Source organism: Hyperolius riggenbachi, chromosome 8 (genome assembly GCF_040937935.1).
Source record: "Hyperolius riggenbachi isolate aHypRig1 chromosome 8, aHypRig1.pri, whole genome shotgun sequence".
Lineage (NCBI taxonomy): Eukaryota > Metazoa > Chordata > Amphibia > Anura > Hyperoliidae > Hyperolius > Hyperolius riggenbachi.
This window is the reverse complement of record NC_090653.1, coordinates 122,369,860-122,441,948: the sequence shown is the minus strand read 5'-3', so window position 1 is coordinate 122,441,948 and position 72,089 is coordinate 122,369,860. Positions and strand designations below refer to the sequence as shown.

The 72,089-nt window shown below is 44.7% G+C and overlaps 2 protein-coding genes and 1 long non-coding RNA gene across 3 annotated transcripts in view; 2 read left to right on the top strand and 1 right to left on the bottom strand.

Moving 5' to 3' along the window:
* Positions 1 to 32,987: 32,987 nt before the first annotated feature.
* Positions 32,988 to 36,851, top strand: LOC137528308 (protein EOLA1-like). The gene is made up of 2 exons (XM_068249588.1): positions 32,988 to 33,411; positions 36,123 to 36,851. Exons 1-2 carry the CDS (start codon positions 33,159 to 33,161, stop codon positions 36,332 to 36,334), a joined length of 465 nt encoding a protein of 154 aa, XP_068105689.1. The 5' UTR covers positions 32,988 to 33,158; the 3' UTR covers positions 36,335 to 36,851.
* A 64-nt stretch (positions 36,852 to 36,915) lies between these two features.
* LOC137528307 (uncharacterized) lies at positions 36,916 to 39,439 on the top strand. The gene is made up of 2 exons (XR_011023357.1): positions 36,916 to 38,147; positions 38,782 to 39,439. It is a non-coding gene; the product is annotated as an uncharacterized lncRNA (long non-coding RNA).
* An 18,954-nt stretch (positions 39,440 to 58,393) lies between these two features.
* Positions 58,394 to 72,089, bottom strand: part of TMEM185A (transmembrane protein 185A) — a 22,169-nt gene continuing 8,473 nt past the window's right edge. The window contains exons 3-7 of the mRNA XM_068251018.1: positions 71,705 to 71,915; positions 67,699 to 67,782; positions 67,390 to 67,566; positions 65,666 to 65,789; positions 58,394 to 62,408 (exon numbers count right to left, since the gene is read on the bottom strand). Coding sequence (XP_068107119.1) covers positions 62,164 to 62,408; positions 65,666 to 65,789; positions 67,390 to 67,566; positions 67,699 to 67,782; positions 71,705 to 71,915 — 841 coding nt within the window. The 3' untranslated portion in view covers positions 58,394 to 62,163. The remainder of the gene's footprint in view (positions 62,409 to 65,665; positions 65,790 to 67,389; positions 67,567 to 67,698; positions 67,783 to 71,704; positions 71,916 to 72,089) is intronic.

Sequence of the window (72,089 nt, the reverse complement as noted above, 5' to 3'; positions counted from 1 at the left end):
AAAGTACATGAGTATATAGACAGTTAATAGTTTGTGTTCCACTGCAGGTTACCATTCATTAAGGATTGAGTTGGTCATTCCCTACTGTGGATACCCTTGGTATATAGGGTACTGGTGTGGGAGGGGTCTAAAACAAACATATTAAGGGGTTACTGCTCAGACACTATGAATTATATATGTAACACAGCATGCATATATCAGGCACCAAATATATACACAAGCCAATAGACATATATAGATTAAAAAACTATAGAGTAGCAGATACATTTGGGACCTATGCTACTGATTGTTCAGAGTTACACTTTAATTTTGATTCCCTTGTGTTTCAATCTCGCTGAGTGAAAATATTGCCAACAATAAGCACAACACAAGAATGTATGGATGTAAAATCACTAAAAAGCTTTCATACAGCCCAACAACATATGTATATTGTAAAAGGTACTTTTCCCAAGTGCACTCACAGTATTTACATATTTAGGTGACAGCTTGGATATTCAGCTCTTCATAATGAAATATTTATCCTGAAAGTTCCTGGAAAAAAAGAACAATTGCTCCATCTTGTGCCACACAAGAGAAAATGCAATGCAAGCACAGAAAGGCATCAGCAATATATGAACGAGCAAACAGTTCATCAGTTTCATCAAACCACATTTCAGAGGTCTCCTAAGCATGCACAGCCTCCTGCTTAACAAAAACCACAACCTAGCTGTGCATGAGGTGAGTACTGAGCTATACTCCTGCACACCTGAAAAAAACCAGTGGATATGCTTGACCTGGTTATTGAAGTATTGTAAGCCTATATGGCAGGGCCCTCTTCCGTGTGTGCTCTTCTCTGCCGCCATATGGACTCAGTGATTAGTCTTCTATATTTATCCTTACCTTATATACCATTGTTTCACTATCTTGTGTACCATTGTTTAAATGACCACTATCACAAAAATTTAAAAAATGAAAATACATGTAAACACATACAAAGAAGAAGTACGTTTCTTCCAGAGTAAAATGAGCCATACATTACTTTTCTCCTATGTTTCTGTCACGTTCAGTAGGTAGTAGAAATCTGACAAAACTGACAGGTTTTGGACTAGCCCATCTCCTCATGGGGGATTCTCAGGGTTAGTAAATGGCAGTTGCAGTTAGACACTGCTAAAAAAAAGTGTGCTGTGAGCAGTGAGGCTGGCCAGCATCTTTGTATGAATTCTTTTCAAGGGGTGTCTTTATAAAAAATAAAGGTCATGCTGAGAATCCCCTTGAAGAGATGGACTAGACCAAAACCTGTCTGTTCTGTAAGATTTCTACTATCTACTGTAAGTGACAGCAAGATGGGAAAAAAGTAATTTATAGCTCATTTTACTCTGGAAGAAACGTACTTCTTCTTTGTATGTGTTTACATGTATTTTAAATTTTAAAAAATGTTCATGATTGTGGTCCTTTAACACTGTAATGTCCCCAAGTTATACTGTTTGAAGTTGTATTGTCTCAACCTATCTATTGCACTGTGTAGAATGTAGCACTTTATAAATAAAGTTTAAAAATAGTAAATAATAATAATGCAGGTGTCATTTGTACTAAAATATACCTGTATTCCATAAAGTGGAATAGAACCCAGCATTTCATCTTTGCTCTAAAACATTATTTACATCATATTAAATGCAACCAGGATTTTTTTTTTTTACTAGACCAGCATTCGAAGGGTTACACACAGAGCTTGAGAGTCCAGTGTAGTGAAATGTGGAGGCATCCCGAAGTTGTAGATTACGTTATCTTGTGTTTACTTAAATGTATCAAGTGAGGAATGTGACACATTCTCTGACTGTGAAGAAGCAGCTCGACACAGACAGAGAGTCAAAGCATGTCTGCAAAAAACTGTACTTTGGGGAACCTATAATATCTAAATGAATAATAATACTTATGCACAAATGCAAATATGATAACCATATGGCATTTAAAAAGTAGGAAAACATGTTTTTATTGAATATTATGACAGGGTTTTAAACTGCTTTAAACCTTTAGCTGAAGTATGTTCTCAATATACATCATAACTGCATTCTAGAAATGTATACATTTTTAGTGAAACAATTGTTTCCGAATGTGAATCATGGAAATTTCTATATTTGTGTTTTCAAATAACTTTCATTTCATAAAAATGAATGATGAGACCTGCTTACATGTAATGTGACTATTAACTGTACAACTTGTAATGAACAATCTTATTTTTGATCCAATTATTCAGGTCTTATTGTATAAAAACAGAGAAACTGGTGGGCCCAGTTAATCCTGAATGATCGCATTGTTGATTGTTTCATTAAAAAAACATGATTCATTTTTTCATACATATGATCGCAACTGATTTCAACATCAGGATTAGTTTGGATTCTTTAATGCTGTGGATTAATTAAAGGATACCAGAGCCGAAGACAATAGGAGAAACTGACTCTATGATGCTTGTAAATGCCTTCCAGGACCCTCTTCAAGGTCGCCGAAGCAGGACATCACTGCGCCTGTGCTGGCCCAGCTGCACACATCCTACAGTGCACAACCACAGAGCGTTCTGTGCATGCGCATGACACATCACGATTACATCATGCGCATGTGCAGATCAGTCCCACCCACAGTCCCGCGCTGTAAGACGCTCGTAGCCGGGCCATCGCAGGTGCAATGATGCCAGACTTCGGTGACCCTGAAGAGGGTGCCAGAGGGTATTTGCAAGCATTGGAGGGGCAGAAAGGAGAAGGGGGGGATCGGTGGGCATCAGGACAGCTCCCCATACATGCCTGCTCCCCCCTTTTCTTCTATTGTGCTCAGCTCTGGGCCATTAAAAACATTATTATTATTTTTTTGTTGTTGCAATCTGAACAATCTGATCATATATATCATCTTTTGATAAAAAAAATGCACTGTTAATGGCCACACACAATAAAGTTTTTATATATTTCTTTTCAATTCAAGAAGTAAAATCCATATGTCTGATTGATTGTAACATTTGAAAGATCTGATTAATGTATCACACACCTATATTTAATTTGTTCCCCCAATTATAAATCAAGAAACTGACAATCTATCCTACATCATTCAATCTTCTGAAAACCTGAACAGAAAGTTCTGCCAGTCTCGATCAAGCTTTAAAAACAAAACAAAAAAAAACAGGTCAATCAATCCGATTTCTTGTTCAAATTTAAGAATAAAAGAAAACTTTTTCTGTACAATGAAAATTTTTTATGTAATTGCCAGAAAGTCAGATCTTTTAATTGTATTGTATGTGGCCACCTTAAAGAGGCACTTTAAGCCACGATCGAACTTCATTCCAATCAGTAGCTGATACCCCTTTCCCAGGAGAAATATTTAGCTTTTCTTGACTAGATCATCAGGCATATTGTAACGATTGTGGAATTCTCTCCGTGATCAGCGCACAGGACGTGCGTTGACACTGCGGAAATCCTCCACAAGCGTATAATTTGAGGGAACCCAGCAAAAGGTGCTACGCACCTGTAGAGGGAAATTCCTGTCGCCAGATGGAGCTGTGGAGTGCAGAGGGACAGATCCTCTGCCCTGCCACAGACGCCAGACAGGAATTGTACGAAGGGAAGAAACGCAGGGCAAGATAGCCCTGAAAGAGAGAGATCAAAGCGACAGAGGGTATGTGTGTCCACCAATCTAGTCGCCACCCTGCGACGATGAACACACAACCATGAAGATCAGGTGAGAAGGCAATCGCAAGAGATGGCGATTGCTAACAGCGGCACAAGACTGAATAAGCACAGATGAGGAATGTATGTATGTCCACCAATCTAGCCGCCAACCTGCGACGGTGGACACACAACAGAGGAAACCAAGAGAGACTGCAATCGCAAGAGAAGCGATTGCGAATGAGCACAGGGACAGATTGTATGTGTGTGCACCAATCTAGTCGCCAACCCGCGACGGTGCACACACAACAGCAGATACGAAGTAGGAACGCAATCGCGAGAGAGGCGATTGCCAGAGGTGACACAAAGCTAAAGCAAGACAGGGCACAAGAGTAGCAAAGGCACAGCAAATCATACAATGAGAAGATAAGGAAAATAACAAACGCTAACTAAACGCGAACACCGCACTCATTCGCAACAGCGAACGCGTTTACAGCGCAGTCTCCGCGTTTTAAGCACAACAGAGACAAGCACGCCTAACTAACCACCGACAGACAAACACGAAACAGAGGACGCGAGCGCTTGCTTAACGGTTACCTCACCGAGCCTCCAGCAAGCATTCGTATCAGACAAGACAGATACACTAAAACAGGAATAAGTGAGAGATACGATCCACTGCTCTTTCCGCCAGAGCGAGTGCGATCCAAGTAAGGCAACAGAGCTAGCAAGATCCACTGCTCTTTCCTCCAGAGCAAGTGCGATCCAAGTATAGCAAGAAAGCTTAGCAGGATCCACTGCTCTTTCCGCCAGAGCGAGTGTGATCCAAGTATAGAAACAGAGCGAGCTGGATCCACTGCTCTTTCCGCCAAAGCAAGTGCGATCCAAGTATAGCAAGAAAGCTTAGCAGGATCCACTGCTCTTTCCGCCAGAGCGAGTGTGATCCAAGTATAGAAACAGAGCGAGCTGGATCCACTGCTCTATCCGCCAGAGCAAGTGCGATCCAAGTACAGCAAGAGAAACAGATGAACAGAAGGGCCTACCAGTAACAACCGCTGCTCTGGTTAGTACCCCACAGACAGACAGAACAGGCAATACCAATAATACAATCCTGACTTCTCTAGCAAGGATGCCTAGTGCAGTCCCAAGAATTACTCTAAGCTAATCTTTAAACAATAAGCATGGCTGACACTCCAGGAGTGTTTCACAGGACCTTATGACCTTATGACCAGCGAAGTACTGAGAAATCACATGGTATTTATAGAGCAAGCCTACAAAGGATGTGGCTAGGCAATTTGCATGACAAATGTATGCAAATTCCTCAGCAGCAGCAAGCTGCAAAACTGACAAAAGGTCTCTTTTCCAAAGACCTGACCAGAATGCAGACCTGAACAGTGGTCAAAAAGCTGCCTGCCTGCGCAGGCAGCTGAGCGGATCATTACACATATATTTAGAGCTGACATTGTGGTAAAAACCCTCCCACAGTGTGATGTCATGTACACTGTTACTACAATATATATATATATATATATATATATATATATATATATATATATATATATATATATATATATATATATATATACACATATATATATATACAGGCATGATATAAAAGATAAGAACATAGTGGCAACAATGAATTTTCTGTTCTAGTTAAAATGGTGACTGCCTCCTTGTATATTAGCTTCTTTTGTGTACTGTAACGATCGGTGTCAGCACACAGAGAGAATCTGATTATTGGTGATCTGCAGTATCACCAGGAATACAGATTTATACCTGATTATTAATGATCTGCAGAATCACTAATAATACAAGTATAACTAACCTCTGGACACCTGAAAACGTGTAAGTGTTTGGTGCAACAGTAATGAGTAGAATCACCTGAGGAGCAGATGACTCTAACCAGAAGAGTCAGACTCTACTGCAGTCAAAGGACTCCTAGAGGATGAGTCCCTGACTGGTTTGCAGAGAGGTCCCTCTGAGAGACAGGGGGTCCCTGCAGATGGACTGAACACCCAGGGGGAGGGTGACAGCCAGAAGGGTCGGCCAGATCGGGTCGGCAACACACGAGCAGACAAGGTACAGAGACAAAAGGCTGATTCGGAAACCAGAGACAGGCAAGGTTGGCAACAGGTAATCAGATATGTGTAGGTACCGAATCAGAAAGCAGAAGGAGAGTCAGGAAAGCAATAGGTCATAACAGATATCAAAAAAGGCCTAGTCTTGGGTGTGAGGTCCGTGGTCTCAACACCCTGGAACTAGTCTGAAGTATAACACAATAGTAAGACAGTATCCCTAGTCTTGGGTGTGAAGTCCGTGGTCTCAACACCCTAGAACTAGTCTGAAGTATAACACAATAGTAACACAGTAATCTGGCTAAGTGTGGATTCCCAGGTCCTCCTGGTTCAACCACACTGAAAGATCTGACCAAGGTCTGAGTGCTAACACATAAGCATTCGCAACGCCAGACAACTAGCAAGTGACAGGCAAGTAGTATATATAGCAATGCGCTCCTCAGCGCGCCCAGTTCCCTTCAGCCAATTCCCTGCCACGCCGGGATCAGCTGATCGTCCCGATCAGCTGACCCCTCTCCTATTGGCATAAAGAGCCTGTCTTGCAGCGCACGCGCGCGTAGCTCTCCATCTGTGTGCACTACTAGGTTCAGACAAACCAGACGCATGCTGCTGCGGAGGAACCGCCGATCTGAACACGGAAACAGCCGCCTCACTGTCAAACCGTGCGGCGGTGTCTCCGCAATCCATTACAGTACCCCCCCCAAGGAGTGGACTCCGGACACTTTCCACCAGGCTTCCAAAGATGTAAGTCATGAAACTTTTTCTTTAATTCCTCCGCGTGCATGCGACAATCTGGCACCCAAGATCTCTCCTCTATGCTATATCCCTTCCAGTGGACCAGGTATTGCACAGAATTCTGTACTAGACGAGAATCCAGGATCTTTTCAATCTCATACTCTGGTTGGTCATCCATCAACACGGGGGGGGGGGGGGGGGAGAGGAATCCACGTGTACTGCTGGCTTTAAAAGAGACACATGGAATGATCTCACACCTCTCATAGTGGCTGGGAGATCAATCGCATAAGTGACATTATTGATTTTCTTAGCCACTGGAAAAGGTCCTATAAATCTAGGGCCCAGCTTGGGTGACAGTTGCTTCAGGGCCAAATGACAAGTGGACACCCATACCAAATCTCCTGGAGAGAATTTCCACTCTACAGACCGTCTTTTATCTGCCTGTCTTTTCTGGGTTTGAAAAGCTTTCCCCAGGCTCCTCTTAACCATTCCCCAAATCTCCCTCAGGGCCCTTTGCCAATCCTCCAGAGCCGGAAAGGGTGTAGATGCGACCGGTAAGGGAGCAAACTTGGGTGATCTTCCCGACACCACTTGAAATGGGGAAAACCCAGAAGAGGAGCTTTTTATATTGTTGTGCGCAAATTCCGCAAACGGCAAAAATTTTACCCATTTGGATTGCGCATCTGCAACATAACACCTGAGGAACTGTTCCAGGGATTGGTTAACTCTCTCAGTCTGGCCGTTGGTCTGTGGGTGGTAGCCTGATAAAAATGCGAGATCCATGTCTAATTGATGGCAGAAGACCCTCCAAAACTTTGAAACAAATTGGACTCCCCGATCTGACACTACATTCTCCGGAATGCCATGCAGCCGGAAAATGTGCTGGGTAAGGAGATCAGCCAATTCCTGGGACGAGGGGAGTCCTTTCAGAGGGACAAAATGAGCCATCTTACTAAATCTGTCCACTACCACCCAAATGACTGACTTGCCCTCAGACCGAGGGAGCTCACCCACGAAATCCATGGAGATATGGGTCCATGGTTCACTGGGGACTGGCAAGGACTGTAAAGTGCCAACAGGAGCCTGACGAGAGGGTTTACTCCTTGCACACACGGCACACTCTCTTACAAACTCCTTACAATCTGTTGCCAATGTAGGCCACCAGGCACATCTAGCCAGTAAATCCTGAGTTCTGGTGGCCCCAGGATGACCAGCATTTTTGTGTGAATAAAACAGTTGTAGGAGTTGCAAACGGAAAGGCAGTGGCACAAACATGACCCCATCAGGCTTCCCCTCTGGGATATCTTGTTGGTAAGGACTTAAAGTGACTGTCCAATCCTTCCAGGTCTCAGTGGCTGCCAGAACTACCTTCTGAGGTAGGATGGTCTCAGGGGCTGCAAGCTGCACTGTCTCAGGTTCGAAACACCTGGATAAGGCATCGGCCTTGATGTTCTTACTACCAGGAGTATATGTAATTATAAATCTAAATCTTGCAAAGAACAAGGACCACCGGGCCTGGCGAGGGCTAAGTCTCTTAGCACCCTCTATATACTCCAAATTCTTATGATCTGTATAAACTGTGATAGTGTGTTCTGCACCCTCGAGCCAGTGTCGCCATTCCTCAAAAGCTAACTTAATGGCTAAGAGCTCCCGGTTGCCTATGTCGTAGTTTTTCTCTGCGGGTGAAAATCTACGGGAAAAGTAGGCACATGGATGGAGCTTGCCCTGCAAGCCTGATCTCTGAGACAATACAGCTCCCACCCCCACCTCTGAAGCATCAACTTCTACAATGAAGGGAAAGGTGACGTCAACATGTCTCAGTATAGGTGCGGAACAGAACAGTTTCTTTAGGGTGGAAAAGGCCGCATGAGCCTCTGCTGACCAGTGATGAGTGTCAGCCCCTTTTTTGGTGAGACTGGTGAGGGGAGCGATGATGGTAGAGTACCCTTAATGAACCTTCTGTAATAGTTGGAAAACCCCAGGAATCTCTGGAGTGCTTTCAGTCCAACAGGCTGAGGCCACTCCAGGACAGCAGAAACCTTACCTGGGTCCATTGAAAGACCAGAGGTGGAGATGATGTACCCCAAGAAGGCAACCGAGGTTACTTCGAAGAGGCATTTCTCTAGTTTGGCATAAAGCTGATTCTTTCTTAGCTTTTCTAGCACAAACTTGACATGCCTGCGATGTTCAGTGAGATTGGACGAAAAGATCAGTATATCGTCCAAATAGACCAGGACAAACGTTCCCAACACTTCCCTGAACACCTCGTTAATTAACTCCTGGAAGACAGCCGGAGCATTACACAACCCGAAGGGCATCACCAGGTACTCGTAATGCCCGTCGGGCGTGTTGAAGGCCGTCTTCCATTCGTCACCATCCCTAATACGCACTGGGTTGTATGCACCTCTTAGATCTAGCTTTGAGAAAATCTTGGCGTTGGTCACCTGTGTGAACAAATCGTCAATCAAGGGTGAAGGGTAACGATTTTTCACTGTGATCTTATTTAGGCCTCGATAATCAATGCAAGGACGGAGGCCTCCGTCTTTTTTCTTTACAAAAAAGAAACCTGCCCCTGCTGGTGAACGGGAGGGACGGATGAACCCTTTAGCCAAGTTTTCTCTGATGTATTCCTGCATAGCTAGTTTCTCAGGCCCAGACAGGTTATAGAGGTGACCCCTGGGTGGCATACAACCAGATCTCAAATCGATGGGACAATCGAAGGCACAGTGGGGGGGAAGTTTATCTGCTGACTTGGGACAGAAAACGTCAGAAAATTCTGTGTATTGTCTTGGCACCCCTTCAACCTGAGTGTTGGTATGACCCATGGTTACCTTCGCCAAACAATGATGATAACAATGGGACGACCAGCTCGTTAGCTGACCTGAAACCCAGTCTATCTGAGGGGAGTGGAGTTGTAACCAGGGCATGCCAAGAATGATGGTAGAGGTTGCCATACGCAAGACCAGAAATTGCAGATCTTCGCCATGCAGTACCCCAACACTGAATCTCAAATTTGGAGTACGGGATAAGGGATGTCTACTCTGCAGAGGAAAGTCATCTACAGCAGTGACCAGAATCGGCTGATCCAATTGGAGCATGGGAATTCCCAATCTCTTTGCAAACTCATAATCTATAAAATTAGCCGCTGAACTAGAGTCAATGAAAGCTTCAGTGGCAACAGTCTGACCCTCCCATGTGACAGAACAGGGAAGGAGCAGCAATTGTTATCTAGAGGTAAAGACTGCGCGCCTAGGGTATTACCTCTGACCACACCTAGGCGGCAGCGTTTCCCGACTTCTTGGGGCAATTCTGCACTCTATGGCTCTCCTCTGCATAGTATAAACAGAGCTGTTCTGTTTTACTGCGATTCCTCTCTATCCGCGTCAACTTAGACTGACCAATTTGCATTGGTTCTGGCGGAGGCGAGGCGGGTGGAGGAGAGGCATAAGAGACATATCTGACCATGTTTCTACCACGGGTTTGCTTTTGATACTGCAACCGGCGATCAACCCGTACTGCTAAAGAGTTTGCCTCCTCAATGGTTTTTGGTTCAGGGTGTCCCAACATCAACTCTGAAACTGCGTCTGACAGCCCTGATAAAAAACAATCTAGCAATGCAAAAGCCCCCCACCTAGCTGACACTGACCACTTTCTGAATTCAGCTGCATAGACTTCTACTGGATCCTTGCCTTGACGCAAGGTCTTTAATTTCCGCTCAGCAGTAGAGGCAATGTCCGGATCATCATAAATTATGGCCATGGACTTAAAAAATTCCTCTACTGATGTTAACGCTTCATGCCCTGTCTGCAGGCTATATGCCCAGGTTTGAGCATCTCCTGAGAGTAGGGTCTTAATAAATGTAATCCTCTGTGCCTCTGTTCCTGACAAGTTAGGTCTCAGTTCAAAATATGACATTACACGATTCTTAAAATTCTGAAAGTCAGATCTATGACCAGAAAACCTTTCGGGTACAGACATCCGCAGGTCTGTAACTGGAGGAGATCGCACTGAATTTACAGTAGTCTGAAGGACCTGTAGAGACCCAGATAAAGCAGAGATCTGGGCCTGCTGACCGTCCATCACTCTGATGAGATTTTCCACCGAGGTGGTGAGTGTATCAAGACGACTGTTAAGTGCGTCCATTTTGTTTTGTGGTCTGGCGTTCTGTAATGATCGGTGTCAGCACACAGAGAGAATCTGATTATTGGTGATCTGCAGTATCACCAAGAATACAGATTTATACCTGATTATTCATGATCTGCAGAATCACCAGTAATACAAGTATAACTAACCTCTGGACACCTGAAAACGTGTAAGTGTTTGGTGCAACAGTAATGAGTAGAATCACCTGAGGAGCAGATGACTCTAACCAGAAGAGTCAGACTCTACTGCAGTCAAAGGACTCCTAGAGGATGAGTCCCTAACTGGTTTGCAGAGAGGTCCCTCTGAGAGACAGGGGGTCCCTGCAGATGGACTGAACCCCCAGGGGGGCGGGTGACAGCCAGAAGGGTCGGCCAGATCGGGTCGGCAACACACGAGCAGATAAGGTACAGAGACAGAAGGCTGATTCGGTAACCAGAGACAGGCAAGGTTGGCAACAGGTAATCAGATATGCGTAGGTACCGAATCAGAAAGCAGAAGGAGAGTCAGGAAAGCAATAGGTCATAACAGATATCAAACAAGGCCTAGTCTTGGGTGTGAGGTCCGTGGTCTCAACACCCTGGAACTAGTCTGAAGTATAACACAATAATAACACAGTATCCCTAGTCTTGGGTGTGAGGTCTGTGGTCTCAACACCCTGGAACTAGTCTGAAGTATAACACAATAGTAACACAGTATCCCTAGTCTTGGGTGTGAGGTCCGTGGTCTCGACACCCTGGAACTAGTCTGAAGTATAACACAATAGTAACACAGTAATCTGGCTAAGTGTGGATTCCCAGGTCCTCCTGGTTCAACCACACTGAAAGATCTGACTAAGGTCTGAGTGCTAACACATAAGCATTCGCAACGCCAGACAACTAGCAAGTGACAGGCAAGGAGTATATATAGCAAAGCGCTCCTCAGCGCTGCCCAGTTCCCTTCAGCCAATCCCCTCCCACGCCGGGATCAGCTGATCGTTCCGATCAGCTGACCCCTCTCCTATTGGCATAAAGAGCCTGTCTTGCAGCACGCGCGCGCGTAGCTCTCCATCTGTGTGCACTACTAGGTTCAGACAAACCAGACGCATGCTGCTGCGGAGGAACCGCCGATCTAAACGCGGAAACAGCCGCCTCACTGTCAGACCGCGCGGCGGTGTCTCCGCAATCCATTACATGTACAGTGAGTTATTGGTTCTGGCATCATCTTCCAAGTTACCCAGGTGTGCTTTGAGAATCCACATCATTTATATGCATTTTCACTGTGGGCATTTTAATAGATCTTTTGCATTTTAAAAGGACTGAATTGCAGAGCTTTGCCACAGGTTTGTTTTTCTTAAAAATATCTCATGTTGAAATCGCTTTCATTTCCAAAAAGCTTTATTGCAAAAATGTAAACAGAACTGGTAGCATGACAACATAAAGCGAAGCAAACACAGTAAATAGACTCAATTGTTAACAACATGCATAGTAGAGAAAGCTAGAAGAGCATACATAATAATGGAATTTAAATAATCAAGCATGATAATCCTAGTTCAAACATCAGAAAAACAAAAAAGTCACTTTATATGAGCCAATATACAGAAGAAAAAACAAAAAACCTCAGTATTAGGTTTTCCACTTTGCATATGTTATGGCCAGATTCCGAAGTCTGGCCACTTCGGGTTCTGGCCGGTCAAAACTAGAAGTGGCCATCTCACTGCGGCCAATGCCTGCAATGAATTGATTCCTGGTGGCTCCGTTCCTCTCCTCGGCTCTGGCTCCTCCCCTGCCCCCCTCCTATTGACTTGTGGCAGCCGGGAACACACTCATGTTTCCAGAGTCGTCTGTCGCGTCAGGGAAGCGGAGCGGGAACGCTGCAGACATTACTTCTGCAGGAACAAACGTCACAAATCCCTTCGGACCCATCAGTTGGAGACGGCTAACGGGGGCGCCAGAGGTGAAACCGTAGGAAGAACGGGAAGGCTCCATAGGATTAAGAGCCTTCCCTCTTCTTAAGGGAGTCTCTTTTTTATCATTTTACTTTCAGATTTCCGTTGAACAGTAGATGTCAGATTCATAAATCACATTGGCCTCAATTCACTAAGGGCAGTTTGATAAAATAATTTAGGTCAGTAAAATACCACCTAAAATCTGTATCTTACACTTTTTTATCCAAATTTACTAAGATTTCCTGCATGCGGTACAAGTTCAGTAATTTACCGAAAAAGCATGCTTCAATTCACTTAGCCCCGCTTGGTTAGTCTCACCAGCTGTGGAGCAGGTCAGGCAGGAAGCTGTGAGTCTTCTTCCCACACGTGGTGTGCATGAGTCAGGGTTTTTTCTGTCCAGTGCATCCCAGGGATCCCTATAGATGTGCTGCAGCCACCAGAGGGAGGTCTTCTGTATACCAGTATACAGATATGCACATCTAAAGGGATACAGAAAATCCTTTTACAATGTCTCCTTCTGCTCTGCTGTTCTGAAGTCTCGCCCTCTAGAGTGTAGGACCAAATGGTGAGAAGCAGGGCTGTGTGGCTCTCCCTATTGGCTGCCTGCTACATCTGTGAATTGCAATTTCTTGTGGTATTCCACACAACTCAGTAATTTTAGTTTTCAGTGCGGTAATAGGTTTAGTGAATTGGCATTTGGCAAGGTGATTAGAAAAATCAGCTGTTTTCTGCATTGCCGAATGCAGCAATGCTGTACTTTACTTTGCTTGCAAGTGTCTAGTAATAGGTCTGTTTTGTGATGACTCCTTGTTCGTCTGTTTTATAGTAGGCATTCTTATATTTGCTTTGGAAATGATGTGTGCAGTGTGGGAGGGACTGCAGATAATCTTTATACCTCTTTCTTTCCTGTAAAAATTGTAATGTGTTGATCGCCCACTGCTTGACCAGCCTCAATTAAGGAGAAAAAGCACTGTGATCATCAGACACTCTCCACTGCCACTACAGGAGCTGTGGGAGATAAATGTGCTTTTTTAATGGGAAATCACATGAATCTGACATAAATTAACAGACTGCAGCAATTACAATAATTACTATTTCAGTTCTAATTATATCCCACTTACAGTATGCGCTATTTCCGCCTCTACATGTCCTCTGCAGAACACAGAAAATGGCTGGCCCATCACAGAGGGTTAGGTCATGCCTGGATTTATACCTGAAACACAAAAGGCACCTATATAATGCATTTAAGGAATTAACTATTCTTTCATCAACTTTAATTGGGAACAATAAACCTAACTGACAAATTGCTTTATACAGAGAATATTTAAAATGTCTTTGTTACATTAACACTTGTGCTGGGGGCTGAGTTAACATATGTAGGGTTATGATAATGGATAGTGATATCTAGCACTGCCTGTAGTTTAGTCTCATAATGCTGGGAATAGACGGTGCGTTTCTTCCTTATCAATCGAGCCGCTGATGGCTCGATTGATAATTTCCGATGTGTCTGATCACGCGGGCGGACAATGGAAGAAAACGAACCGCTAATAAGGAAGTGCCCGCTGGGACGAGCAGGAATTGATCCGGGCGGCCGCAGGGACGAGCGGGGACGCGGCGGGAGTAGATCCGGCGGCTAATCGAGCCACCGGGTCGACTCGTGTATTCCCAGCATTAGACAAGTGATAGAATACTAGTAGATATGGTGTCCATACATCAGAAGATGTATGGACAGGTAGACCAAGAGACAGATCTCTGTCTGATTGAATCTGATTGGAGAGAGATATGTTGCCTGCCCATACACTACAGGCTAATTCCTGATTCATTTTAGCAAGAAATCTCTTAGGAATTGGTCTTGTGATGCTGCATCCACTGCGGTGCCACTCCCCGTGCTGTCCCCCCAATGTAAAATGTTCCCCTTCCCCCAACGTGGCTGCCAGTGTATACATGGGCGCATTACACCAGCAACCACGTGGGGCACGTGTATGAAGATGGAGCCAGCAGCAGGCCTGGACAGGGAAATGTTATTGCACGCGGGGACACACACAACATTTTACAGTAGGAGGGACGGCTCCAGGGGTTCTGTCGCTCAGCCTGATACCACACCGTGCACCCCATCAAAAAAGTTGGCCAGATCAATGCAGCCAATTTTGACCCAAAATTGGTCACATCTTCAATCGGGGATGCTCTGGGCTGCATCGATTTTCATCCGATACAATAATAATTATCAAATCGGATGCTCAATCGTCCGGCAAGTCGCCTGATGTATGGCCATCTTTAGAGATAGAACAGGTAAAAGATGAACCAGTCTTTCACCAGTTCTACAGATGGCCATCTATTAGATGAAGGTCACCATCAGACAAAACCCTCTCTGATCGAATCTGATCAGAGAGGAATCTATCACCTGCCCACACACTGCAGACATAATTCCAGTAGATCACATGTTATTTTCCATAATGTAAATTGTTCTAGCACCCCTCCCCCACATATTGTGTTTAATCCCCCCCCCCCCCCCCCCGGACCTGTGGTGAGTCTTGATTCCTCCTACGTCTGGCATAAATGCCATCGTGAGCGCCTGTACCTATTGACATCATTGTATGTAGCGATGTCAGTACAAAAAAAGGGGTCAAGCTGCAAATTTAAAAAAAGAGGCTGGACGCTGGTGGAGGTGAGGATCTGCCCTGGCATGACAAATGAGCCTACAAAACTCGCCCATCCAAAAATCGAATGCAGCTACTGCCATACATCTGATGATCGGTTGGGTATGTGGTGGTAACGGCGAACAATATTGGCACGAGCAGCGAACGCATGAATCCCCTGACGCTGTCCCCCCAATGGTCAATGTGCCCCACCCCGTGACCATTGCACTAAATAATTACCTGTCCGTATCCGCCGCTTATCCTCCACTGGCTCTGGGGGCTGTCCTTTGTCTATACACACACCGCACGTGGTTACTGGAGCAACGAGGAGGCGTGTGTGACTTCACATACCCGCCGTGTTACTCTGGTAACCATGTGAGGTGTGTGTATGGATGAAGGACATCGCCCTGAGGCAGCAGGAGGCAAGCGGCAGCCACAGACAGGTAATGTAAAGTGCACTGGGCACCAGGGAATTACATTGAACATTAGAGGGATAGCGTCGGGCCGGCAAGGCGGTGGATGCGGTGTTACAAGGCCGATTTTAGGTCGATTTCAGCATGAAATTGATCGGGCATCGGTCTGTGGTGTATGGGCAGATCTCTCTCTATAATGGAAGCCTATCAGAGCATTCCTTGCAGTCCTTACCTTTGAACTGGGCAATGTTTAAATGTTATGGTCACTGATCCACACATGGATAGCTAGTTTTCTGCAACTCAAATTGATCTGGCATTTGGCCAGTTAGAAATGTGGCCCTAAAACAGCTCAGTACACAGTGTGTGGTGTGGTGCTGATTATTTGAGGGCATAATACAGCAGAGGCACAGGCTTTTAGTATGACTGTATGCGTGGTGACCACTTTTGTGCAATATCTAGATGTGGTTGCCCCTGATTTTTTTGACTATGTGAAATGAGCGCTCCAGGCCAGTTAGCGCTGTTGATTTTAAATATTTGTATTTTACATTAAAGGTTGAACTATTTAATCCAGTGTTTTTGCCATTAAAGCCTTTTGTATGCACAGATACTCCTACTTAGGTGATTTCTGATTACAATTTTGATAATTAAAATAGGAGGCTCCCCCCATCGGTGAGTGGTGCCTACCTTACCTTCAAAGACTTGGGTGTCCTATAATGTACGTCTTTGCAGATCTCTGTCTCTAATCAGGTTCAATTAGAGAGGGATTTGTCTCTTGGTCGAATCTATACATCATCGCTAGATGTATGGCCACCTTTAGTAACTCATAGGTAAGCAGGTCTTCTTACAGATTACTTTGGGAAAGGGGGAGCAATGTCAGTGATGCATTACAATCACATTAATAATCATGGGGCAATCTGGGGCCTATTTTAGGATTTTGTACTATGTATTTTGTTAGGTATTTTTTTTTATTGAATGTACGTAGACTGAGGAATAGGGCACTGCAGACTGCGCACAAACATCTATTTAGACACTGTAAAAGGAGCCTATGATTAAAGTGTGAACTGTTGTGGATTTGATTCTGTCAAGTATGTATTACACAAGTAGTCACTGCAGGTGCTCATTATGTAGTCGCTGCATACAACAAGATAAATGCTGTACGGAGCAAAGTGGAAACGAGAGGCATCTTACTAACCATGTAAATGAATTAGCTATTAAGACAACAAGGAATTCTGCAGTATAAATTCTTCATGCCATGCTCTGCGGGCAAGAAACTATCTGAATTCCAAAGCGCAGATCCTTCGAGAAAACATAAAAAACATTCTAGACCCTCGTTACCTTCCACTCTATTACAAATCACACAGCAAAAGAAATACAGAAACAGACAAAGCACCAAGTGAAATTTAAACAATGTCACAAATACATATACAGAACGTATCTCAAAAGGACAGCAAAGTAAAAGTTAGCCTAGCAAGATAAGGCAGCTTGTTAGGCCTCACTGGACGGACAGTATTTTTATTTAATTAGCCAGTCTCTGTCCTTCTGTGAATAAGCTATGATGCTGAGAGCAAGCCTGTTCTGTGGTACAAGAAATATATATAAAGTTGTCTAAATTGTATAATATCTAAGTAAATTATACAACTGTAGAATAATGGCTTGCCCTTAACAAACCGATTAAAATAATACATGTTTGGCTAAATAGGACAATCCAAAAATTCTACACAAACTGGAGAACATGCTGAGGAATTTATTTTGACTGAGGACTTGCCCATATTTATTAAATGGATACGAATTACTCTTAAAATATTATGATTATGGAAGTGGTGTGGAGAAAAGGTAAATGTGTATTTCTTGATTTTTTATTTTTAGTTAGTTAATCCTATAATGTAATGGACGAAACAAGCTCGAAAACGCCTATACCTGCACCCAACGACTGAAGTCCACTGTTATCGTAGTGACCCTGAAACGAAAATGGCTTTACAGCAGTTCAAGGGCTCTTCATATCTGTGGATATAGGGAACCAACAAACTTTGTTTCATTGAGGATCTTGTGTGAACCCACTGGCTTTATTGAAGTTAGTCTTTGTCAATTTTGTTAAAAATGTAATTTTTAATGTGGGATTTCAAAGCAATTAAAGCTTTAAAAAGTCAGTCAGAAATTTGCATGTAAGCAAGGTCCAAGTATGGGAAATCTGGGAAACTTTGTTACAACAAAATGTTAAGGGGAACTGAGTAATACTGACCTTAGTGGAGGACAGTCAGGGGTGTAATTTATTAGTGTTTAAAGTACTTCACTGTTTGAAGGTTATAATTAACATTGAATCCTATAAGACAAAGAATATACAGCTGATAGTCAACAATCTACTATAAGGAATAAGAACAATAAGGCTTAGTGGCCAGATAAACATATAATTGCTAGATTATTTTATTGAACCATCATTAATGATGTAACAATCTCACCTCCCCTTCCCATCTTTTTAAAAATGGTTTTATTTCCAAAATGGTTTTAATTTATTACAGAGCTACCATGTGTACAAAAGGGTTCCAATTGTTAGATTATATTTGAAACATTTCTAATTATCACCAAAGGTTGGCACTTCTAATACAGAACTGGTCACAGGACCATTTCACAGTACAGGTCAACTGTCTTTAGGAAACAGTTTTTCTATTTATTACATTTTAGCTGGCAAGTAAGAAATAAGAGAGTGGTCATTCAAACACAAGTTCCCTTCCTCAAGGGCCTAATCCAAACAGCAAACTAACATCATATATGCCCTTATTTACAAAAACTCATCGCCCGCAGCCTAGGAGGTGGATACAAGTTAAAGAGTCTGTTACACTCAAGGTACCATAATACCATCAATATAAATGAATCACCTTTGGATGAAGCTTTGATTCTGTCTAGTCTGTCAAGGTCTTGCCCAGTGGGCAAATCCAGGAGGCATCTCACTATAAAAGCCCTGTCTTTATAAAAACACTTTGGAAGCCTGACATCTTCTAAAATGCATGAAGATGATCTTACCTGAGGTTTGACCAACATATAATAGTTGACATGTTCACTTCATAAAATACACTTTCCTCACTCTTTCACAACTGAAAAAAAAACACGTTCACAGGGATTGCACAGCTCTGGACAGCAGAGGCAGTGTTCCTCCCTTAATAATGTCATTACAATGGCTACTGTTTTTGTAATTTTTTTGTGGGTGTTCACAGAAAAAAATCCTTAAAACCTTCCCTCTACCATATCCAAAAATGTGCAGCAAAGAGTCAGCCTCTAACTCTTAATAGTGTTATTACAACTGCAATTGTAATATACACTTGTGAATTCCATCAGCAAATTAAATTTATTGAACCAATGCAAAAGTCAACACATAAAAATTCATTGCTCATGGCAAAACCCTGACTAATGCAATGAGCATCACAGAGCCCGTTTCAAGAAATAACACGTGCATGTAAATACTTGATAAATGACGCACACTGTGATGCCTGAAACAGCAGCTTGTTGCTATGAACTTTTGCTATGAGCTATGAATTTTTATTGGTGCTGACTTTTGTACTGAATTCCCTGGTGTGGGTTATAATTACAGTTTTGACATACATTAAACCTTCCTAAAGTACAGGTTGGATATACAAAATCAATAAATCAGTCTACACTGTTGATAAATAAATAATCAGAAGGCTGCAGCCATAGACCCAGTCTTTCAGAGAAACTGATTTTAAGATCCAATGGTAACTCCAACACCATCTTCATATAAACACAAAGACATTCCCAGCACCAGAAATAATACAAGGAAGCTTACCAAACCATGACAGACCAAAGGCATCAAGTCTGAGAAGTGCATGTGTTTGATCACACACTTATGTACGTATAATTGGGTACAATCCTTTATGAGGTGAAGGATCAAAAACACATAGTGTACATTCATTTTTGTGCCTCTTTGAGACACTGTATGGTCAATTCTACTGTGAGTTACAGGTTATTGTCATGTTGGAGGATGAACCAACCAACCTTCTAGCAGAGGGGACCAGGTTTTCCTCAAGAATTTGATGGTGTTTTCCTCCATCAATTTTTACATCTATCCTGACAAGTGTCCCAGTCCATGATGAAGATGCTATCACCTCCATCTTGATTGTCAGTATGGTATTGTTTTAATGGTGAGTGGTATTGACTTTCACAATTGAGGAGCATTTATAATACTGTTGTCACATGTTACATGTTGTCACATGCACACAATGACCTTGCTTTCAAATTCCTGTAACTGCTTCAACGTTGCCATAGGCCTTTTTGTAGTTCTTAGTCTTCTATTCAGCTTGAAAGGACAAACCTTATATAGGTATGATCCTATTAGTAACACACACTTAAAGTGGTCTGAAACTCTGACATAACATTCAATAAAAATGTGTTTTTCTACTTTTTATTACTCATACAGTTATCATATTTGCTTTTGGGCACAAGTAATATTGTCTGCCTACAAATTACAAGTTTCCAAAGTGTAATTTTTCTTTCCCTGAAAGCTACAATTGCATTTTATTCCAACTGCTTTTTATTATATATTAAAATCTTCTAATGAGTTGTTCTGAACTGTGCATGTGCCTGAATCAGAGACAGCTTCTCAGAAAGTGTTTGCTTGTTACACACATGTATCAACATTGGAATGTAAACAAAGATACTGTTATCTCCAGTTTGGATGCAGATTTAAAGCTGAATAGCAGGAAAAAGTGCTTTGTTTAACCATTTCAGTGATGTTCTGCAAACATTTTTTTTTCTGGAATAGTAACTTTAAGCTGTGAGGAATCTTTTAGAGCACAGTAGAAATGCTGACTTTCAGTCCCCTTTAACTACTTACTGCACCAGGTGCAGTATTATCACGCCCTGGGAAACTTCATTTGAAGTCCCAGGGGCACAAAACTTAGTCAATGAGCGCTACCATTACCGCCGGTTAGTGGGGACATGAATGAATGGGAACGGAGTTTCCATTCAATAATCTTAGTCCCCGATTCATTGAACGCCGGCGTCTATGAGATACCTGCATTCATTGTATCTTCCAGTTGTTACTGTGCACGCATTACTTTCGATTCACATCCTTATAATCCTAATAATGACTGAGGACATCTTGTGGCCAAATAGTAAAACTACACCAAAAAACATTGTATTCAATAAAAATACCAACATTTGCAACTAAAATTAACTAGTTCCCTCCCACACTCCCCCATAGTACCTAAACATATATGTATATGTATATATGCTACTCATAGTTGATTATTTGCTTTCAGTTGTACTGCCAAGCACTGAAATGTTCCAGTTTTTATACTAAAATTATCATAATGGTTACAATCAATCGCAGATGGAAGCCAACTAGCTTGAGGCTGCTTTCACAGTGGGACGTTACAGGCGCACGTTAGAGCAGCCTGTAACGCACCCCCACCGCACAGCAATGAAAAATCAATGGGCTGTTCACAGTGCCCACGTTGCGTTACACAGTAACGCTTCACGTCAAGACAACGTACTGCATGCAGTACTTTATACGCGTTAGACTGTTTGCACATGCTCAGTACGGGTGTTTTTTTTTATTTTAGGGGTGGAGAGGAGGCGGGGAGAGGCCGCTACGTAGCCAGGCACATGGCTACTTGGCATTCACTGCACTTGCAGTGTTTACTCTTTGGAGCGGCCGCTGATTGGCTGGCGGGACCACGTGATGCTGAGAGCTGCACTCACGTGGTCTCCGCAGCGCCTCCGACAGAGCAGGCGCACCAAGAGCTGCTTGTAACGCGGGCGGCTCTCGGTAGCGTCCTGCTCCAACACCACCAGACGTTGCATTAGGGGCACGTTATGTGCCCTATAACGTCCCCTAAACGCAACGTCCTGGTGTGTAAGTAGCCTTACTGTTATGCTGAATCCACACCTTACAATTTTCTGCTAGATTTACCTGCCAGATCGATTATTTCCAGCATGTCCGATCTGAGGATCGATCAATTTTCTGAGCGATTTTCTGATAGATTTCTGTTCACTCTTATGGAAATCGCTCAGAAAATCGCTCAGAAAATCGATCAATCCTCAGATCGGACATGCTGGAAATAATCGATCTGGCAGGTAAATCTCCCATAAAATTGCATGGTGTGGATCCAGCATTATAGGATGCCTCTATATTCCTTTTTTATTTCAGGTTTACATCAAAGGAAATAATTTCTTTAAAAACGAAAAAAAATCAGCCAATCACTGTTCACCCAGTAATACTGTAGTAAATGTGTCCATAACTTCTTTACATTGATATTGATCTATAAAGCAGGCAAGAGCTGAATCCTGAGATCTGCATGTGTTATTCTGCTACCGCTCACACACACAGCTGCCAGTAAATCTTGGATAAAGGCTTCCTGTAAAATAGAGATATTCTGATTGTAACACAGCTTATGAAAAAAGCAAGTTGAACTCAGGGACCCGAAACACAATGGCATTCATAAATAGATGTTTTACCACATTGAAATCTTGGCAGAAGAGCAACAAAGAACAAATAGATGATAGTTCTGGCCGAATCAAACAGGAACTTGCTTACGACATCTCTGGAATATGAGCTGTTTCCTCTCTAATGCCCTTTTATATTTACATCATACATTTAACATCTTAGACATGTAAAAAGCCTTTTTTCTGCTTGATTCCGCTGCAGATTCTAAACTTTTTAAACTTCATACAAGTCCACTTATGTGTATTTTGCTCTCTCAAAAACTAGTTAAGACATATACACTTTCTGTCTTAAAATTTAGATTTAACTACTTGTCGCACATCGTGCAGTATATTCATGGCCTGGAAAAAGTCACCGGGTGCACCAGGGCCGTGAATACAAGTCTGCAGAGGCATGCGACCGCCGCTCACTCCTGCATGTGCCGCCGTTACCGCCGGTTAGTGGGGAGATGAATGAATGGAAACACAGTTTCCATTCATAAATCTAAGTCCCCGATTCAATGAATGCCGGTGAGTATGAGATGCCTGCATTCATTGTATCTTCCTGTTGTTAAGTGCCACGCATTACTTCTGATTCATGTGCTTACGTACGTGAATCGGAAATGATGACTGACGGCATCTTGTGGCCAAATAGTAAATTACAGCAAAATTCATTTTTTATTTAATAAAAATCCCCACACTGAGTTTTATAATGAACTATTTACCTTCCACACCCTCCCATAGTACCCAAACTTTTTTTTTTCCTAAAATGCATTTAGGATAAAAGAATTCTTAGCATATTGGACCTCCCAAAGAAAGCCTAATTGGTGGCGAGAAAAACAAGATATAGATCATTTTTTCCAGCGCTGCGTAATATGTTGGTGCTTTATAAATACAATAAATAAATAAATAAATACATACATTTTGCTGTGATTAGTAGTGATTAAGTTATTGGTGAAAGAAAGGGAGGAGCGCTGACAGGTGAAAATTGCTCTGGTCCACAAGGGGAAAAAACTCTCAGTGGTCAAGTAGTTAATAGTCATACAAAAACATAAAACGTACAAGTGCACAAAGTTTATGAAAAAGGGGATAAAAATATGATAAGCATAGCTTCTTCTACTTGCTGGAAAGATGAAAGTAAATTCACACTGCTCATAAGTAGAGATGATCAATGAGATGCAAATGCTTCAGAAATTATGCTAATTTTATGCTAATATATGCAGTTTGAAAATGGACCAATCAATTTAAACTCATGATGATTGGTCCACTTTCAAGCTGCATATATTTGCAAAAAAAATGCATAAATTTGCATCAACCTGGAAGAATTTGCATATCTTTGATCATAACTACTCATAAGATGAAATCCTCACATTTGACACAGTCTTTAGGTGGTGCAAGATGCATGCAAGCTGCAGTGTTGTTGAAGTGAGGATAAGGGATGGTCAGTGAGATGCATATAATTTCGAGTTGATGCAGGATTAAGCAAATTTTGTATGCAAATGTATGCAGCTTAAAAATGGATGAATTTTTTGGCAGTTACTTGAGCTGACAGGCTTACTGAAATGTGATAATATGTTAATGTACTGTTTTGTAGATAGCTTTGCACCTTAGCACTAGGCAGGCACCTTTGGCATGTATTACTTTTTTCCCCTGACTAAGAACCCTGTTTTTTGAGGGTTCGAAACATGTAGGGTTGTATCTAGGGGATGTTTTGTATTAACTATGCAGTGAAAGGTTAGTCTAATCCAATTGACAATATAGTGGATTAGTCCAAACTGCTCTCTCCTCCATACTGCTTCACTATTTACATTTTTGTATGTTAGCAGCACTACTTGTCAGCGTCCTCTCGAGTATTTTTTAATATATTAATTAAAAGTTATGTTTTAGCCTTCATTGCATTCCTCGCATGCAAGGTTATTCAGTGTATTACAGTCAAATTTTACCTCAATTTTCGAGCGGAATAAATTTGCATACAAAATTAGCATAATGCTTCATCAACATGATATTACTTGCATCTTATTGACCATCCCTAGTGAGGACCTATTTAGGACCTATTTATAAAGGGGTGGACAGGCTGCTGGGTGGAAAATGCCATTATTTCTTCTTTTTAGTCTTTGCTCAAGTCCTAATGAGATCTGCAAATGAGACAGTCTACAACTAGGAGATGGGAGTGGACATTTATACTGGTGTACAGATCAAGGATCTATTCTAAGACATTTTAAAGGGAACATGAGGTGAGAGACATATGGAGGCTGACATAGTTATTTCCTTTGAAACAATGCACATTGCATGGCTGTCCTGCTGATCAACTGCCTCTAATACTTTTCGCCATAGACCCTGAACAATCATGCAGATAAGATGTTTCTGACAAAAATCTGACAAGATAGGCTGCATGCTTGTTTCAGGTGTGTGATTCAGACACTGCTAACCAAAAATGATGATGGAAAGGCAGCTCACTCCACTCCCCTATTGCCTCCCTCCCTCATTCCCTATGCAGAGTCCTGAGCAGAGAGTAAATGAGACGTTACTCACCCAGCTCTCGGCATTCCACTGACGAGATCTCCTTTAAGTTGGGGGCACCTGTAACTACCCATGACAGGTAAGCAAAGTAAGGGAGAAGTGATAGCTGTGCCAGCCAGCATACTTGGGTGCGGTTCGGCAAGGGTTTGTAGGTTCATGGAGGGTGAAGTCTAAGGTGCCAGGAAATCTGTGTCTATATGCTTCTGTGATGTAAATCCGGGCCTAAATATGTCGATCTTCATATGTCTCTTACCTCGGGTTCCTTTAAGCACATTAGATGGACCTATAATCTTATACACTTGAAGCAGTGGTTCCCAACCTTTTTGAAGTCGTGACACATCATGCCAAACATTAAGATCTCCGTGATAAATAACATATGTATAAGAGAAAAATACTAACAATAATTATGAAATGAATGAATGAACAGATTGCATTATCCTAAATACAGTTGAAAATGAGACCTGAAACCTTTTTAGAAATAGAAATAAAAAGAATAGATGGGACAGCTGGGCCAGGTGTAAAACACGCAATTTCTATATATACATGGCCTAACCTTCAACAAATACACCCACAACTAAATTTCTTATCAATGAACTGTGACCAAACATTTGTCAGGGGGTGCTGGGTGGGGATAATGTGATGCTGGGTAGGGATAATGTGATGCTGGGTGGGGGTGCTGGGTGGGGATAATGTGATGCTGGCTGGGGGTCCTTGGTGAGGATAATGTGCTGGAGGGCAAGGAGGGAGGTGCTGGGGGGGGGGGGGGGATAATGTGATGTTGGCAGGGGGTGCTGTGGGGGATGATGTAATGCTGGCTGGGGGGGGGGGTGCTGGGGGGAATGATGTGATGCTGGCTGGGGGTGCTGGGTATGGATAATGTAATGCTGGGTGGGGATAATGTATTGCTGGTTGGGGGTACTGTGTGGGGATAATATGATGCTGTGTGGGAATAATGTGATCCTGATTGGGGATGCTGGGTAGGGATAATGTGATGCTGGCTGGGGGTGCTGGGTAGGGATAATGTGATGCTGGCTGGGGATAATGTGATGCTGGCTGGGGGTGCTGGGTGGAGATAATGTGATGCCAGCCGTGGGTCCTGTGTGGGGATAATGTGATGCTGGCTAGGGGTGCTGGCTGGGAATAATGTGATGCTAGCCAGGGGTTCTGGGTGGGGATAATGTGTTGCTGGTTGAGGGTGCTGTGTGGGGATAATGTGAAGCTGACTGGGAATAATGTGATCCTGATTGGGGATGCTGGGTAGGGATAATGTGATGCTGGCTGGGGATGCTGGCTGGGGGTGCTGGGTAGGGATAATGTGATGCTGGCTGGGGATAATGTGATGCTGGCTGGGGGTGCTGGGTGGAGATAATGTGATGCCAGCCGTGGGTCCTGGGTGATGCGACGGGGGGTGCTGTGGGGGATGATGTGATGCTGGTGAGGGGGGGGGGGGGTGCTGGGGGGATGATGTGATGCTGGCTGGTGGTGCTGAGTGGGAATAATGTGATGCTGGCTGGGGATAATGTAATGCTGGGTGGGGATAATGTGATGCTGGCTGGGGGTGCTGGGTAAGGATAATGTGATGTTGGGTGGGGATAATGTGTTGCTGGTTGGGGGTGCTGTGTGGGGGTAACGTGATGCTGTCTGGGGGTGCTGGATGGAGATAATGTGTTGCTGGGAGGGGATAATGTGATGCTGGCCAGGGGTGCTGGGTGGAGATAATGTGTTGCTGGCTGGAGGTGCTGGGTGGGGATAATGTGATGCTAGCAGGGGGTGCTGGGTGGAGATAATGTGATGCTGGCTGGGGATAATGTCATGCTGGTTGGGGGTGCTGGGTAGGGATAATGTGATGCTGGCTGGGGGTGCTGAGTGGGGATAATGTGATGCCAGCCAGGGGTCTTGGGTGGGAATAATGTGATGCCGGATGAGGGTGTTGGGTGAGCGTAATGTGATGGTGGCTGAGGGTGTTGGGTTGGTGGATGCTATTAGTAAAAGGGTACATTATATAATGGTGTTGAGAAACACTGTACTAGGACTACATTATCAAGAACCATTTGTCATTCCGGAAGAAATGGTAGGACTACAAAATGACTACAAAATGGTAGAACTACTGAAACTTTCAGCAAAGTTTTTTTTGATTCAGCAATAACATAACTCCTGGTTATAGCACTCACCAGGCAGTAGCAAATTCAATCAACATGTGTCTCTCCTCTGAAACGAGAATTCTCAGTAATGGTCACCTCTCCCCATTCAGGGGGGAAGTCCAAATCTCCTCCTCTCCATACAGGGGTTAGTCCAGCGGTCATTCTCTCACCCTAAATACACTCCCCCTGACTTTGCCCAGTCAAATGTTCTCTGCACCCGCATGTCCTTCACAGTACAGCTGAAAAAGACTACAGCTCCCGGCAGGCAGCAAGGCGGGCACAGTTCATGCAGCTGCTGCTTACTGTGGCTTCTGCAGAGAACTCGGAGGCCTGGAGTGTGGAGACCGGTGGCCCTTCCTGATCGGTGTCAGCAGGGGGCACCGCCACCTGTGGCAAGGTGAGACCCCATGGGTTACTGCCCTCTCCAAGCCTCTCCTTCCGCTCTCCCTCACATTCCTCCACACCTTGATCAGAACTCACCAGTTTCTTTTTACAACGATTCCTTCCAGCTCTGACAAGATTTTGTCAGAACTGATATATCAGCTTCTGTCAGTTATATATTAGTTGCTGTCAGTTATAACTGAAAGGGCAACTGATGAGCTGCTTTACATTCTGAAATTTATCACTGGTGGTGACATCTTTAGTTCTGCCAGGTGATCTGTATGAAATGTTAGTTACTGAGAGTTCTATGCACAGAGGGAGATATTGCTTGCTTGGCAGGAAAAAGCCATTAATTCCCACAATGCAACGAGGTTCGCAGACAACAAACTGTCAGGACCACGGTCATGACATCACACTCTGGGAGGTTTCACTGATGATCTATTTGAGAAAAGGTAAAGATTTCTAGTGGGAAAGGGGGTATCAGCTACTGAATGGAATGAAGTCCAATCCTTGGTTAATGTTTCTCTTAAAATTCAGGAACTTCTAAACAGCAGCTGTGACAGTCTGAGGCAATCTTAAAAATTAAGCCTGAAAATTAAAATATGTTACTAATGTTCTTTTTATCATCCTTACTACACAAGGAATGAATTACCTCATAAGTTTATTTTAACTTCAGGTTCCCTTTAAGACAAAATGACACTGCTTTAACTCCACTTTCATTAGGACAAATCTCAAAATGAAGCGGCTAGGGACTGGCAAAAGAAGCCAAATGTCTGAAATAGCATTTCCTGTAACACACCGCATCTGTCGTCCTAATTTAGATTTTCATCTCTCTGATGCAGCCACCCTTATTCTGTAGAGTACGCAGTTCTGTGCTTTATTACAGTGATTTCGGTATCTGAGGCATCACGTTGTACATTTTGTAACAGGATTATTTATACAAGTACATGCTCTGCAAATTGTTACTTGTCTTTCTGAGCTTTAAGAAATGACATATAATAAAATCAGCTTTATACTGAGAGGAATCATCCTTCTCAAGTCAGTCAGCAACAACATTGTGCCCAGCACTGGAGTTCTGCACTGTATAACTCGGATATTATTATTTAACATATTTATATAGTGCTGAGATATTTTATAGGGCTATCTTTACAAACCACACAGATCCATTCACATCAACCTCTGACCAGGATTCTCAAATTGTAATATTTCCACCAGAGGTCTCTTTCAGAGACTGAAATCGGTAGATTCACCTAGCTTCCCAAGCCAGCCCCCTCTGGTTCTCACTCACTGCCCTAATGGGGATAGCAGATGACAATGCCAGGATGCACCAGTGGCACCAAAGAATGGCAGCTGCAGGCACTGGTTCTCAGACATTTTTCCTCTTGGTAGCATCTGCTCTCCCTTCCCACTCCACTAGATCACCATGACATACTGTAAGAGGGAGATGGACCACTAGACCACCAGGGAAAGCTACTGTATATGGGGATGTGGGAAGGGGGACTCTATGTGCTTTGGTTTGTATGGGAGAAAAGTGCTTAACAAATGTTTTGTTGTTGTTGTAGACCAGGGCTGCACTAGACCATCAGGAAAAATTGTAAGGGGGACCACTAGAACACCAGGGAATACTGTGGTGGGGATGGGAGTACCACTGAACCACCAGGGCATACTGCAAGAGGGAGATGGACCACTAGACCACCAGGGAAAGCTACTGTATATGGGGATGTGGGAAGGGGGACTCAATGTGCTTTGGTCTGTATGGGAGAAAAGTGCTTAACAAATATTTTGTTGTTGTTGTAGACCAGGGCTGCACTAGACCATCAGGAAATATTGTAAGGGGGACCACTAGAACACCAGGGAATACTGTGGTGGGGATGGGAGTACCACTGGACCACCAGGGCATACTGTAAGAGGACAAGACCACTAGACCACCAGGGAATATTGTGAGGGGATGGGGGGACCACTACCCCACCAGAGAAAGCTATATGGGGATGAGAGTCCAATAAACCCCCAGGGCATACGTTAAGGGAGTTCACTAGACGACAAGGGAATCTGGTAAGGAGGATGGGGAAAAGCACTAGACCACTAATTAATACTGTAAAGGAGAGGAGTGACCACTAGACCACCAGAAAAAAAACCTATATGAGTACAGTCCTGGCCAAAAGTTTTGAGACTGTCAAAAATATTAGTTTTCACAAAGTTTGCTGCTAAACTGCTTTTAGATCTCTGTTTCAATTGTTTATGTGATGTACTGAAATATAATTATAAGCACTTCATATGTTTCAAAGGCTTTTATTGACAATTACATGAGATTTATGCAAAGAGTCAGTATTTGCAGTGTTGGCCCTTCTTTTTCAGGACCTCTGAAATTCGACTGGGCATGCTCTCAATCAACTTCTGGGCCAAATCCTGACTGATAGCAACCCATTCTTTCATAATCACTTCTTTGAGTTTCTCAGAATTAGTTGTTTTTTGTTTGTCCACCTGCCTCTTGAGGAATGGTCACAAGTTCTCAATGGGATTAAGATCTAGAGAGTTTCCAGTCCATGGACCCAAAATTTCAACGTTTTGGTCCCCGAGCCAGTTATCACTTTTGCCTTATGACACGGTGCTCCATCGTGCTGGAAAATGCATTGTTCTTCACTAAACTGTTGTTGGATTGTTGGAAGAAGTTCCTGTTGGAGGGTATTTTGGTACCATTCTTTATTCATGGCTGTGTTTTTTGGCAAAATTGTGAGTGAGCCCACACCCTTGAATGAGAAGCAACCCCACACATGAATGGTCTCAGGATGCTTTACTGTTGGCGTGACACAGGACTGATGGTAGCGCTCACCTTTTCTTCTCCTGACAAACCTTTTTCCAGATGCACCAAACTATCGGAAAGGTGCTTCTTCGGATAATATGACTTTGCCCCAGTCCTCAGCAGTCCATTCACCATACTTTCTGCAGAAGATCAATCTGTCCCTGATGTTTTTTTGGGAGAGAACTCAAAAAATGTTTGCCTCACTGTGCATGCAGATGCGCTCACACCTGCCTGCTGCCATTCCTGAGCAAGCTCTGCACTGGTTGCACTCCGATCCCGCAGCTGAATCCTCTTTAGGAGACGATCCTGGTGCTTGCTGCTGGACTTTCTTGGACGCCCTGAAGCCATCTTAACAAGAATTAAACCTCTTTCCTTAAAGTTCTTGATGATCCTATAAATTGTTGATTTAGGTACAATCTTAGTAGCCACAATATCCTTGCCTGTGAAGCCATTTTTATGTCACGCAATGATGGCTGCATGCGTTTTTTTGCTGGTCACCATGGTTACAATGGTAGATCAATGATTTCAAGCATCATCCTTCTTTTAACATGTCAAGTCTGCCATTCTAACCCAATCAGCCTGACATAATGATCTCCAGCCTTGTGCTCATCAACATTCTCACCTAAGTTAACAAGACGATTACTGAAATTATCTCAGCAGGTCTTTTAATGACAGCAATGAAATGCAGTGGAAAGGTTTTTTGGGGATTCAGTTAATTTTCATGGCAAAGAAGGACTATGCAATTCATCTGAACACTCTTCATAACATTCTGGAGTATATGCAAATTGCTATTATAAAACTTAAGCACCAACTTTTCTAATTTCCAATATTTTTGACAGTCTCAAAACTTTTGGCCAGGACTGTAATGTACTAGACCTCCAGGACATACAGTAAGGGGGAGAGGGACCACTAGACCACCAGGCAATCCTGTGAGGAGGATGGAAGGGCCACTAGACCACCAGAGCATACAGTAAGGAGAGGGGCCACTAGACCACCAGGATATACTGCAAGGGGGATATGGGAACCATTAGACCACCAGGGCATATTGGAAGGGGAGTGGGGACCACTAGAGCAGTGAGGGGGATGGGGATAACTAGACCACCAAGGCATACTGTAAGGGGTAGGGGGAAACCACTAGACCGCCAGGGAATACCGTAAGGAGAAGTAGAGACCACTAGACTACCAGGGGAAGCAGACCAAACAGCATTATGTCTGGGGATCCAAGGGGGTACAAAATTATGTTTGGAGTTTTTTGGGGGGGAGAGGGACAAGTGTGCCTACTTATATTTGGTGGTTTATGGGGAGAGGGGGTACCTACCTATTGATGTGAAAAGCTGCCAAAATATGATCTTTTATGAAGAAACACTGCCTGTTTTGGGGCTTCGTTCATGGAGCAGCTGGAGGGGGTACATTCAGAGTGTGGGCAGCAAAACTTGGAAGTGTTTACTTTAACTCACCAGCTGACAGCCACATGCTGCATTTACTCTCTGATCTCTGATTCCTTGCATCCCTCTTGGAGGTGTTGTTACCAGAGAGATGGGATTCAGGGAACCAGGGAGTAAATTGCAGCGCCTGGATCCCTGCAGGTGAGTTATTATAAATACTCTTGAATCCCACTGTCCACACTCTGCATGTGCCCCCCCCCCTCTCTGGCTACTAAAACTGGGGGGCTCCCTGGCTACCAAAACTGGGGTGCTCTCTGGCTAATAAAATGGAAGAAGGGGGCTCTCTGGCTGTTAAACCGGGGGTAGGGCTCTGGCTACCAAAACTGAGAGGCTCTCTGGTTACAAGAACAGAGGTGGCCTCTCTGGCTACCAAATGGGGACTTTCTGGCTACCAAAGCAGGGAGGGGGCTGACTACCAACACAGGGTGTTCTCTGGCTACCAAGCCTGGGAGCACTCTGGCTACCTAAACAGGGGGCACTTTGGCTCCAAAGACGGGGGCTCTCTGGCTAAAAAAATGGGGGGGGGGGGCTCTCTGGCAACCAAAATGAGGGCTCTCTGGCTACCTTTACAATGGGGCTGCTCTCTGGCTACGTAACCGGAGCTCTCTGGCTACCTACAGGCTGATCTCCCTGGCTAACTACACGGTGGCCTCCTTGACTACCTACTGGAGGACAACTTATACTGGGAGGGCTACCTAATGGCTACTCCATAGCAATAGTGTGTCCAGGTCTTTGGTGTGAAGGGGGGCTTAATTTATATACCCTAACCCTATGAGCTCTATGGCCTAGAAAATGCCCTGTATCTGATGGCAGACCTGCTCATACCAAGCCCTACACAAAGTTGGATCGTTCACAAGGCAAACGTAGGCAGAAACCTAGGGCCTGGAGAGACTCTAGGGGCCTGGTGGAGGCTAGCCCTCACCAAATCTTACTAAAAAAAAAGCCAAATGGCCTTCAGCAGTGGGCAAAAACTGCTGTCTTGCCTAGGGTGCCATCAGGGACGGATCTAGGGGGGGGGCAGACGGGTCTCTTGCCCCAGGCGCAGTTTGTTGAATTCTTAAAAAGGAGGCAAAATTTGGATGGGGAATGGCAGTTTAGGCACCAAAACCTGATCTTTAGGCACGAAAACTTGACCTTTAGAAGCCAAAACTGGATTGGGAATGGCAGTTTAGGTGCCAAAACCGGATCTTCAGACGCCCAAACTGGATGGGTAATGGCAGTTTAGATGCCAAAACCTGACCTTTAGGCGCCAAAATTGGATGGGGAATGGCAGTTTAGGCGCCAAAACCTGACCTTTAGGCGCCAAAACGTGACCTTGCCCCAGGCGCAACTTGGTCTAGATCCGTCCCTGAGTGCCATTCCATCTTAATCCATTTCATAAAATAGGTTACAGCACCAAGGACTCCTTCTATTGGTAACATACCTGGATCTACCTACTTTCATCCAAAAGACTCTCCCTTTTTAATTTTATCCTGCATGTTGCTTTTCAAATTAATAAGCACAATTTAATAAGATGAATAACATTTTAAAATTCTGCATCAATTTTATTAACTGACACAATCATATCCTAATTGCAAGCCCAAAATGTTGAGTAATTGTACAGCCACTGATGAAATACGTTACAGCAATTTCACTTCCACTACTGGTGCGTGCAACAGTCAATAAAGTTTCGCTTTAAAAAAGAAAAAAAAACTCAGTAGAGAATTGTGGGAATAGTTGTTTCATGCACTTATTTAGCAGTGGTGACCAGAAAGCCGTCACGTTTCTGCGTGCATGAAATGAGTTCATGAAGCATCTCGGCCCTATACAGTATGTAATTCCGCTGTAGTGTGGCTTCCCTAGCATGGTAACTGTATCCTGCAGATTACGGTCTTGGAACAGGAAAGCATGCAGCTCGGGTGTCTGTCTTTTAGGCAGCCCTACGCTGGTCTCCTGTTGAACGGAGTGAAATCTGTAGAAACTCGTTGGCGCCCTCTGCTGGCAGATTATAAAAATAGCACTCTAGCTATACATATAGCAGTGAAAGACTGGGATGGCGAAGACTGGAGAGATATTCTTCATCACAGACTGGGAATGGATGCTAATTATGTGCAGCAGCTCCTAGAAAAAGGGGAGCAGTTTGGTAGAGGTGTCATTGCAGGTAAGTAGCATAGTGCTGTTTTTTTTTACTAGCGTGTGACTAATGTACACTTTAAAATCTAGAAGGTTTTTTATAAAATGTATTTTTATGTACTCCTTGGAAGCATGATCAGCTGCATTACTGTTCTTTGTTTCTGTGAGGTCCTATTTCTATCATCATCTATCATCTATCATCTACTCGTGATAGATGGCAGCAAATGTACTACAGTCAGGAAACACTATGGAGAGGAATAGGGCTTCACAGAAACAAAGTTGAAGTATGTAACTATGCTTCAGAGATCAACATACAAATAATATTCAGATACACTTTAAATGACAACTGAAGTGATAGAGATATGGATGCTGCCCCATTTTTCCTTTTAAGCAATACCAGTTGCCTGGCTGTCCTGCTGAACCTCTGCTTCTAATACTTTTAGCCATAGATCCTGAACCAGCATGCAGCACATCAGGTGTTTCTGACATTATTGTCAGACCTGACAAGAGTAGCTGCATGCTTGTTACTGTGCTATACAGGCACTACTGCAGCCAAACAGACCTGCAGCAGGACTGCCATGCAACTGGTATTGTTTAAAAGGAACTGACTATGGCAGTCTCCATATCCCTCTCATTCAGGTTTCCTTTAAAGAAAAAGAGGAAAAGTCAACTAAGAACTTTAAAGATTGCGTACGGTTATTTTGCATTGTTTTAATGTTGCTAAAATTACCTTTCAGTTCCAGTCTAAAACCTGAGACAATTTTTTACAATCCTAACACAAATACCCTAGTCATGGTAATAGCTCTGTGCTGTAAGGCCTCATTCACATAACAACCCGCAGATGGCCGTGCGATCAGAAAACACAACGCGTACGATCGCACGCAATCTGCGTTTGCATGCGTTGCGTGGCTGATCCCATTCACTTGTAGTGAATGGGTCAGCCGCACGGTTTACCCAAAAAATCAGTGCAACATGCGTTCGCGGACCGCACTAGTCCACAACGCATGCAGTGTGAATATCAGACAGTGCAGTCTATGCACTTCTGATGTTCGTGAGTGTCTGCCTCCTGCACGCGTTGCTGAAATCCGGACAGCAACGCGTGTAGTGTGAAGGGGCCTAAGTGCGCAGTTTAGCCGTCTGTGTGAAACAGGCTTAAAGCATATCTGAGGTGTAAAAAAAAACTTCAGCTTTATTTACCTGGGGCTTCTTCCAACCCCTAGAAGTCTATCTGGTCCAGTGCTGCCATTCCGTTGCCCTCCAGGGTACCACTGTCACCTCCATAAGATCGCTGACACAAGCTGGGTCAAGGGCTTCTGCACATGTGCAACGGGCGACTCACATGGTCACACTTCTGTGGCGCAAGAGCAGAATGCTCCCTGCCACCACAGCAATCGCAAGAGACGCACCTGTGCATGTGCAGAAGCCCGCAATCCAGCTAAGGGTTGGCGATCTTATGGAGAGAAAAGCAGCACCATGGAGGGCAGCGGAACTGCAGCACTAGACTAGGTAGACTTCTAGGGGTTGGAAGAAGACCCAGGTAAGTAAAGCTAAATGTTTTTTTTTTTTTTTTTACAAATAGAGCCTGTTGCAGATTTCTGGAGACTGCATCAAGTCAGGAAGAATTGGGGGGGGGGGGGGATTCAGGAAGATGTAGGAAGTCTCTGCAGGATCCAGAGGCTTTACTTTTCTTAGGTAAGTGTGTTTTTGTTTTTTTTTTTCAATATAATTCTTGCCTTGGGTACACTTGAATAGACATGAGCTATGACACAAGGTGATAAATAGTTACTGTGGCATTTTTTTTTGCCTATAGCTTTCCATGTATTGTTTTTTCATTTGTCATTCTACTGAGTAAAATGAGGCAAGTTTAACCACTATGGTGACATCCATCACACCATATGCTACAATGTTAAGATTACACTGACCACATCACATCGCAGTGGCCATTAAAGTCAATGAGGCATGACACACTGCCCGTGGTGTGACCCGGTATGACGGAAGTTTTCCGGGTGCCGCAGAAGTAACGCAGAACATGCAGTGCATTACCCTGTGACTCCCGGAAGTGCACCAGAAGTCACATGTTCGGCTGTTGTTCCAAATCACACTGCTACCACAACAAAGTGTACAAGAACCCTAAAGTAAACCTTTGAGGAGCAAAAGTTTAAAAGTTACTTGCTTAAGTAGTGAGAAGCTTCTGGATGGTCCAGAGTCCCCAGATCCCTTTGAGCCCACCCCTGCTGCCCAGGGCCCTCTTTTTCTTGTGGCCATGTTCTTTTTCGAGTATGAGTTTCTCCAAGCTGGGCATGTGTGACTACCATCTGCACATGCCCAGTAAAACAAAGTCATACATAAGTGGCTTCATTCTACTAGACATGCACAGACCATGCTAGTACATGCCCAGTACGGAGAAGCTCGTATTCGGATGGGAGTATGGCCATATGAAGCATATTCTACTAACTCTTGAATATGTTTAGAGGGAATCCACGCTGGAACAGTGGGCTCAAGGATTGGGAAGCCTCTGGACTATCCAGAAGCTTCCTGCTACTGAGGTAAGTACCTATTTTACATTTAAACATTGACTCCAAGAATGCTTTAAAGAAGCTCCTTCTTAAACAATTGGTTGCCATTAGGAACAGTTCCGTTTTGTTTTACTTTAGTCATGTTTGTCATGTACACAGGCATTCATTCACATGAAAAAAACATGACAATATCTAGCAAGTAATGTCTCTGTTTCATTAACAGGTCTCATTGATGTAGGTGATACATGGCAATGTTCTGATGATTTTCCAGCTGAAGACATTGTGGAGCTAGAAAATAAAGCTCTGCTTATTGGTTTACAAGGCAAATACCTCACTGCTGTTTCCAACGCCAGATGGTTACTGGAACCAATACCAGCCAGAGGTGGCAGAGACATCTGGAAAGTGACCATACCCAATGAACTAATTCCTGAGTAACTGGCATTGCAGTTGAACTCTAAACAAAATAATATCATTATGTGCTGGCTGTATCAGGTCAAAATATGTATTCTCTTACAGACTTACTGGCAGTGAACAGGTCCTGCATATGTCTTTCTGTTAAGTGTTGGTGTACTTTGTGTATGTAAAGAATCTTAACCTTTTGCCGACCGCGTCACGCCGATGGGCGTGGCCGCGCCGGCAGCCCCAGGACCGCCTAACGCCAATTGGCATAAAGTCCTGGGGTTCTGTTTTGAATGAGATTGTGTGCACGCTGCGCACGCATCTCATTCTCGGAGGGCGGAGCTCCGCCCCCTCTTCAGTCTCAGAGCGGCTATTGCCGCTCGAGAGACTGCTAGACGGCGTAATCGCCATCTAATTACCCGTACGACGCTGCGATCAGCAGCAGCGCTGTACTGGGGACAGCTGTGTGACACGGCTGTCCCCTCCTGAGCCACGGAGGTGATCGGCTGTCATAGGCTGAAGCCTATGACAGCTGATCACAGGGATTGGCCAGCGGGGGGAGGGAGGGGGGGTATACAGCAGGGGGGGAAAAAAACAGTTTTTATTTAAAAAAAAAAACAAAAAAAAAAACACAAACACTGGGGGGGCGATCAGACCCCACCAACAGAGAGCTCTGTTGGTGGGGATAAAAGGGGGGAGGAATCACTTGTGTGCTGTGCTTTGCGGTCCTGCAGCTTGCAGTGGCCAATTTAATGAAAATGTGCCTGGTCTTTAGGGGGGTTTAACACAGCAGTCCTCAAGAGGTTAAAGAGAACCCGAGGTGGTTCTTGGGGGAGGCAAATGGGACACAGAGGCATGTTTTCTGCCTCATGACATTCCTTTGTGTCTCCCCCCACTGCCGCACTATAGCTCCTGAGATTGGCGACATTGTTTGACGCTATCTCGGACGTAAACACGGTAGAGGAATTCCCTGTTTAAAACGCCCGCCAGGGGCATTCCTACAGGGTTTCTCTCCCTAGCCATGCCCCCTGAAGCTCCCCTGCACCCTGGACGAGGGACACACAGTCTCTCCTTGCAGCGTCATGAACCAGAGGTCACAAAAGTAACTGTGGGCCATTGCGGCCCACAGGAGTGGCGTTTTTTGCGGCTACTTGATCCGCTATGAGCACACCTCTCTTAAAGACTCTGGCCAAAAAAGAAATATATAAAAGTTAGATCCCCAGAATTAAATGGATTGGCCTCCATTCACTGAGGGCAATTCAGTAAAATAACTTTGGGTGGTAAAATACCGCAGTTGGTATCTTACACTTTTTTTTTTTCCTCCAAATTCACCAAGATTGCCTGCATGCGGTAGGAGTTTGGTTATATACTAAAAAAAAACATGCTTCAATTCACTAAGCCCTGCTTAGTAAGGCCTGGTGCACACAGAGCGGTTTTTGTAGCGTTTTCCAAACCGCTTCCGCCTGTGAAAACGCTTGGCTAATGTATTTAAATGGGATGATGCACACCAGTGGTTTGAGGTTTTTAGCAAACCGCAAACGTGGCTCCTGCAGCACTTTTGCGGTTTGCAGAAGCATTTCTGCCTCAATGTAAAGTATAGGAAAAGCTCAAACCGCTCTGGAAAATGTTAGATCAGAGCAGTTTTCCAGGCATTTTTGTTACAGATGCTATTCAGTAACAGCTTTTACTGTAACAAGATTTGTAATCTGCTACACAAAAATGCTCCAAAAAACGCTAGGCATGTTTTAGAAAACTCTCTAAACATGCCTAGAATCGCTCTGAAATCTGCTCCAAAAACCTCTAGCGTTTTGAGGATCTGCTAGTGGTTTTGGTGTGCACTGGGCCTAAGGCCACATACACACATCAGACCATAGTCTTTGGAAAATGAAAGATCACAGACCAATCTTACCACCCTTCCTGTAGTATAAGAGCCATACTCTACACAGTCTTTTCTATGGAGCTGAACTCCACATCAGAAAAAAATCTTTGCAAGATGCTGCACACACAGATGCTGTACAGACACAAAAGATCAGTATCTGCAAAAGATCTGTTCCTGCCAAAAATCCATTCCTGCAAATTGCAATGATAGTCTATGGGATCTGCAGATCATCATACACACATGATTTAACTGACATTCATCTGCAGATCTGCAGATCTGAAAATCCATCCTGGTGGATCTGATCTGCAGATGAATGTCAGTTAAATCATGTGTGTATGATGATCTGCAGATCTCATAGACTATCATTGCAATTTGCAGGAATGGATTTTTGGCAGGAACAGATCTTTTGCAGATACTGATCTTTTGTGTCTGTACAGCATCTGTGTGTGCAGCATCTTGCAATGATTTTTTTCTGATGTGGAGTTCAGCTCCATAGAAAAGACTGTGTAGAGTATGGCTCTTATACTACAGGAAGGGTGGTAAGATTGGTCTGTGATCTTTCATTTTCCAAAGACCATGGTCTGATGTCTGTATGTGGCCTAAGTCTCACCAGCTGTGGAGCAGGTCAGGCAGAAAGCTGTGAGTCTTCCCACAAGTGGTGCGCATGCTTTAGATGTGCTGCAGCCACTTGAGGTAGCTCTTCTGTATACCAGTACTATAGATCTGAACATCTAAAGAAAAGTAAATACTTTTTAAATGTCTCCTTCTCCTGCTCTGCCATTCTAAAGTCCCGCCCTCCAGAGTATTGGTTCACATGGTGTGAGAAGCAGGGCTGTGTGGCTCTCCCTATTGGCTGTCTGCTACATCTGTCCATGTTACCACATGGAGACTGAGTTAGCAGCTGGTCAGAGCTGGAGGTAAATATCGAACACCTTTACCGAATACTTTAATCTTTGTGAATTGCAATTTCTTGAGGTATTTACAGCACAAGTCGGTAAATTACCTCACTAGTCGGTAATTTTATTTTTCAGTGCGGTCATACGTTTAGTGAATTGGCATTTGGAAGGTGATCAGTAAAGCCGGCTGTTTTCTGCATTACTGAATGCGGTAATGCTTAGTTAATTGAGGTCAGGTCAGTGTACCTTTTAAGAGTTTATTGAGGCCATGTGTTTAAAAAAAATGCTTTAGTTGCCTCTCATTTTTATGCAATTGTTTTGTTCAGCCCACTGAATTTGAATTAAAGCTGAAAGTCTGCACCTCAACTGCATCTAAGTTTTCTTTTAACATTCATTGTGGTAATGTACAGAACAAAATATTAGAAACAAGTTGTTTGACCAAATATTTATGGACCTAACTGTATTTATTTTAACTCTATTTTTAAATATATGTACAGTCTTGGCCAAAAGTTTTGATTGTCAAAAATATTGGAAATTAGAAAAGTTGGTGCTTAAGTTTCATAATAGCAATTTTCAAATACTCCAGAATGTTATGAAGAGCAGTGGTGCTCGGATACCATTTTTCACTATCTGGAACTAATTCGGATCCAGATACCCAGATATCCGATCTGGGTCGGATATCTGGATCAAAAATTTTCCAATCCAAATCCGGGTCGGATATCCGACCCCAGTATCCGGGATATCCAGCCAGATTCGGATATCTGGATAGAAAAACCGGAAGTGCCCTTTAAATTGCTTTTAAAGGGGTTTTTAGGGTCAATGAGGCATGTATCATCATTATTTTGCAAAGGGGAACACTAATTGATGATGTGGGGACCTAAAATCCCCCCCCCCCCCAAAAAAATGGCTGTCAATTAACATCAGCCCTAGGTTCCAGACAGCGGTCGTGCAGTCCACATTGTGTCCAAAGTCCAAAATGCAAAGTGCCAAGTGCAAACACGTGCAAAGTGCCAAGTGCAAACACGTGTGAAGTGCCACGTGCAAACGTGCAAAGTGCGTGGCACTTTGCACTTTTCACGTGGCTGTTTGCACGTGGCACTTTGCACGTGTTTGCACGTGGCACTTTGCACATGGCACTTTGCACGTGGCAGGCAGCAGCTGGCCTGGTGTGTGCACAGCACACACACAAACACATAGCAGCTGCAGCAGCACTGCAGCACACACTCTAAATGTCACATTATGACATCAATCAAGCTAATGAACGATTTAACTATAGTGTAGTGATAGTGAAGAGGTTAATCACTGAACAGCTTATCACTGTGTACAACCCTTGGCCCAGCAGCACACACTCTAAATGTCACACTATGAGACCTCAATCAAGCTAATTAATGATTTAACTATAGAGTAGTGAAGGAGTTAATCAATGAACAGCTTTAGGTTTATAACTGTGTACAGCCCTTTGTAGGCCACCAGCACTGGAGCATGTCTCTCAGTGTGCATTCAGCAAGCCAGGATGATCTGTCTCATCATGGCAGCCCTCCTTATATACAGGGGGGCTGGCCAGTGTTCCTTTCTGTGATTGGGTGCCAGGGCTTAGGCTGGGAGGCCTCTGATTTGCTCAATGAGGTCAGGTGGTACCGGCCAGGGTTCCACTCTGTGATTGGTTGCTAGGGCTTCTGCTGGGAGCCCTCTGATTGGCTCCAGGACGTTATCACCTTAGTTACAGTATTTCGGATCCGGATATCCCCGGATATCTGGATTATGTGCCCAACTATCCGCAGATAGCTATCCGGATTTCCCCTGGAATCCGGAATCCGATCCGGATAGGCCCAAAAAGGTCAGCTATCCGGGTTACCCGGATATCCGGAATCCTGATAAACAGCCCTGATGAAGAGTGTTCAGATGAATTGCATAGTCCTTCTTTGCCATGAAAATTAACTGAATCCCCCAAAAACCTTTCCACTGCATTTTATTGCTGTCATTAAAGGACCTGCTGAGATCATTTCAGTAATCGTCTTGTTGAATGTTGATGAGCACAAGGCTGGAGATCATTATGCCAGGCTGATTGGGTAAGAATGGCAGACTTGACATGTTAGGAGGATGATGCTTGAAATCATGGATCTTCCATTGTTAACCATGATGACCAGCAAAGAAATGCAGCCATCACTGCGTTGCATAAAAATGGCTTTACAGGCAAGGATATTGTGGCTTCTAAGATTGCACCTGAATCAACAATTTATAGGATCATCAAGAACTTCAAGGAAAGAGGTTAAATTCTTGTTAAAGTGAACCAGAGACGAAGCACCCTTGTGTATTTTACCATAGAAATCAGTGGGAACATTAGAGAAAACATTTACCATGCTCTCTGTTCCATCCTCACTGCTAAAAGTGTCTGTTATCTAGCTGAGATAAGAATCCCGGACTGAGCATTGATTCTGGCTTTGCTATAATGACTCAGCTATAATGATTCCTGAGCAAAGCCAGCAGGGGGCAGGCTTGGACTTGAAGACAGCAAAGAACACAGTCTCAGCTATAATTATTCTGTAGCAAAGCCAGACCGACTGCTTAGTCGGGATTCTTATCTTAGAGGTGATAACAGGCAAATTAAACAGAGAACAATGTAACAAAGAGCAGATTAGGTGTTTACTGTCATGTTCCCACTGATTTATAAGGTAAAATACATGAGGTTGCTTCATCTCTGGTTCTCTTTATGAAGGTTTCAGGGCATCCAAGAAAGTCCAGCAAGCGCCAGGATCATCTAATAAAGAGGATTCAGCTGCGGGATCTGAGTGCAACCAGTACAGAGGTTGCTCAGGAACGGCAGCAGGCAGGTGTGAGCGCATCTGCACGCACAGTGAGGCGAAGACTTTAGGAAGATGGCCTGGTGTCAAGAGCAGCAAAGGAGCCACTTCTCTTCCAAAAAAACAACAGGGACAGATTGATCTTCTGCAGAAAGTATGGTGAATGGACTTCTGAGGACTGGGGCAAAGTCATATTATCCGATGAAGCACCTTTCCGATTGTTTGGGGCATCTGGAAAAAGGCTTGTCAGGAGAAGAACAATGCATTTTCCAGCATGATGGAGCACCATGTCATAAGGCAAAAGTAATAAGTGGCTCAGGGACCAAAACGTTGACATTTTGGGTCCATGGCCTGGAGACTCCCCAGATCTTAATCCCATTGAGAACTTGTGGTCATTCCTCAAGAGGCAGGTGGACAAACAAAAAACAACTAATCCTGAGAAACTCAAAGAAGTGATTATGAAAGAATGGGTTGCTATCAGTCAGGATTTGGCCCAGAAGTTGATTGAGAGCATGCCCAGTCGAATTGCAGAGGTCCAGCAAAAGAAGGGCCAACACTTCAAATACTGACTCTTTGCATAAATCTCATGTAATTGTCAATAAAAGCCAAGTCTCAAAACTTTTGGCCAGGACTGTACTAAGACACAGGCATATCTGCTCCAACATGTACACTACAAGCTGGTAAGTGTACCTGTATGGAAAAAAGTGCCCCATTTAGATACATACCTCAGTAGAGGGAAGCCTCTGGATTATACTATGCAGCACTGTGACCGAGGTGAATATAAACTGATGAGAAAAACAATTTCATCTATCCTCCTTCACCTAAAAATGACTTTTTTTTTTTTTTTTTTTTTTTTTAGATATCCTAACGTTTTATATTTAAATCTAGTTTTTAAGTTTTTACTGTTTCATTGTCTCTGCTAAATTACGTCTTCATTGAAGTGTGCTAGAGCTGAAATCTACAAATTATTTACCCTCTTTAACTCTTTCCTGCTCTCAGGAGCCATTTACTGACAGGAAAGTGTTTTATGGCTTTAATTACTTATCAGTGAGGGTTATGCTATAGACTGACCCAGTCCCGGACAGAAACTGTCACTTGCATTCAGGCAGAGAAAGAAAAAAGGAACACAGCCTAGTTGTGTGCTTGGTACTATACATACACGTCTCTCTCATCATGTCAAATGTCACCTCGGTTGTTCTTTAAACTTCACAGACAAGGGCTTTTCAAGTGGTGTATGCAGGCATGCTCCCGACCAAATCCAGCGGAGACCCTCTGGAAGTTCATGGCCGTGTTCCCATCTATGAATGAGCGCAGTGCAGTAGCACGGAGCTGCTAGGCTAGAATTAGTCCCTACACCATAGCATTGTGGTCGAGCTGCAGGCCTGAGAGCGATAGGACACAAACTCCATAACATTTCCAGTGTAAAAGAAGCCACTGTTGTGCTTATATAAAAGAGGGAATCATGAAGTGTTTATGTTTCGTCATCATGGTTTTCTCCAAATCCTCCAACATCATCAATTCAAAAATTGTTCACTGAGATGTAGATAAACAATTTCTTTTTAAATGTGGAATAAAAGTTGGGAGTTTGCGGGTGAATTGGTAGATTTGACTCGTTGGTCCCTTTAGCTCCTCATGCACAACATGCGTTGGAAGCATGTGTGGGGTGCGGAGTGCATGTTGGAATCATGTCTGTAACCAAAAGCTCTCTCCAGGGCCCCTATGCAATTCACTTTTTCTCCTAAGTTTTCTCCTAGGGGATAATTTTTAATCTTCAATTTAAATTAACTTTTTAGCACTTTGCATTGGAAAAAGTAGAAAAATGTAGGTGGAAAAAGTACTGTCAAAATTATTTTCAGTATTTGTGTACTTGCTGGTTGTGTAAACGGCATTTTATTTACAAGTTGTGAAACTATCACCTAGGAGAAAACTCCAGTGAAAAACTGAATTGCATACAAGCCCCAGGTGTCAACAGTAGTACAGTAGTACTCACTCACAATCACCCCTGCATCATCTAACTCCTCAGGTGAGCACTGGGACCTTCTACATGGTCTGATCACACTAATGCTACATACACACTTGCCATACCTACACAGTCTATTCTATTGAGCAGAACTCTCCATGAGATAAAAAATATTTGCAAGATGTACACAAAGATGCTGTACACATTCAAAAGATCAGTATCTGCAAAAGATCAGTTCCTGCAAAAGATCCGTTCCTGCAAAATGCATTCATAGTCTATGATATCTGCAGATCTCAATACACACCTTGTTTAACGGACATTAATCTGCAAATCTGGCAATCATCGGCAAATCCATCCTGGTGGATCTGATCTGCAGATGAATGTCCGTTAAACAAGGCGTGTATGAGATCTGCAGATATCAGACTATGAATGCATTTTGCAAGAACAGATCTTTTGCAGATACTGATCTGTTGCATGTGTGCAGCATCTTGCAAAGATATTTATCTGATGGGGAGTTCAGCTCAATAGAATAGACTGTGTAGAATATGGCTCTCATACTACATGGAATGGGGTAAAATTGGTCTGTGATCTTGCCTTTTCCAAAGACTTATCTCAAGTGTGTATGTAGCATAAGACTTGGAGCTCTTGTAGAGTTAGACGTTGCAGGAGAGCTATAAGGATTGATGCTGGTGCCGGGAGAGAGATCTATAACTTAAAGGGACTCCGAGCTCAGAAAAAAAAGGCAAGTTGTACTCACCAGGGGCTTTTTCCAGCCCAGTGCTGGTCGGGAGGTCCCACGCCGGCGTCCTGGCTCCTCTCCTTCTCCCCGCTCCGGAATGGCTGGCAGGCCGCAGCCCGGGCGACACTCTCCCGAGTGTCGGGCTGCTTCTTCCGCATATGACGCGGATTACGTCACATGCCGGCCGCCTCGCGTCATCACGCCAGCCGGCGTGAAAGTACTGCGCATGCGCGAACAAAGCGCGCATGCGCAGTACTTTCACGCCGCCCGCCGTGATGACGCGAGGCGGCCGGCGTGTGACGTAATCCGCGTCATATGCGGAAGAAGCAGCCCGACACTCGGGAGAGTGTCGCCCGGGCTGCGGCCTGCCAGCCATTCCGGAGCGGGGAGAAGGAGAGGAGCCAGGACGCCGGCGTGGGACCTCCCGACCAGCACTGGGCTGGAAAAAGCCCCTGGTGAGTACAACTTGCCTTTTTTTTCTGAGCTCGGAGTCCCTTTAAAGGAAAGGTTCAGGGTAACGTGGAAAAAAATAAAAATCCATATCCACTTACCCGGGGCTTCCTCCAGCCCGTGGCAGGCAGGAGGTGCCCTCGCCGCCGCTCCAGAGGCTTCCGGTCGTCTTCGGTGGCCGACCCGACCTGGCCAGGCCGGGCTCTTCTGCGCTCCACAGACGGGCTCTTCTGCGTCCCACGCGGGCGCGCTGACGTCATCGGACGTCCTCCGGGCTGTACTGCGCAGGCGCAGAACTATTGCGCCTGCTCAGTACAGCCCGGAGGACGTCCGATGACGTCAGTGCGCCCGCGTGGGACGAAGAAGAGCCCGTCCGTGGAGCGCAGAAGAGCCCGACCTGGCAGCCGGCCTGGCCAGGTCGGGTCGGCCACCGAAGACGACCGGAAGCCTCTGGAGCGGCGGCGAGGGCACCTCCTGCCTGCCACGGGCTGAAGGAAGCACCGGGTAAGTGGATATGGATTTTTATTTTTTTCCACGTTTCCCTGAACCTTCCGTTAAAAGGGGAACTGAAGAGAGAGGTATATGGAGGCTGTCATGTTTATTTCCTTTTAGACAATACCAGTTGCCTGACAGCCCTGCTGATCCTCTGCCTCTAATACTATTAGCCATAGCCCCTAAACAAGCATGCAGCAGATCAGGTGTTTCAGACTTATAAGTCTGATCTGACAAGACTAGCTGCATGCTTGTTTCTGGTTTTAATCAGATACTACTGCAGAGAAATAGACCAGCAGGGCTGCCAGGCAACTGGTATTGATTAAAAGGAAATAAACATGACAGCCTCCATATACCTCTCTCTTCAGTTCCCCTGTAGCCACCCTGGCGTTCTATTTCCCCAGGATTTCCGTGCAAAAAGTGGTTCAATTAATTTCCCATAATTTTCAACCAATTTTTTTTTTTGCAATTTTTTTTTTTGTATTGAATTCAATACAGGTTATTGTATTGAATTAAATTTAAAAAAAAAAGTGTTTGCTGCGAGATTTTGATGATGCTGTGTGACACTGGTTCCATCAACGCCGATCGACGGGGGACATGTGATCTCCAAGGGAGAAGCAAAATCCGCCAAGGGACATGGAAGAAGGCACCGGGGAAGCTATCAGAGGTACGCGACGAGGGATCAGCATGCCAATGGTGAGTATAAGACCCAGATGTATAGCCAGGTATAGTTAGCCAGATGTATAGCCAGGTATAGTTAGCCAGATGTATAGCCAGGTATAGTTAGCCAGATGTATAGTTAGCCAGATGTATTAGCCAGGAATAGTTTAGCCAGATGTTTTGCCAGGTATATAGGGAGCAAGATGTTTGCCAGGTGTATAGGAGACAGATGTGCAGCCAGGTGTATAGGAGACAGATGTGCAGCCAGGTGTATAGGAGACAGATGTGCAGCCAGGTGTATAGGAGACAGATGTGCAGCCAGGTGTATAGGAGACAGATGTGCAGCCAGGTGTATAGGAGACAGATGTGCAGCCAGGTGTAGGGAGTCATATGTATAAGGAGCCAGGTTTGCGGGTGCCTCTGCCCCCCCCCCCCCCCATTGCCCCCTGACTCTGGCCGGGTGTCCCTTCTGTGGGGGGGCTCCCCTTCTGTGCTGGCTGGTAGTGGCCGGTGGGGATCCCCTCTGTGGGGGGGATCCCCATACTGTGCGTGCAGGTGGCTGGGTGGCCCTTCTGTGTGTGTGGGGGATATCCCCTTCTATGGGGGCTAGTCATGGTCTGTCGGGGACACCCCCTTCTGTTGTGGGGGGAGGTGGGTGTCCCCATCTATGAGGGCTGTGGGTGGCCTCTCCCTCCTCTTCCCCCCATCCCTTCCGATCCCCCGTGCCCCCCCCCAATCCCGTGTCTCCCCCGTCAGAAGCCCTGATCTACTCACCTGAGGGCTTGCTCCTGCGGCGGAAGCGGCGCACTTCCTCCTCCATCGCGAAGTCTCGTGTTCTCTGTAATTACTGTACGCGGCTTGGTGACGTCACCAAGCCGCGTACTGTAATTACAGAGACCGGGACTTCGGCGATGGAGATGGAGGGTGTGCATCTCGGCCAGCGCAGGAGAAAGCCCTCAGGTGAGTAAAGCAGGGCTTTTGACTGACAGGGGGGAGACACGGGACGGGGGGGGACACAGGATCGGGGGTGAGGAGGGCACGGGGGACAGAGAGGGAGGAGGGAAAGGCCACCCACAGCTCTCATAGAAGGGGACACCCACCCCCCCCCCCCCCCCCGCACAGAAGGGGGTGTCCCCGACCGGCCAAGTCTCGCCCCATAGGGGGGATACCCGCCCCCCCACACACACACTACAGGGTCACCCGCACGCACATTACGGGGATGCCCCCTCCCCCCCCCTCCCCACAGAGAGGATCCCCGCCGGTACCGGCCACTACCAGCCAGCACAGAAGGGGACACCCTCCCCCCGCACAGAGGGGATCCCCGCACCAGCCACCCGCAGCACAGCAGGGGACACCACCCCCCCCCCCACAGAGGGGATCCCCGCACCAGCCACCTGCAGCACAGAAGGGGAATCCCGCATGCTGCTGAGCACATTCTCTGCTCCGATGGCTGCACAGGGATTCCCCAGGGTGGCTGGATGCTAGTTCTGCACGCTGTGGGTAGCACAGATCGCTACCCACAGCGTGCTGACAGGCATCCAGCCATCCTGGGGAATCCCTCTGATGAGGGAAAAGTGCAGCCGGCGGGGCAGAGAAACAATAAATCTCCCTGGCAGTATTGACGAGCTCAGCTCGTCAATACCGCTTTCAGCAAGTTTTTCCTGGACGAGCTGAGCTCGTCAATACCACCAGGGTGGTTAAGGTTCATACACACATCAGACCATAGTCTTTGGAAAATGAAAGATCAAAGACCAATTTTCCATGTAGTATGAGAGCCATACTTACACAGTCTACTCTATTGAGCTGAACTCCCCATCAGATAGAAATCTTTGCAAGATGCTGCACACAAAGATGCTGTACACATTCAAAAGATCAGTATCTGCAAAAGATCCGTTCCTCCAAAATGCATTCATAGTCTATGATATCTGCAGATCCTCATACACACCTTGTTTAACAGATATTCATCTGCAGATCAGACAATCATCTGCAGATCTGAAGATCCATCCTGGTGGATCTGATCTGCATATGAATGTCTGTTAACCACTTGAGGACCACAGTCTTTTCACCCCTTAAAGAGACTCCGTAACAAAAATGTCATCCTGTTTTCTACCATCCTACAAGTTCCAAAACCTATTCTAATGTGCTCTGGCTTACTGCAGCACTTTCTACTATCACCATCTCTGTTATAAATCAGCTTATTTTTCCCGTCGGACTTGTCGCCCTGTGTCTGGAAGGCTGCCAAGTTCTTCAGTGTTGTGGTTCTGCTATGCACAACCCCCTCCAGGCCCCTCTATGCACACTGCCTGTGTGTTATTTAGATTAGGGCAGCTTCTCTCTGCTCTCTTATCTTTTACAAGCTGGATAAATCGTCCTCTGAGCTGGCTGGGCTTTCACATACTGAGGAATTACAGTCGGGCAGAGCTGTCTGCACTCTGCAGGAAGAAACAGCCTGTCACTTCAGTGGATGAAAGCTGCAGGGGGAAAGAAACATAAATGATCTCTTGAGATTCAAAAGGAAGGGTGTATACAGCCTGCTTGTGTATGGATGTATTTTCTATGTGTGGACATCCTGTACATCAACCTACTTCCTGTTTTGGTGGCCATTTTGTTTGTTTATAAACAAACTTTTAAAAACTGTTTTTAACCACTTTTAATGCGGCGGGAGCAGCGAAATTGTGACAGAGGGGAATAGGAGATGTCCCCTAACGCACTGGTATGTTTACTTTTGTGTGATTTTAACAATACAGATTCTCTTTAAAGCGGAATATAACCCTGCATTTCAATTTTGCTCTAAAACATTATTTACAGTATATTATATGCAACCAGCATTTTTTTTTTTTTACTAGACCAGCATTGGAAGGGTTACACAGGGCTTTAAAGTTCCTGGAGATTTCTGCAGACTGCATCCGAAGCTTAAATAGATACATTTTGTTTACATAAGGTGCTTATAGGACTTTGGGCCCTTTAGCGCACCTAGGCTGCAAAAAGGGGTCACATGTGGTATCGCCGTACTCTAGAGAAATAGTATAATGTGTTTTGAGGTGTATTTTTACACATACTCATGCTGGGTGGGAGAAATATCTCTGTAAATTGGATTTTTTTCACACACAATTGTCCATTTAGAGAGAGATTTCTCCCACCCAGCATGGGTATGTGTAAAAATACACCCCGAAACACATTATACTACTTCTCCTGAGTACGTCAATACCACATGTGACACTTTTTTGAAGCCTAGGTGCGCTAAGGGGCCAAACGTCCCATGAGTACCTTTAAGATTACACAGGTCATTTTCAGGCATTTGGTTTCTAGACTACTCCTCACGCTTTAGGGCCCCTAAAATGCCAGGGCAGTAAAGGAACCCCACACGAGTGACCCCATTTTTGCAAGAAGACACCCCAAGGTATTCCGTTAGGAGTATAGTGAGTGCATAGAAGCTTTGAATTTTTTGTCACAAGTTAGCGGAAATTGATTTTTTTTGTTTTCTTCACAAAGTGTCATTTTCCACTAACTTGTGACAAAAAATAAAATCTATGAACTCACCATACACCTAACTGAATACCTTGGGGTGTCTTCTTTCTAAAATGGGGTCACTTGTGGGGTTCCTATACTGCCCTGGCATTTTAGGGGCCCTAAACCGCTGCAAAAAAGTGTCACGTGTGGTATCGCCGTACTCAGGAGAAATAGTATAATGTGTTTTGGGTTGTATTTTTACACATACCCATGCTGGGTGGGAGAAATATCTCTGTAAATGGACAATTGTGTGAAAAAAAAAAAAAATACAAAAATTGCCATTTACAGAGATTTCTCCCACCCAGCATGGGTATGTGTAAAAACACACCCCAAAACACATTATACGACTTCTCCTGAGTACGGCGATACCACACGGGTGACACTTTTTTGCAGCCTAGGTGCGCTAAGGGGCCCAACGTCCTATTCACAGGTCATTTTGAGGCATTTGGTTTCTAGACTACTCCTCACGGTTTAGGGCCCCTAAAATGCCAGGGCAGTATAGGAACCCCACAAGTGACCCCATTTTAGAAAGAAGACGCCCCAAGGTATTCCATCAGGAGTATGGTGAGTTTGTAGATTTTATTTTTTGTCACAAGTTAGCAGAAATTGATTTTTATTTTTTTTTCACAAAGTGTAATTTTCCACTAACAAAAAATAAAATCTATGAACTCTACATACACCTAACGGAATAGCTTGGGGTGTCTGCTTTCTAAAATGGGGTCACTTGTGGGGTTCCTATACTGCCCTGGCATTTTAGGGGCCCACAACCGTGAGGAGTAGTCTGGAAACCAAATGCCTCAAAATGCCTGCTCCGGGGTATAAGCATCTGCAAATTTTGATGACAAGTGGTCTATGAGGGGCTGAATGTTGTGGAACCGGTCATAAGCAAGGTGGCCCCTTAGATGACAGGTTGTATTGGCACTGAAGTGCAGGATGTTCTCAAATCGTGACCTGGACATGGCAGTAGAGAACATGCGCATGTGATGTATTGGGTGCGTAGACCAATAAGACCGCAATACATTCTTTTTGACTAGACCGATGTTAATGAGAAGGCCCCAAAAAAATGTTACGTTCGGAAACTTGGAGTGGTTTCCACTGAAAAGGCTGGGTATGGTAGCTTCTTGGATTGGCGGTTGCGTATTGTGTGGCATAACTGTTGGTCTCAGCTACAATTAAGTCGTAGAGACCAGCAGCGATCAGAAAAAAAAATTCTGTCACTGCGGTGGGGCGGGTGAGGGTTTGGCCGGGTGATCAGAAGCCCGCAGTGGGCAGATTAGGGCCTGATCTGATGAATAGGAGTGCTAGGGGGTGACAGGAGGTGATTGATGGGTGTCTCAAGGTGTGATTAGAGGGGGGGGGGAATAGATGCAAGCAATGCACTGGGGATCCGGGGGGGGGGGGGGGTCTGAGGGCAATCTGAGGGTGTGGGCGGGAGATTGGGTGCCCCCAAAGGGGCAGATGAGGGTCTGATCTGATGGGTAGCAGTGACAGGGGGTGATTGATGGGTGATTAGAGGGGAGAACAGATCTAAATAATGCACTGGAAAGGTGTTCAGGCGGGGTCTGAGGGTGATCTGAAGGTGTGGGCGGGAATTTGGGTGTCTGCAAGGGACAATTTAGGGTCTGATCTGATGGGTAGCAGTGACAGGTGGTGACGAAGTGACTGATAGGTGATCAGGGTGTGATTAGAGGGGAGAATAGATGCAAGAAATGCACTGGCGAGGTGATCAGGGCTGGGGTCTGAGGGCGTTCTGAGGGTGTGGGCGGGTGATTGGGTGCCCGCAAGGGGCAGATTAGGGCCTGATCTGATGGGTAGCAGTGACAGGGGGTGACTGGGTGATTGATAGATGATCAGTAGGCGATTACAGCAGAGAATATATGCAAGCAATGCACTGGCAAATTGATAAGAGGTGGTCTGAGGGCAATTTGAGGGTGTGGGCGGGTGATTGGGTGCCTGCAAGGGTGGTGACAGGGTGATTAGAGGGGAGAACAGATGTAAACAATGCACTTTGGAGGTGATCTGGGGGTGCGGGCGGGTGATCAGGTGCCCGCAAGGGGCAGGTTAGGGTCTGATCTGATGGGTGTTAGTGACAGGGGGTGATTGATGGGTGATTACAGGGAAGAATAGATGTATACAGTACACAGGGGGGGGGGGGGGTCTGGGGAGGATCTGAGGGTGTGGAGGCGTGATCAGGAGTGATTGATGGGTGATTAGGAGGGTGATTGGGTGCAAACATGGGTCTGGGGGGTGGGCAGGGGGGGGGTCTGAGGAGTTCTGTGGGCGATCAGAGGGTGGGGGGGGGGCAGATCAGTGTGTGTGCAGACAAGGAGGGCTGCAGCCTGCTCTGGTGTTCCCTCGATCACTGGGATCACCAGGGCAGGAGGCAGCCTGTATAATACACTTTGTATACATTACAAAGCGTATTATACGCTTACTATGCAGCGATCTGTGGGTTAACAACCTGCCGGCACTTCCGAACGGCCAGCGGGTGGGCGGAGCCTATTGCCGGCAGATGCAAGCGCGCGATCCCTGGCCAGACAGCGCAGAACCAGCCGCCGATGGGCGTATTGCAGTCGTTCTGTGCATCACTTTGCCGCCGCCCATTAGCTGTGGGCGGTCGGCAAGTGGTTAAACAAGGTGTGTATGAGGATCTGCAGATATCATAGACTATGAATGCATTTTGCAGGAGCAGATCTTTTGCAGATACTGATCTTTTGAATGTGTACAGTATCTTGCAAAGATTTCTATCTGATGGGGAGTTCAGCTCAATAGAATAGACTGTGTAGAGTATGGCTCTATTATGCTGGGGATACACGGAACATTTCTGTACCGTGTATCGACCAGCTGATCCGGCCAGCTGAAAATATTTAGCTGGCCCGATCAAGCCGCTCGACTCCCGCCCGCGGACAATGGCAGGGAATCGAGCGCCGGCGGGGACGAGCGGACGCGGCTGGGGTCGATCCGATGGCTAATCGGCCGCCGGATCAACCCGTGTATTCCCAGCATAACATGGAAGGGGGTAAAGTTGGACTGTGATCTTTCATTTTCCAAAGACTATGGTCTGATGTGTGTATGCACCCTTAGACACATTTCCCTTGCACAGTGCCTCTGCCACCTGCTCACACTTCCAGCGTGCACTCTGTATGGTGTGCTCGGGTAAACAGTAGTAGGTCAGCTTATTTACAGGCCTTGCCCTTTTCACAGTTTTGGAGGGCTGGCTTATGCAGACAGGAAGAGGCAGGCCTGTGATGTTCCCCTCTATCACCCTCCCATTTACGCCCCTTATTGGGGTGGGGAAGAGCTGGGAATGGGAGGATGACAGGAGTGAACATTGTTGCAAGCCTGCCTTTTCATATCTGAAACTAATTTTAGCAGAAAGTCAAATATTTGACCGATGGGCCTGTTCACATCTCTGCATTGTAATGGATCGTGTTAGGGCTGGTGCACGCCTAAAATCGTTAGCATAATCGCAAACGCTTAGCGTTTTTAGAAGTGGTTTTTCAAAGCCATTCTACGCATGTGTCTAGCGATTTTTGGTGTAGCAAATTTCTATAGAAGAGCTGCAAGTGTACAGCTTTTGTAAAGAAAAAAAAAAATAAGCTTGGAAAATCAGGAGCGTTTTAAAAAACACTCTTGGGGTGCACCAGCCCTTATTTTAACTTGCTGCATGCAGGGTTTGAATTAACTTGTATATTATGATGCACGTAGTGTCCACAGTGTGAAAGCACCCTGAGCAAAAATAAACTCAAAGGAATAGTCAGGCACAAAAAAAAAATAGTTACACTTACCTGGGGCTTCGACCAGCCCAATGCAGCCATCCTGTGCCCTCGTAGTCACTCACTGCTGCTCCAGTCCTCCGCCGCCAGCTAGTTTCGTTTTTGCCGACCTCAGGCAATGCGGGCCGCATTGTGTACATTTATACGCATTCCTGCTGGTGCAGGAACATTAACACATACATTTTTATGTGTTAGTGGTGTAACGCGTACATCTCGAACGTTAACGTACACTTTGGTACAAAAATGTGACTGCCAATGAGAGTTTATCTAGGAGGGAGAAATTAGGACAGGATGGAACAGATGCTATCATAAATGACTAGGAGTGAGCTAGAATTTCCACATTGAAATTTACATTTTCATAATATTATGGGTTTTTGCAAGATGCACATTTTTTTTTTGAAAATGTGTATGAGATCCAGCCAGCTTTGCCTTCTCCCAGCCTAAGTTTCACCCAATTACTTGGGCTTTCTCAGGGCAACAGGAAGTTGAGAAAGTCTAGGTCATTGGGTAAAACATGAAGGTGGGAGGAGGCGGAATTGGCTAGATCCCTAGACTCACGTGTGGTTGATACAGCATTCCATGCACCTAATGCAAGATGCGGTTAGCCCTACACTACTGCCTGGTTAATCCCGGCTCAGAATCGGACGCACTGAGTGCATGCTGTGTACACGCCACCCTCTCTGTGATGTCATCAGCTGTGCTGCACACATCAAGGAGTGGCGAGACTGTGGATGGTCATTGCATGGTACTGGTCTGATTAGCCAGGGCTACGTATTGTGGGTCTCTCCCCCCCCCCCCCCCCCTTCATTTCCTGTTTGGTACAAGTTGGGTCACGATTCTCCTTGGCGAGTCCTGTTACCCTAATAAATAAAGTTTCCTCCCTATACACAACTGTGAGCAGCATGTCTTAGAATGTAGTAAGTGAAAGGGGTTATGCAGACATATTTTGGTGAAGGATTACCGTACTTTAAATGACAAGTCAAAATGCTAAAAAAACATTTCAAGGCATTCAGAGATTTACTGAACATTTGCAACAGAGACATCACCTTGTTGTTAACAGTTCTACAGTAAAACTGTACAAACACCGGTTTCAGTGCATAAAAATAAACATTCATAGAGAATACTACAGTATAACATTATACAGATAAAGTATTTCATTAAGATGGGGGGGGGGTACTGGCATTGTCAAGATACACATCTGACACTATTTAAAATGTAAATTATAAATGACAAATCTGATAACGTAGGCTTTAGTTTTTTTCAGACACACTTTGTTTAAAAAAATATTTTGTATTTAACAATTTATACTGTACACAAGTATAACTTTGAACAGAATATATTACATTACTAGGACGTTCTTATAAATACTATACAAACAAGCGTGGCTGCAATACTTACAAGAAGCTTGCGTCTCCAATAGGGATGATCAGTGATATGCTAATAATTTCAAGTTGATGCAGGATTATGCAAATTTTGTATGGAAATGTATGCAGCTTGGAAATGGATCAAATTTTACCTCAGCAGGATAGGATTGGTTCATTTTCAATCTGCATAAATTTGCATAATGATGTATCAACTCGAAGTTACAGTATTTGCATCCCATTTACCATCCCTAATCTCCACCAGCACGCGGCCTAGTCAGGAAAGTAACAATATGTAAAAAGCTGTATATGCAGCCTTACAACACCTTCAGCTTTCTGTGGCAGGGGCACAGTACAAGTAGCCACAGTAAAGACTTTGATTTTCCCTTTTCAATAAAAACAATCAGTTGTACAAAAAAAATGTTTTTAAATTTTCTCCACTCAAGGAATGTGATCAAATTTCCCAGTTTGATTTTTTTTAATTACCACCATGGAAAATTCTGATCAGTTTTTTAGAAAAGTGCATGATGCATAGATTTTAAAAGTCTTGATTTAGACACCAAAGCATTTTTTCTGAGCTTTTTCTTTTTTTATAATTGTGGGAAACATTGCGCACACTTTGATACATTGGTCTGATTTTTTTTTTAAACATTACAATCAACCAGGAAAAAAAGTATTGTGTATGGCAACCTCAAACCAGAGCAAAAGGGGCACAACTTCCTAAAACAACCAATCAGAATATTTATCAGCCGATGCACGATTGGTTGATATAGGTAACTGCTTTACTTTCTCTTCAGCTTTCCATGCCTGGTGATAAATCTTTTTTAATCTGGCCACCTACACTAAATTTAAAGGACAACTGTAAACAGAGGGATATGGAGGCTGCCATATGTATTTCAACTTAAACATTACTAGTTGCCTGGCTATCCTGCTGATCCTCCGCCTCTACTTTTAGCCATATACTCTGAACAAGCATGCAGCAGATCAGTTGTTTCTGACATTACTGTCAGATCTGACTGGATTAGCTGTTTCAAGTGTGATTCAAACCCTACTGCAGCCAAATAGATCAGCAGGGCTGCCAGGTAACTGGTATTGTTTAAAAGGAAATAAATATGGCATCCTCCATATCACTCTCGTTGTCCTTGAAGGGTTCCTTTAGGAACAATCCCACCCACAGCCAACAAATGAATTGAAAGGCCTCATCTCCTGTTGAGCAAAGAATTGCTCCCAAGATGAAAATTTCACAGGTCCAGGAAGGAAAAGGCTCCGATTCACCTTTAGGCCTAGTTCACAGTGCTCAGTTGCAGTGCAAAATAATTATACATAATTTACTGCCCATATAAATCTATGGAATAGATAAATATATGCGCGCTGTGTGTTACAACCAGGAATAAAGGATATTATGTCCAAAGTAAATCAGTTCTCCAATGCCAGTGTCAGATAATGAAAGGAGGAAAAGTAGCATCCAGAGCAGCTCTCTCAGCGGTTGTATTTGACAAGTGTCTGTATCAGAAAAAGGAGAGAGAACAGAGCACCTCTATGGTGCAATACCTTTAATTCAGTTTGCAAATTGCAAAAGAAATGCACATACAAGATCGCATAAATTTGCATTTCCACACACCAGTGTCTTTGTCAAGTCAGGATACTGACTTGACAAAGACACACTGGCGTGTCGAAACGCACCATTATAACCAAGCACACGGAGCTTGCCTGGACTCCAGACCTACCACGGACCCTTGTTGATGTCCCCCACTGGCCACGGTCAACGTCCGAGGAGTGGAACATTGAGCATGTGAGATATGCTTGCAAATTTATGCAATCGTGTATGTGCATTTCTTTTGCTATTTGCAAACTGAATTAACCTCCTTAGCGGTAACCCCGTGTCCAGCACGGGGTAAGCCGCCACGGAGGATTCCTCAGGCCCTGCTGTGCAGATTTGCATAATATTTTTTCAAACACGCAGCTAGCACTTTGCTAGCTGTGTGTTTGTTGCGATCGCCGCCGCCCACCGCCGATGCGCCGCTACCCATGGCCCCCCCTCCCCGCATACCCCTTGTACAGCCTGGCCAATCGGCGCCAGGCTGCTCTATGGGGTGGATCGGGACTCCCTGTGACGTCACGATGTCGATGACATCACTCCGTTCGTCGCCATGGCGACGGGGGAAGCCCTCAAGGAAATCCCGTTCAGAACAGGATTTCCTTATGGGCAAGCGACGCCGATCGGTTAGTAGGGGGACACGCCGCAGGGAGAGGGGGGAGCATGTAGCTAGCGCTAGGCTAGCTACATGCTAAAAAAAAAAGTGAAAAAACCCTCCTGCGGCCGCGCAGCCGCACAAATCATACCGCCAGGGAGGTTAAAGGTATTGCACCAGAGGCGCTCTCTTCTCTCTCCTTTTTCTGATAGATATAATTCTATGGGCATGTTCACGGTGCACAAACTTTAATTCAAAGCCTGCATGCAGCTAGTTACAATAACGTGTTCAGTTACAACGCAGTACTGTGAACAGTCCATAGAATTGTATGGGCAGCGGGTTGACATGCAGAATTCTGCAACGCAACTGAAAACTGTGAACAGGGCCTCATTTGCATTTCCTGGAATGTTGAGTACAATTCATTTTATAGAAGATCAAACAAAATACAAATTGAGGGTTTAAGGGCCTATTAGTCTCAGTTGTGAGTGTAAAATGTAACTTTTAATTAGAACAATAAATAATCATACATGATACAGCATAAAAAAATCCTCAGTACACGCTAATCACATGTGAATTGCCTAATGCACGGTTCACCACCCTTAGCATAATCGCTTCTTCAGTGGCATTTTTCTAGATTTGCAGTTTGTGAGGGCGGTTTAAAAAAAATATATCTGCAGCATCAAATACAGAGACATACAATTAGTCCAGTAAGCTCATTAGCAGACAAAAGACAAAGAACATTTATATTGCACTTTTCTCCTGGCAGACTCAAAGTGCCAGAGCTTCAACTACTGTACTAGGGCACTCTCTATAGACAGTTGCAGTGTTACATCTCCTACTGAATAGGCTTACTGAACAGGAAGAGCCAAGATTTAAACCCAGGTCTGTTTCAGAGGCAGAGCCCTTAAAGGGAAGGTTCAGGGAATGCATAAAAAAATAAAAATCCAAATCCACTTACCTAGGGCTTCCCCCAGCCCGTGGCAGGCAGGAGGTGCCCTCGGCGCCGCTCCGCAGGCTCCAGGTGGTCTCCGGCGGCGAGCCCGACCTGGCCAGGCCGGCTGCCAGGTCGGGCTTCTTCTGCGCTCCAAAGTGCGTCACTCGTGCGCGCTGACGTCATCGGACGTCCTCCGGGCTGTACTGCGCAGGCTCAGAACTACTGAGCCTGCGCAGTACAGCCCAGAGGACGTCCGATGACGTCAGGGCACACGAGTGACACGCACTTTGGAGCGCAGAAGAAGCCCGACCTGGCAGCCGGCCTGGCCAGGTCGGGCTCGCCACCGGAAGCCTGCGGAGCGGCGCCGAGGGCACCTCCTGCCTGCCACGGGCTGAAGGAAGCCCCAGGTAAGTGGATTTAGATTTTTATTTTTTTATGCATTCCCTGAACCTTCCCTTTAACTAGTACCCTATCCAGCCACTTACTGGACTAATTGTATGCCTCTGTGTTTGATGCTGCAGATATTTTTTAAACCATCCTTCACTCACCAACTGGGAATCTAGAGAAAGTATGCCACTGAAGAAGCCACCATGCTATTGCTGGCGAAACGCGCGTTAGGCAATTCACATTTGATTAGCGTGTACTGAGGACTATTATTTATGCTGTATCATGTATGATTATGGTTATTGTAATTAAACGTTATGTTAACACTCAAAACTAAGACTAACAGGACCTTAAAGAGACACTGAAGCGAAAAAAAATATATGATATAATGAATTGGTTGTGTACTATGAATAATTACTAGAAGATTAGCAGCAAAGAAAATATTCTCATATTTTTATTTTCAGGTATATAGTGTTTTTTCTAACATTGCATCACTCTATAATATGTGCAGATTACACAACACTCAGCATTCAAAATGAGTCTTTCAGAGCAGACTGTGAAGTAATGAACTCTCCTCTGGCAGAGGAAAAGTAAACAGTTCAATTACAGTTGAGATAATAAAAGTCAGATAACAGCCCTCTCCACGACTAAGTTAGTCGGAGAGCTTAATAGCTTTTTTGCATAGAGATAACAACTGGAGTTTCTCAACTCTTCCTGTACTGGAAACAATTAGACTGATGTATCTGATCTTAATGTTTTTTTTCTTAGCTGTACTACACATACAAATCATAATATCATCATTTTTTTTTCGCTTCAGTGTCTCTTTAAAGGGACCCTGAGCACTGATTAAAAATTAAATTGTGACTTACCTGAGGCTTCCTCCAGCCCACTGTAGACCGCAAGTCCCCCGATGTCCTCCTGGCTCCTCTCCCGGTCCTGGCTGGCGACTCCGTTATGGTACGACTTCGGCCTGAAGTAGTAAGACCTGCTTACCGCTTTGCCAATCTGTGTCATCATGCCGGCCGGTGTGAGTCCTGCACATGCGCGGTTCTCTAATATTGAACCGCGCATGCACAGGACTCTAACACTGGCTGGCGTGATGACGCGCATCAGCAAACCAGGAAGTCGTACCATAACGGAGCCACCAGCCAGGAGAGGATTCAGGAGAACGCTGGGAAACCTGCGGCCTACAGTGGGCTGGAGGAAGCCCCAGGTAAGTCACAATTTCATTTTTAATGAGTGCTCTGGGTCCCTTTAAACCATCAATTTGTATTTTGTTTGATCTTCTATTGTATGCTAGAGAGGCGACTGTTTTCTTTTTGGTTACTGTTCTGATTATACAACAATCCATTTGAGATCGAACATTTTTATCCTTTTTTCATACAATTCAATTCTGTACATACTGACAAGGCTCCGTAACGAGTTATTTGAAGAAAGTGCCTGGTATAATCATTTCAAAACTCCTAATGTTTAATAATAAACAAAGGATATCTGGCATCCTGCACCACTGACAAGGATAAAGGACTTACTGCAGTAACTCTACAAGCAATGTGGTGTATTAGTGCAATTCTGCTACTACTCACAACAGCCCTCGCTATAACAGGATTGCAGTGTTCTTCCATTATAGCAAGAGTAGAGCTTGCTGAGGATTTAGAAAAATGTAATGAAGCGTATAAGCATATGCCCTATCTGAATATCTAATACACAAAAGCAGGTAAGGGTCTGTAAAATGTGCCCATACATTTAGCAATTTTGGTTGCCGATCGAACAAGGGTCAGATCTCTCTCTGATCAGAGAGAGAGAGAGAGAGAGATCTGTTCGCTGCCATAAAACAGGCCGATTCCCAATCAATTTCAGCCTGAAATCTTGTAGGAATTAACCTTGTAACACCGCATCGCTGTGTTTTAATTATATACCCCATCCCAGGTTCCCGTGTAGTTATACTTCACCTGCTGCCGTCCGTGTCCTCCCTTCCCCATTTGCACCCCCATGAAGTAGCCAGCGGTTTAGCATACACACAACACACAGGAGCTACATGCTGGTTGTCACATGGGGTCTGAATGCAGAAATCACTCAGCGTGGATGGCGGACAGGGAAAGTATAACTGCACGGACAATGGGGGAAACACGCATAAAACACTGGGGGGTGCACAGTGCTTGGGGTTTCATCACTCGTCCTGATATCACAAGCCATTACCACCGTGCACCTGATCGAGCATGTCACCTGAGATTTTCCAGCATGTCCGATCAATACATGCAATCAATTTCAGCCTAAAATTGGTTGCATCGTCAATCGGGCCATGGTCTTCCCGGCACAGGATTTTTATCAGATTCGATTAGAATTATCAAATCGGATGGTCGACCTTAAGATGGTGTTAGGGGCGGTTCTTAAAACAAAAACAAACTTCTAGGGAATTTTTATGAAAGCCTAAAACTGTCAACAACATTTAAGGCAGTCCAATCTGTCACTGCGGTATTAAGCTCATGCCTCAAAGAAAAGAACGGCCACCCCCATTGGACGATTCACACGTAAGGATTTTCCTTTAAGACTAAATTTTCTTAAAGCCCCCTTTCATTCTACAATCCCCTCCCCTTTACTGCATCAGCTGATTCAGTGAGGAGATCCTCTTTAAATGGATCTTCCAGACTATATTCATATTTTACCAGTTCCCCAAGCTATAACAAAGGTTACTTCCTCCTCTAATTTTGTGAGCGAAAATCCCTCAGCTACTGCTTCTATTCACTATGCCTTCTATCCAGCTTTTAAAACAGGTAAGTGCTTGATGCATCATAGTATGTGGACAGCCTAGCTGCACTACGTTTCCCCTGCAGGTGGCATAGGACACGAAACTGGGTCCTGAACCCACTGAAATGAAGGAGTTGGTAGAGCGATTCCTGTGTGTTCCTACACAGATAGCAAGGCTACAATTAGAATTTAGAGTGGAAGATTACTCTAAGGGTGGCCACTAACGATCCAATCTTTTTCATCCAATCTTACCATTTCTATGTAATATAAAGGGACTGCCTATCGTATCTATTCACTCAGTTTACTCTTCCACTACATAGATTTGGTAAGATTGGCTGAAAAAGCTTGGATCGTTAGTGGCCACCCTAACCTATCAGTTTTCATAAAATACACTAGTGGTATAAAGTAGGCAATGAAAGATTTTTGTCCAAAGCAAAAAGGTTCCTTGCACAATAGCTGCACATTAAACATAGAAAAGATTTTACAAGTATGCCAAAAGGCACGTTACAATAAACAATTCATATTAGAGATAAGCGACTTTACACACAGATGTGGCAAATTCTGCAAATTGTATCTGTTTTTGCTATCTGCAAATTATCAATTTCATTAATGTATATTACATTTGTCCGATGTGCACAAGATCATACGTACAATTCATTAGACCTGGTTGTCTGGATTCATGAATTACATGATTCTTTGCATGCTGGACAAGTTAGCATGGCATACTCAGTTTGCACTGAAAATAAATACAATTTGCCAAGAGATGTTCTGCTACATCGGTTTGTTGCTCATATACTGTAGGTCTGTACACATCACTCACATTCATCTGGAGTCCCAAGTATGTAGGAAATAGCTAATGACTCGTCTGTTAGCTAAGCTGACACGGTCAGGGATAGAAGATCTTCAATGCAGCCACACGGACATGTGAGGTTATGCTGCATTATAGAAGTAAAGTTTATAAAAACAACAAAAGCAAAAAAAAACAAAAACAAAAGTAAAGTGAGGTCAGTAGCGTATGCAGTCTGTTCTCATAGTAAATGGCTGATTTTGCCTTCAAGCTGACGAGTTCTTCCTGTTGAAAGGACTTTAATCTGGCATATCAATATTCAGTTTAGGAGGAGGCACAACGTATTTGCCCGGGCTTTGTGTAATGACCACGCCAGTTTTTTTCCGGAACATAGGAGCTATTTTAGGTGGTTCTGGAACAGGCGTTTCCTCTGCATCTTCACTGTCCTCATGATGGATGTCATATGAAATGTTGCCATATTCCCGGAGGAATGGGAATATTTCCAACAGGAACTGACAGAAGTCTTTCCGTATACCAAACCACCCTAGGAAAAAATATATTTAGAATATGGGTAACAAAAGGCCAATGTGTTGCATACAAGCCTAAAAATTAGGCCCAAAAGTTTGTGTTTTGCCTACTTGTAAGCCCCTGATAGAAGGCCACTGTACTTTCCCCTTTACACCATTTACCTTTGACCTAATAGAACTAAAAGATATTGGGCACAGAAAATAACCATGCTCTTCAAAATAGTCACCTTTATTTGCAACAAGTGACACTACAGTACACATGCCCAAAATGCTCCTGGCACAGCTGCTGTGCACAGCTGAGAGCAACTGCCAAAATTACAGGGAGCACAGGACAGACAGAGCTTGATGCTCCTTCGTCAAATGGGGACAGTATGGCACAAAACACATAACATTTATATTGTGCTATTCTCTTGGTGGACTCTAAACACCAACACCAACGTAGGCTTGATTGACAGCGGCGGTTCGAACCATGCGCAGTGCGGACGACCTCGGTGTCGGCTTCCGGACTGAGAAGGGAGACCGGTGACAGCGTGGGACAGTCGGCTGGTAGGGACTGGAGAAAGCCCCAGGTGAGTAAAGACTTTTTTTTTTTTTTTCTTAATTCACCTGATGACTCCTTTAAAGGACTTACGAGGGCAAAATCTGCCCCCAAAACGTAAAAAAAGTTAACTACCTGCATGACTATGTAAGGCACGGAGGACGCCATCCACGCCCTCCGTGCCGTTCCGCCTGGTCCCCTCTGCTCAATAGCCCCCCGAAAGGCTGCGACCCCACAGTCCGGGTCGGTATCTGCAGCCTGCATAAAGATGGCCGTCGGAGCTGGCCACGGCTGCGCAGTCCGCATAGCCGCTACTGCGGCTGTGCAGCTCTAGGGCCAACCCTCCGATACACGCTGCCTGTTACGTGGATCGGGGTGTTGGCCCTAGAGCTGCGCAGCCGCAGTAGCGGCTATGCGGACTGCGCAGCCGTGGCCAGCTCCGGCGGCCATCTTTATGCGGGCTGCAGATACCGACCCCGACCGTGGGGTCGCAGCCTTTCGGGGGGCTATTGAGCAGAGGGGACCAGGCGGAACGGCACGGAGGGCGCGGACGGCGTCCTCCGTGCTTTACAAAGTCATGCAGGTAGTTAACTTTTTTTACGTTTTGGGGGCAGATTTTGGCCTCGTAAGTCCTTTAAGAAGGGGACCCCATCCAATCTGGCAAGGCAAGTATAAGAACCCCCATCCTATAGGTTGGTTGTGTAGTTGTATAGGTTTAGTGTCAGTTCAGGTGCCCTTTTGGTATTTTTAAGAAAGGGTGATCTTTTCTTCAGAGCTGTGGAGTTGGGAGCAATTTTGGCTACCTGGAGTCTGAGTCGGTGGTTTCATGAACTGAGGAGTCGGAGTCAGATTATTTTTGTAACGACTCCACAGCCCTGCTTTTCTTGATCTGTATTTTTGGGGGAAAAATGAGTCCTGTATATGCATCATTTTAATAATTGTGCAGCAACATGAGATACACCTTATGTTCACTTGCCTAACCAGAAAGCAAGACTTGACATTTGTCAACAATGGATTGACTGTATTACTATGCAATTAATACCATCCATAGCAAAGCGATTAAAGCAATTTGAAGGAAATCCAAGTTAAAGCTGAAGAACACAGGATGAAAAATTTCAGTCTGAATAAGTTAGATCAACTGCTGGGGTGGATGTGTTGAGGGAAGGGGAATATTTTTTCCCCAGTGTTAGCACTAAAAAATGCATTGCCCCATGAAGGTCAAACCTCAACACAGTGCGATAGCAGTGTTCTCCCCAGTCTCTTTTAGCCAGGTGCTCCACCCGGCTAGTTTTGGTGAGCACCCGGCTGTTATCAGCTCACCTCCTCCTATGCTGTAAGCAGAGTTACGCATAGAAGCACAGGCCCTGCATTCTTTCATCTCGCCCCACCCGGCTAAATACCGATAGGTAAATATCAATTTTCAAGGAAAATGATGGGCTATCAGCAAGAGACAGGATCTGGCATGAACCTCCACTATTGGTTCAGTTCAGCTCTATACATTGCAGGGGTTAATGGTAAACCTGCTTATATTTACAATGATTATGGGTAAAGCTAGCTTCATACTAACTCCCCCCCCCCCCCCTTCCAACCCTAACACTACCCTCTCATCTCTACACCAACAGTAACCTAACACTTGGGGTTTGGCTACCGGCGTCCCTACTACTTTAAACTCGCCCTATGAACCTGCCGCTATTTTAGTTTGCTGAACTCACAAAAGATCTAAATGCTACTGTTACCTCTCTATCAGTTCAGCTACTGTGAACCAGAACTAATTGCAGTTCCTTGAGCCGCTATATTACCTATTTCACTGCTGCCCCACCATTAATTACCGTTGTATGCGATGCACCTACTGTTAACTGTTATTTGAGTTCAGCTACAATTTAGCCAAACTCATTACCATTGTGTATGCATGGCCAAATGAATGCCAAGCCCCCGCATCCAAAATAACCCCCCCCCCCCCCCACGGGCGCACAATAGCTACAATTTGCATTGTGGTCTATGGTACTGCCAAAGCGTGCCCACTGACAATGTTCACATTGACTTTCCTGGGGCTTCCTTTAGCCCCCTACAGTCTATCAGGTCCCTCAGAAGTCCACCTGATCCCCTCCAGTGTGCCGTTATCCTTACTCAAAAGTTTTCCATCTGCGTACACGTGACCATGCAGCTCCTTGATTGAGTTCCAGTCACTGGTATCGTTCTGCGCTTACGTTGTTTTGTGAATTGATCATAACATTCCCAGCCACAGGGGAGCATGGACAATATGGGAGGAGGCACACGGACTTGACAGTGCGTAAACAATGGCCCTGACCAGAGTTCTGGGCACAGATCTTTCTGAGGGGAAGCGGCACAATGGCTGGGAGTAGCTCCAGGTCAGTAAAAAAATTTATTTTTTCCACCTAGGGTATCCTTTAAAGCAGTAATCCTCAACCCTCTCCTCAGGGCTTAACAACAGTGCATGTTTTGTAGAAATCCACAAAGGTAGTTAATTAGTTCTGGTGAGTCACTAATTATTCCACCTGTGCATGGTGGGCCTTGAGGACAGGGTTGGGGAACTCTGCTTTAAAGAAAGTGGAGATTCCTTTTAATGAATCCTTTTGGAGGTATATTGGCATTTCCATATTACAGTCCCCCAAGTTTCTGAAGATCTCCCACAGGCAGCCCCTCCAGTCCTAGAAGGTTTTTCTATCAGTGACAGGTTTGCTTTGACATAAATCTGCACGAATACTTATTACTTACAGTGATTTCCTCCTTTCTGGCCAAAGGTTGTTGCCATCAGTGTAATCAATGAAAGCCACAGAGGGACAAAGATTGGGATGTATGAGAAGGTGTTATGGCTATCCAGTCGATGTACAAGTAAAATCTACAGAAAAAAGATCAAAGTTATTTGACCGAATCTACACATGCCAATTTTTTCCAAAGTTTGATTGCTAAGAAATAATAACATTTTCAAAACACAAGCTATCAACATTTTAAGCGATTACTGATTTACACTTAGGGGGACAGTAAGTGACGGTCTGTCACGTACATCAATATATCGCACGCCGCTACTGCCATGCACACAATCGACGTCGGACCAAGATTTTCCAGCATGCTTGATATTAGACCAAAATTGATCAAACCATCAATCGAGCATGCTTGTTGCGGCACTGATTTTCATACAAATTGGTAAACTTTGAATAATTACAAATGTTTCCTCACTGATACGCTATCAGTGTTTCTACACTATGTGCTCTCCTTTTACCATAGATATATACAACCTGAGACTAGTATTAATGGTTAACAAGCAGTTGGCGGATGTCGACAAGCTGTTCTACACTACCTATTGATCCTTAAAGGGTACCCGAAGTGACATGTGACATGAGATAGACATGGGTATGTACAGTGCCTAGCACACACCCTCACTGATAAGAAATTCCAACTAAAAAACACTTTCCTAGCAGAAAATGGCTTCTGAGAGCAAGAAAGATTAAAAAAAGGGAGAATTTCTTATCAGTGAGGGTCCCACTGTAGTCACTTCCTGTCTGAGTCAGGACTGAGTCAGCCACTTACATACCTGATATTTATCTCTTTCAGGCAGAGAAAGAAAAAAAGAAACACAGCATAGTTATTTGTGTGCTAGGCACTGTACATACCCATGTCTATCTCATCTTGTCACATGTCATTTCGGGGATCCTTTAAGGCACCAGTAACACTTGAGGCAATTACACATGGTTTCCCCCCTGTGTCAATCAATAGGCTGGTTCACATTTGATGTGGTTACCGCGTGCAATTCCTATTGCTAACAGTTAGCTATCGACTGAGACTAGGCTAGTTGCCGCATCCGCTTTCGAAACGCTGCAACATAAAACGTATGTGTCCTGTCACCAATCAGTCTCTCCTACACAGCCTGTTGGTCAACAAAGCACGGGGATCTCCATTAGGCTGCAAAAAAACAATTAGAACCCTCAGCAACAGGGAGAATTCTCATTGGTTCATGGTGGACCAATGAAAATTCTCTCTGTTGCTAGGGAGAATTGGCCTAATGCAGCCTTTGGAGTGCCCCACGCTCCTGCCTGCCTCCAGGCTGAATATGGAAGGACTGAGCGCCGGGACAGGTGAGCGGCGATGTGTACGGGCGGACGTGATTGAAGCAGGGAATTTGAATGCAAGCGGATGCAAAACGGATGGAACGCAACCGCCTAGCGGGTGCGCTTACCATTTCTGTTTTGCATCCGCTCTAGTGTGAACCGGCTCATTAGATCGCTGCTTTCTGAATAGGCTTCAGAGTGCTGCTGAGTGCAACTAGCAATGGCAGCTCTTGGCTGCTGTACTACAGCAGCACAGATGAGATAAAACTTATTTGATGGTTTACCTAAGCCTACAGTATATGATGGCAGGCGTGCTATAAAGTGAAATTTTATTACTTTTGCCTTGTAACCGTGCTATCTTTTAAGACAGGAAGGGACTTTTACAATATATACCTCAAAAGTAAGTAATGGCACCACTATAGCCATCCAGCTGACTGCCATGGTGATATGCGTGCGTCTCTGCTCAGCTATGACATCCATGGATCGCAAGAAAAGGACAGACCACACGATATAATACAAAACCACCAAACATAGGAAGGACATCAGGATCCACAGTGGCACACACACCACCTACAGAGAGAAAGAAGGGTTAAACCAGGCATGAAAATCACATATGCAGCTAATTAATCTTCAGCTGCACAAAAATGTTGAAGCTGTGGCAGATGCATATGGCTTACATCAAGACAAAGAAGAAATGCTTACCAGCCAGGGCCAACGGATGATGTCGTCAAGTTTTAGTGCAATAAATATAAACTGCAGAATGTTTACGGAACACAAGATTTCCAACTGCAAAACACAAAAGGAGGAAAAAAAGGCTAGAAAATCGATGCAGCAAACTATTCCTGATTGATTGTGTTGGATGGAAATTTTGTTTAATGGGTGGCAGGTCGGGAGCACATCGCTAGAGGTGTTAGATTTCGTGATTACCAACGCAGAAGTGGAGCTTACACTTAAAGGGGACCTTAACTGAGAAGGCTATGAATGTTTCCTTTTAAACAATACCAGATGCTTGGCAGTCCTGCTGATCTCTTTGGCTGCAGTAGTGTCTGAATCACAGACCTGAAACAAGCATGCAGCTAATGCAGTCTGACTTCAGTCAGAGCACCTGATCTGCACACTTCTTGAGGGGCTGTAGCTAAATGTATTAGGGCCCGTTTCCACTAGAGCGAATTCGCATGCGTTGTCTGCATGCGGATTCGCATAACCAATACAAGTGGATGAGACTGTTTCCACTTGTCAGTTTTTTGGTGCGTTTTTCTGTGCAGGATTTTTCTGCACGGTAGGGCCTGCAGATTTCGCCTGCGTGTGGAATGCAGGCGATTCGCAGGCAATGTATTTAATAGGGGAAATCGCACATGCGTTTTTTGCCGCGATTTCGCGTGCGAATTCGCACTAAAACTAATGTACATTGAGCCAGGCAGTGACATGGTTAAAATCGCTGATAGCCTGCCTATGCGAAATCGCATGCGAAATCGCGGCAAAAATCGCATGCGGAATCGCATCCGCATGCGATTTTGTCAGCGGTGGAATCCCAGCGATTCGCACCGCACTAGTGGAAACGGGCCCTTACAGAGGATCAGCAGGAGAGAGTCAGGCAACTGGTATTTTAAAAGGAAAGATCCATATCCTCCTCAGTTTCAGTTCCCTTTAACTCAGACAAGAAGGAAAACCTGTCGGAGAAGACGTGCAGCAGACAGGTGAGAGCGCAGCCAGGGGTGGGTTCAAAAGACCTGGGGACCAGGCAGGCAGTGCACAGAGTTTCGATGGATTTCATGCTAAAACCTATTGAAAATCTGTGTGTAGTGTGGAATGATTCAATCAGACAGATCCCTCTGTTGGGCCACATTGACCAGTGTCTGGCCAGCTTTTTAAGCAATCCTGAAGTGAAATAAAAAATACTTACCTCAGTAGTGGAAAACCTCTGGATAGCCCAGAGGCTTCCTGCATCCCCTTACACCCACCATTCCATCAATGGATGCCTCTAAACCTATGCAACCAAGCTGGACAAACAAGTTTCTTTTTGCCACGAGCACAACCGCATTGGGTATGTGCGAGTATGACCCACGCATGACCAGTAGAGGAAAGCACTTGTACTTTCCTCCAGTGGGCATTTGCGTACCATACTCACAGATGCCCAGTGTGGATGTACCCATTCACAGCGGCACACTCCTGGCCACAAGATACAGAAGGACCTATTCAAGCTGTGGCCTGTGGACCTGCTCAACAGCACTGGGTATGCACGAGTATGGCCCATGCATGACCAGTAGAGGAAAGCACTTGTACTTCCCTCCACTGGGCATTTGCATTCACAGCCTTCCTCCTGGCCACAAGATACATAAGTACCTATTCAAGCTGTGGCCTGTGGGAGGATCTGCAAAGCCTCTGGACTACCCAGAGGCTTCACGCTACTGAGGTAAGTAGCTTTAGTTTATTATTCAATTCAGGATTGCTTTAAAGTGGCCATACATGCTTCAGTATTTAAGCGATCAATTAGGAAGGTTGATTTGCTTACTAAATTTAGAGTGAACATGTACGGTTTATGAAGCATGCATGCAACAAAGGGGACGAGCACCAACAGGAGGAGGCAAATGCAGAGGGAAAGGGTAAAAATGAGAAAAGGGGAAGGAAGCCAAGAATGTCGACTACAAAAGATTTCCTTTTTATCCTTTCCTCCCCCACACTGTAGGACGTCACTAAATCGTTTATAGCTGAAGAGCGTGTCTGTATAGCGCTCATTCCCAATTCCCACAATGGTGACCCTAATAATTAAAAAACAAACATAAGAGACAACAGTATTGTAGAATGTGTAAAAGGCTTAACCTCCCTAGCGTTCTAGCTAGGCTCGTCCAGAGACGCCGGAGGCCACCTCTCAGGCCCTGCTGGGCCGATTTGAATAATTTTTTTTGAAACACGCATCTAGCACTTTGCTAGCTGCGTGTTTCTCCGATCGCCGCCGATCCGCCGCTGCCCGCCGCGTAATAGGGCCCCCCAGACCCCGTGCGCAGCCTGACCGATCAGTGCCAGGCAGCGCTGAGGGGTGGATCGGGACTCCCTATGACGTCACGTCGATGACGTCATTCCGTTCGTCGCGTGGGGGAAAGCTCTCAAGGAAATCCCGTTCAGAACGGGTTTCCTGACGGGCATAGGCGCCGGCGGCGATTGGAAGGGTGGGAGGGATTCGGCAGGGAGGGGGGGTATCATGTAGCTAGCGCTAGGCTAGCTACATGATTAAAAAAAAAAAATAATAATAATAATAATAATAATAATAATAATAATAATAATAGGTATAAAAAACCATGCGCAGCCCTCCGGCTGCGCAGAATCAGAACTCCCAGCAGGTTAAAGGGTACCTAAAGTCAAACAAATCTGCCCAGTTTAATTTACCTGTGCCTTCTTCCAGCCCCCTGTAGTCAGGCCCCTTCACTGTCATTGCGCTCTGATTCGGGGACGGGTATGCACAGAAGAGTGCAACTGGCCAGATTACCAGTGGAGATAGCTGGAGAGGATGGCGAGGGACTCCAGGCACCTCATGGGGCTGGAGGAAGCCCCAGGTAAATATAAATACACCCCTATTAAACATCTTAGGTACACTTTAAAGCACAGTGCTCATGTACCCATTGCAGGGCATGCTATAAATAGAATTAATATCTACATCCGAGTCTTATGTAAAGTTTTAGAGGACTTGAGAACAGTTGTGATCATAAGTTAACATACCATGTTAGAATTTATCAGTTCTGATGCTCATATGTCCAGCAGCAGACAGGGAGTCAGCTAAGCTCCTGTAAAGCAGTGGATACCCCATCTAATGTCATTCCACAAAAGCCACTGTAGAACAAATTGTTGAGGGTCTTTGTGCTAGCCATGAGAGGAAAGGTGTCAAACCACACAATGCATTGCAGCTTGTTGGATATGTGGCTGTACACAGGGCTTTGGAATCGATACTCCAACTTCTCAGTTTATGAAACCTCCGACTCCTGGTACCCAAAATGGCTCTTCAACTACGACTCCTTAGTCTAACTCTTACTAGAGTTGTGGATATGGTACAAAAATCATCCGACTCCTCAGTTTATGAAACCACCAACTCCGAGTACCCAAAATTGCTCCGACTTCACAACCCTGGCTGTACAGATACAAGTCAGAGTGGCCATGCAAACCCCGTCTATAACGCTGAGCATACGAGCATCAGAACTGACAAATTCTAACATGGTATGTCTCTTTAACCATTTCATTTTAAAGCTCTGCTCAGAGTCCCTTTAACCAGTACACCATCATGATGGCCACAATAAAGTCAAATGCCTTACACTTGCCTCCACCATAACCGTCAAACTTCCTACACTTGCCACAGTTTTAGTAATAATTGCTATGCTGCCACACTGCTCAGCTATAGTTGAGCTCACTGTTCTGTTCTATGAAGAGGGGAGGTAGTAAGTGAGTAGTGGCAAGAGCAATGTATTTGTTCATTTTGAAATCTGTTATGACAGCTCTCTAAATGATGCCTTGGAAGAGTTGCACAGACACTAGATATGCACATGACCAGCATGGAACATTGGAGATCTAGCATCTGGACAAAGCTTAGAGCAAGGAATGGAGCAATATTAAGATAGCAACCTTTTTAACAGCTTTTCCTTCACAAGGTTTGGACAATGGGGCACTGTAAAGATACAACAGAAATAAATGTATGTATTTACATTAGACCTGTTTTACTTACCTCTAGAGAACGATCATGTCGGAAACCCCAGACACAAGCAGCAACTGATACCGGAGACACAAAGAATAGGGGCATAAAGACCAACAGCCAGAAGTAGTGGTTTACTCTCTCAATGCGATCACAGACTAGAACTTCAAACATTAGAAGTAGCAGGTGTATTCCCACCGCTATGAGCATAGCCTTGAACTCCACACAAGTTTCACCTTCTGCCCTGCAGAGTCAGAAAGAAAAACATATATTGAAACCTGTAGTAATAAAATACAACAGCACTTTCATACATGCATACTAATAGTGTTGGTGTTCAAATTCAGTACACATGAATAATGCTGACCACCACACTTCAGTACGGAACAAGCCGACAGGGTCAGGGAAGTTCACTACTTGT

Coding starts and splice junctions, on each gene's coding strand:
- LOC137528308 (XM_068249588.1), top strand. CDS start 33,159: ATGCAGCTCGGGTGTCTGTCTTTTAGGCAGCCCTACGCTGGTCTCCTG. Junction 33,412..36,122: donor TGGTAGAGGTGTCATTGCAG/GTAAGTAGCATA, acceptor TTTCATTAACAG/GTCTCATTGATGTAGGTGAT.